This window comes from Triticum dicoccoides, chromosome 1A, assembly GCF_002162155.2.
Source record: "Triticum dicoccoides isolate Atlit2015 ecotype Zavitan chromosome 1A, WEW_v2.0, whole genome shotgun sequence".
Classification (NCBI taxonomy): Eukaryota; Viridiplantae; Streptophyta; class Magnoliopsida; order Poales; family Poaceae; genus Triticum; species Triticum dicoccoides.
Genome location: NC_041380.1, coordinates 500,835,751 through 500,907,839, shown reverse-complemented (window position 1 = coordinate 500,907,839; position 72,089 = coordinate 500,835,751). Strand labels below are relative to the sequence as shown.

The 72,089-nt window shown below is 47.8% G+C and overlaps 2 protein-coding genes across 2 annotated transcripts; both read right to left on the bottom strand.

Annotated features, from left to right (window-relative positions):
* Nucleotides 1-36,380: 36,380 nt before the first annotated feature.
* On the bottom strand, nt 36,381-36,905 carry LOC119308652. The gene has a single exon (XM_037584813.1). It carries the CDS (start codon nt 36,833-36,835, stop codon nt 36,641-36,643), a length of 195 nt encoding a protein of 64 aa, XP_037440710.1. The 5' UTR covers nt 36,836-36,905; the 3' UTR covers nt 36,381-36,640.
* A 30,192-nt stretch (nt 36,906-67,097) lies between these two features.
* On the bottom strand, nt 67,098-68,742 carry LOC119308564 (putative serpin-Z12). Its single transcript, XM_037584722.1, has one exon. It carries the CDS (start codon nt 68,638-68,640, stop codon nt 67,228-67,230), a length of 1,413 nt encoding a protein of 470 aa, XP_037440619.1. The 5' UTR covers nt 68,641-68,742; the 3' UTR covers nt 67,098-67,227.
* Between the last annotated feature and the right edge of the window lie 3,347 nt (nt 68,743-72,089).

Genomic DNA, 72,089 nt, shown 5'->3' with positions numbered 1-72,089 from the left:
AAAACTCCCCCTGGGACTCTTGTTAGTTGGAGGCACTCGTTGTTTCGAGCAAGCCATGGATTGATGCTTGTTGGTGGAGGGGGAGTATAAACTTTACCGTTCTATTTGGGAACCGCCTATAATGTGTTTAGCATGGAAGATATCGCTATCTCTTAGTTGTTACGTTGACAATGAAAGTATACCGCTCAAAATACAATTTATCTCTATTTCAAAACCGAGCTCTGGCACCTCTACAAATCCCTGCTTCCCTCGGCGAAGGGCCTATCAATTTACTTTTATGCTGAGTCATCATCCTCTTATTAAAAAAGCACCAGTTGGAGAGCACTGTTGTCATTTGCATTCATTATTGTTAGTTTACATTGAGTATGACTTGACTGGATCTCTTTTACCATGAATTACAATGTCTAGTCAGTCCTTGATCTTTAAAGGTGCTCAACATTTATGTTTTGCGGTCTCAGAAAGGGCTAGCGAGATACCATCTTGTTATATCATATTATGATTGTTTTGAGAAAGTGTTGTCATCCGAGATTTATTATTATTGCTCGCTAGCTGATTATGCCATTGATATGAGTAAACTTGAGACCTAAGTGTTATTGTGAATGTGGTTAGTTATAATCTTTGCTGAAAACTTGAATGCTGGCTTTACATATTTACAACAACAAGAGCAAACAGAGTTTGTAAAAGTTTTTCTTTATCACTTTCAGTTTATCAACTGAATTGCTTGAGGACAAGCAAAGGTTTAAGCTTGGGGGAGTTGATACGTCTCCGTCGTATCTACTTTTCCAAACACTTTTGCCCTTGTTTTGGACTCTAACTTCCATGATTTGAATGGAACTAACCCGGACTGACGCTGTTTTCAGCAGAATTACCATGGTGTTATTTATGTGCACAAACAAAAGTTCTCGGAATGACCTGAAACTTCACGGAATACCTTTTCGGAAAATATTAAAAATCCTTGAAAAAGATGAAGGCCAGGGGGCCCACAACCTGTCCACGAGGGTGGGGGGCGCGCCCCCTACCTCGTGGGCCCCCTGGAGCTCCTCCGACTCCAACTTCAACTCTATATATTTTCTTTCGGGGAGAAAAAAATCAGAGAGAAGAAATCATCGCGTTTTACGATATGGAGCCGCCGCCAAGCCCCAAAACCTCTTAGGAGGACTGATTTGGAGTCCGTTCGGGGCTCCGAAGAGGGGAATCCGTCGCCATCGTCATCACCATCAACCATCCTCCATCACTAATTTCATGATGCTCACCGCCGTGCGTGAGTAATTCCATCGTAGGCTTGCTGGACGGTGATGGGTTGGATGGGATCTATCATGTAATCGAGTTAGTTTGGTTAGGGTTTGATCCCTAGTATCCACTATGTTTTGAGATTGATGTTGTTATGACTTTGCTATGCTTAATGCTTGTCACTGGGGCCCGAGTGCCATGATTTCATAGCTGAACCTATTAGGTTTTCATCAATATATGAGAGTTCTTGATCCTATCTTGCAAGTCTATAGTCACCTATTATGTGTTATGATCCGTTAACCCCGAAGTGACAATAATCGGGATACTTACCGGTGACGACCGTAGTTTGAGGAGTTCATGTATTCACTATGTGTTAATACTTTGTTCCAGTACTCTATTAAAAGGAGGCCTTAATATCCCTTAGTTTCCATAAGGACCCTGCTGCCACGGGAGGGTAGGACAGAAGATGTCATGCAAGTTCTTTTCCATAAGAACGTATGACTACATTCGGAATACATGCCTACATTACATCAATGAACTGGAGCTAGTTCTGTGTCACCCTAGGTTATGATTGTTACATGATGAACCACATCTGGCATAATTCTCCATCATTGATCCATTGCCTACAAGCTTTCCATATATTGTTCTTCGCTTATTTACTTTTCCATTGCTATTGCTATCATCACTACAAAATACCAAAACATTACTTTTACTATCATTACCTTTTGCTACCGTTACCACTACTATCATATTACTTTGCTACTAAATACTTTGCTGCAGATATTAAGTTTCCAGGTGTGGTTGAATTGACAACTCAGCTGCTAATACTTGAGAATATTCTTTGACTCCCCTTGTGTCGAATCAATAAATTTGGGTTGAATACTCTACCCACAAAAACTGTTGCGATCCCCTATACTTGTGGGCTATCAGAGTCCTACTTGGACTCCTAGTCCAAGTAGGATTCGGCCCTCCCTTATCCTTTCTTCCACCCGAGGGAAAGGAAGGAGGGAAAAGGAGAAGGAAGGAGGGGGCCGCGCCCCCACCCCTTGTCCAATTCGGTTTGGGCAGGGGGGAGGTGCGCGCCACCCCGTGGCCCTTCTTCCCTCTCTCCACTAAAGCCCACTAAGACCCATTAACTTCCCCGAGGGGTTCCGGTAACCTCTCGGTACTCCGGAGAAATGCCCGAACGTCTCGGAACCATTCTGATGTCCAAATGCAACCTTCCAATATATGAATCTTTACCTCTCGACCATTTCGAGACTCCTCGTCACATCCGTGATCTCATCCGGGACTCCGAACAAACTTCGGTCATCAAATCACATACCTCATAATACAAATCGTCATTGAATGTTAAGCGTGCGGACCCTACGGGTTCGAGAACTATGTAGACATGACCGAGACACATCTCCGGTCAATAACCAATAGCGGAACTTGGATGCTCATATTGGCTCCTACATATTGTACGAAGATCTTTATCGGACAAACCGCATAACAACATACGTCATTCCCTTTGTCATCTATATGTTACTTGCCCGAGATTCGATCGTCAGTATCCTCATACGTAGTTCAATATCGTTACCGGCAAGTCTCTTTACTTGTTCTGTAATGCATCATCCCGTAACTAACTCATTAGTCACATTGCTTGCAAGGCTTATAGTGATGTGAATTACTGAGAGGGCCCAGAGATACCTCTCTGATACATGGAGTGACAAATCCTAATCTCATCTATGCCAACTCAACAAACACCTTCGGAGACACCTGTAGAGCATCTTTATAATCGCCAGTTACATTGTGGCGTTTGATAGCACAGAAGGTGTTCCTCTGGTATTTGGGAGTTGCATAATCTCATAGTCAGAGAAACATGTATAAGTCATGAAGAAACCAAAAGCAACAAAACTAAACGATCATAATGCTAAGCTAACATATGGGTCTTGTCCATCACATCATTCTTTAATGATGTGATCTCGTTCATCAAATGGCAACACATGTCTATGGTCAGGAAACTTAACCATCTTTGATTAACGAGCTAGTCAAGTAGAGGCATACTAGGGACACTCTATTTATCTATGTATTCGCACATGTACTAAGTTTCCGGTTAATACAATTCTAGCATGAATAATAAACATTTATCATGATATAAAGAAATATAAATAACAACTTTATTATTGCCTCTAGGGAATGTTTCCTTCATGCAATACTTGTTGGCGACATCTTGAATGGTGTACCATGAAAGGGTGAGCGACTTCGGACCACAAATCTGTTGGGGATCGTAGCAAAAATTAAAAAAATTCTACGCATCACCAAGATCAATCTATGGAGTTTACTAGCAATGAGAGGGGAGTGCATCTTCATACCTTTGAAGATCGCGATGCGGAAGCGTTGCAAGAACGCGGTGCGTGGAGTCGTACACGAAGCGATTCAGATCGCAGCCAATTCTGATTTAAGCACCGAAGAACGGTGCCTCCGCGTTTAACACACGTGCAGCCAAGTGATGTCTCCGCGCCTTGATCCAGCAAGGAGAGAGGGAGAGGTTGGGGAAGACTCCGTCCAGCAGCAACACGATGGCGTGGTGGTGATGGAGGAGCGTGGCACTCCAACAGGGCTTCGCCACGCGTTGCAGGAGGAGGAGGAGGTGTTGGGGAGGGGGAGGGCTGCGCCTTGGATGTGGTGCGGCTTCCCTCCCACCTCCCCTCTATTTATAGGGGCAAGGGAGAGGGGGGCCGGCCCCCTCCAGATGGATCTAGAGGGGGGGCGGCGGCCAATGGGGGGAAGGCTTGCCCACCAATCCAAGGGGGGGCGCCCCCTTTAGGGTTTCCCCAAACCCTAGGCGCATGAACCCTAGGGGGTTTGGCGCCCAGCCAACCTAGGGGCTAGTTCCCCTTCATATTCAGCCCATAGGGCCCTCCGGGGCAGGTGGACCCTCCCGGTGGACCCCCGGGACCCTTTCGGTGGTCCCGGTACAATACCGATAAACCCCCGAACACTTCCGGCGACCGAATAAGGACTTCCCATATATAAATCTTTGTCTCCGGACCATTTCGGAACTCCTCGATACGTCCAGGATCTCATCCGGGACTCCAAACAACATTCGGTAACCACGTACAAACTTTCCCTATAACCCTAGCGTCATCGAACCTTAAGTGTGTAGACCCTACGGGTTCGGGAATCATGCAGACATGATCGAGACATCTCTCCGGCCAATAACCAACAACGGGATCTGGATACCCATGTTGGCTCCCACACGTTCCACGATGATCTCATCGGATGAACCACGATGTCGAGGATTCAATCAATCCCGTATACAATTCCCTTTGTCTACCGGTATAGCACTTGCCCGAGATTCGATCGTCGGTATACCGATACCTTGTTCAATCTCGTTATGGCAAGTCTCTTTACTCGTTCCGTAACACATCATCCCGTGACCAACCCCTTAGTCACATTGAGCTCATTATGATGATGTCTTACCGAGTGGGCCCAGAGATACCTCTCCGTCATACAGAGTGACAAATCCCAATCTCGATTTGTGCCAACCCAACAGATACTTTCGGAGATACCCGTAGTGCACCTTTATAGCCACCTAGTTACGTTGTGACATTTGGCACACCCAAAGCATTCCTACGGTATCCGGGAGTTGCACAATCTCATGGTCTAAGGAAAAGATACTTGACATTAGAAAAGCTTTAGCAGACGAACTACACGATCTTGTGCTATGCTTAGGATTGGGTCTTGTCCGTTACATCATTATCCTAATGATGTGATCCCGTTATCAACGACATCCAATGTCCATGGTCAGGAAACCGTAACCATCTATTGATCAACGAGCTAGTCAACTAGAGGCTCACTAGGGACATGTTGTGGTCTATGTATTCACACATGTATTACGATTTCTGGATAACATAATTATAGCATGAACAATAGACAATTATCATGAACAAGGAAATATAATAATAACCATTTTATAATTGCCTCTAGGGCATATTTACAACAGTCTCCCACTTGCACTAGAGTCAATAATCTAGTTATATTGTGATGAATCAAACACCCATAGAGTTCTGGTGTTGATCATGTTTTGCTCGTGGAAGAGGTTTAGTCAACGGATCTACGACATTAAGGTCCGTATGCACTTTACAAATATCTATGTATACATTTTGAACATTTTCACGAATGGAGTTGAAGCGACGCTTGATATGCCTGGTCTTCTTGTGAAACCTGGGCTCCTTGGCAAGAGCAATGGCTCTAGTGTTGTCACAGAAGAGAGTCATCGGGCCCGATGCATTGGGAATAACTCCTAGGTCGGTAATGAACTCCTTCATCCAGATTGCTTCATGTGCCGCCTCCGAGGCTGCCATGTACTCCGCTTCATATGTAGATCCCGACACGACGCTTTGCTTGCAACTACACTAGCTGACTGCCCCACCATTCAAAATATACATATATCCGATTTGTGACTTGGAGTCATCCAGATCTGTGTCGAAGCTAGCATCGACGTAACCCTTTACGACAAGCTCTTCGTCACCTCCATAAACGAGAAACATATCCTTAGTCCTTTTCAGGTACTTCAGGATATTCTTGACTGCTGTTCAGTGTTCCATGATGGGATTACTTTGGTACCTTCCTACCAAACTTACGGCAAGGTTTATATCAGGTCTGGTACACAACATGACATACATAATAGACCCTATGCCTATGGCCGAGGCATAGGGGATGACACTCATCTTTTCTCTATCTTCTGCCGTGGTCGGGCATTGAGCCGTGCTCAATCTCACACCTTGCAATACAGGCAAGAACCCCTTCTTGGACTGATCCATGTTGAACTTCTTCAATATCTTGTCAAGGTACGTGCTTTGTGAAAGACCAATGAGGCGTCTCGATCTATCTCTATAGATCTTGATGCCTAATATATAAGCAGCTTCTCCAAGGTCCTTCATTGAAAAACACTTATTTAAGTAGGCCTTTATGCTTTCCAAGAATTCTATATCATTTCACATCAATAGTATGTCATCCACATATAATATGAGAAATTCTACAGAGCTCCCACTCACTTTCTTGTAAACACATGCTTCTCCATAAGTCTGCGTAAACCCAAACGCTTTGATCATCTCATCAAATCGAATGTTCCAACTCCGAGATGCTTGCACCAGCCCATAGATTGAGCGTTGGAGCTTGCACACCTTATCAGCATTCTTAGGATCGACAAAACCTTCTCGCTGCATCATATACAATTCTTCCTTAAGAAAACCATTAAGGAATGCCGTTTTGATGTCCATTTGCCACATCTCATAATCATAGAATGCGGAAATTGCTAACATGATTTGGACGGACTTCGGCTTCGCTACGGGTGAGAAAGTCTCATCGTAGTCAACCCCTTGAACTTGTCGATAACCCTTAGCGACAAGCCGAGCCTTATAGATGGTCACATTACCATCCTCGTCTGTCTTCTTCTTAAAGATCCATTTATTTTCTATGGCTCGTCGATCATCAGGCAAGTTAGTCAAAGTCCATACTTCATTTTCATACATGGATCCTATCTCGGATTTCATGGCTTCCAGCCATTTGTCGGAATCCGGGCCCGCCATCGCTTCTTCATAGTTCGAAGGTTCACCGTTGTCTAACAACATGATTTCTAGGACAGGGTTGCCATACCACTCTGGTGCGGAACGTGTCCATGTGGACCTACGAAGTTCAGTAGCAACTTGATCCAAAGTTTCATGATCATCATCATTAACTTTCTCTCTAGTCGGTGCAGGCACCACAACAACATTTACTTGAGCTGCGCCACTTTTCGGTTCAAGAGGCAGTACCTCATCAAGTTCTACTTTCCTCCCACTTACTTCTTTCGAGAGAAACTCTTACTCTAGAAAGGATCCATTCTTGGCAACAAAGATCTTGCCTTCGGATCTGAGGTAGAAGGTATACCCAACAGTTTCCTTAGGGTATCCTATGAAGATGCATTTTTCCGACTTGGGTTCGAGCTTTTCAGGTTGAAGTTTCTTGACATAAGCATAGTATCCCCAAACTTTTAGAAACGACAGCTTAGCTTTCTTCCCAAACCATAATTCATATGGTGTCGTCTCAACGGATTTCGGCGGATCCCTATTTAAAGTGAATGCGGTGGTCTCTAAAGCATAACCCCAAAATGATAGCGGTAGGTCGGTAAGAGACATCATAGATCGCATCATATCCAATAGAGTGCGATTGCGACGTTCGGACACACCATTACGCTGAGGTGTTCCAGGCGGCTTGAGTTGTGAAACAATTCCACATTTCCTTAAGTGCGTGCCAAATTCGTGACTCAAATATTCTCCACCACGATCTGATCGTAAGAACTTTATTTTCCTGTCACGTTGATTCTCAACCTCACTCTGAAATTCCTTGAATTTTTTGAAGGTCTCAGACTTGTGTTTCATTAAGTAGACATACCCATATCTACTCAAGTCATTAGTGAGGGTGAGAACATAACGATAGCCACCGCGAGCCTCAACACTCATTGGACCGCACACATCAGTATGTATGATTTCCAATAAGTTGGTCGCTCGCTCCATTGTTCCGGAGAATGGAGTCTTGGTCATTTTGCCCATGAGGCATGGTTCACACGTGTCAAATGATTCATAATCAAGAGACTCCAAAAGTCCATCTGCATGGAGTTTCTTCGTGCGTTTGACAGCAATGTGACCAAGGCGGTAGTGCCACAAGTATGTGGGACTATCATTATCAACCTTACACTTCTTGGTATTCACACTATGAACATGTGTAACATCACGTTCGAGATTAAACAAGAATAAACCATTGACCAGCGGGGCATGACCGTAAAACATATCTCTCATATAAATGGAGCAACCATTATTCTTGGATTTAAATGAGTAGCCATCTCGCATTAAACGAGATCCAGATACAATGTTCATGCTCAAAGCTGGTAATAAATAACAATTATTGAGGTTTGAAACTAATCTCGTAGGTAAATGTAGAGGCAGCGTGCTGACGGCGATCACATCGACCTTGGAACCATTCCCGACGCGCATCGTCACCTCGTCCTTCGCCAGTCTCCGCTTATTCCGCAACTCCTGTTTTCAGTTACAAATATGAGCAACCGCACCGGTATCAAATACCCAGGAGCTACTACGAGCGCTGGTTAGGTACACATCAATAACATGTATATCACATATACCTTTGGCATTGCCGGCCTTCTTATCCGCTAAGTACTTGGGGCAGTTCCGCTTCCAGTGACCGTTTCCCTTGTAATAAAGCACTCAGTCTCAGGCTTGGGTCCATTCTTTGGCTTCTTCCCGGCAGCTTGCTTACCAGGCGCGGCAACTCCCTTGCCATCCTTCTTGAAGTTCTTTTTACCCTTGCCTTTCTTGAACTTAGTGGTTTTATTCACCATCAACACTTGATGTTCCTTTTTGATCTCCACCTCCGCTGATTTCAGCATCGAATATACCTCAAAAATGGTCTTTTCCATCCCCTGCATATCGAAGTTCATCACAAAGCTCTTGTAGCTAGGTGGAAGCGACTGAAGAATTTTGTCAACGACCGCATCATCCAGGAGATTGACTCCCAGGTGAGACAAGCGGTTGTGCAACCCAGACATTTTCAGTATGTGCTCGCTGACAGAACTGTTCTCCTCCATCTTACAATTGTAGAACTTGTCGGAGACTTCATATCTCTCGACTCGGGCATGAGCTTGGAAAACCATTTTCAGCTCTTGGAACATCTCATATGCTCCGTGTTGCTCAAAATGCTTTTGGAGCCCCGGTTCTAAGCTGTAAAGCATGCCACACTGAACCAGGGAGTAATCATCACTACGCGACTGCCAGGCGTTCATAACATCTTGAGTTGCTGGGAAAACAGGTGTGTCACCTAGCGGTGCTTCAAGGACACATGCTTTCTTGGCAGCTATGAGGATAATCCTCAGGTTACGGACCCAGTCCGTGTAGTTGCTGCCATCGTCTTTCAGCTTGGTTTTCTCTAGGAACACGTTGAAGTTGAGGGCAACATTAGCGTGGGCCATTTGATCTACAAGACATATTGCAAATTTTTAGACTATGTTCATGATAATTAAGTTCATCTAATCAAATTATTTAATGAACTCCCACTCAGATTGACATCCCTCTAGTCATCTAAGTGATACATGATCCGAGTCAACTAGGCCGTGTCCGATCATCACGTGAGACAGACTAGTCATCATCGGTGAACATCTTCATGTTGATCGTATCTTCTATACGACTCATGTTCGACCTTTCGGTCTTCCGTCTTCCGAGGCCATCTCTGTACATGCTAGGCTCGTCAGGTCAACCTAAGTGTACTGCGTGTGTAAATCTGGCTTACACCCGTTGTATGCGAACGTTAGAATCTTTCACACCCGATCATCACGTGGTGCTTCGGAACAACAAACCTTAGCAACGATGCACAGTTAGGGGGAGCACTTTGTTGAAATTATTGCGAGGGATCATCTTATTTATGCTACCGTCGTTCTAAGCAAATAAGATGTAAAACATGATAAACCTCACATGCAATCAAATAGTGACATGATATGGCCAATATTATTTTCCACCTTTTTGATCTCCATCTTCGGGGCGCCATGATCATCATCGTCACCGGCATGACACCATGACCTCCATCATCATGTCTTCATGAAGTTGTCTCGCCAACTATTACTTCTACTACTATGGCTAACGGTTAGCGATAAAGTAAAGTAATTACATGACGTTTATGTTGACACACAGGTCATAAATAAATTAAGACAACTCCTATGCCTCCTGCCGGTTGTCATACTCATCGACATGCAAGTCGTGATTCCTATTACAAGAACATGATCAATCTCATACATCACATATATCATTCATCGCATTCTTTTGGCCATATCACATCACACGGCATATGCTGCAAGAACAAGTTAGACGTCCTCTAATTGTTGTTGCAAGTTTTTACGTGGCTGCTATAGGTTTCTAGCAAGAACGTTTCTTACCTACGCCAAAACCACAACGTGATATGCCAATTTCTATTTACCCTTTATAAGGACCCTTTTCATCGAATCCAATCTGAATAAAGTGGGAGAGACAGACACCCGCTAGCCACCTTATGCAACTAGTGCATGTCAGTCGGTGGAACCAGTCTCATGTAAGAGTACGTGTAAGGTCGGTCTGGGCCGCTTCATCCCACGATGCCACCGAATCAAGATAAGACTAGTAACGGCAAGTAAATTGATAAAATCGACGCCCACAACAACTTGTGTTCTACTCGTGCATAGAAACTACGCATAGACCTAGCTCATGATGCCACTGTTGGGGATCGTAGCAGCAATTAAAAAATTTCTACGCATCACCAAGATCAATCTATGGAGTTTACTAGCAATGAGAGGGGAGTGCATCTTCATACCTTTGAAGATCGCGATGCGGAAGCGTTGCAAAAACACGGTCGGTGGAGTCGTACACGAAGCGATTCAGATCGCGGCCAATTCCAATCTAAGCACCGAACAACGATGCCTCCGCGTTCAACACACGTGCAGCCCGGTGACGTCTCCCGCGCCTTGATGCAGCAAGAAGAGAGGGAGAGTGTTGGGGATATTACTACTGGGCGTAAACCGGCGTATCTGGGCCGGATTAACTTCATAAGTAGTTAAGTATGTTAAAGCCCATGAAGGTAGATGAGGGCTTAAAACCCATGATCGGTTTAAGGCCTGTAGCCGTAAACCGGCGTCGGTATGTAAACTTGTATTGTAAGTTAGGAATAAGTAGAGACCAAACCGAACACGTATATGAGCCGGTGTTGGGACTCTTTAAACCGACGGGCGTCACCCATGTATATAAGGGGACGACCCGGCGGCGGTTCAAGAAAAAGAGACAACAACTCGAGACTTAGGCGACGCTTGTTTTGCTCCCTAGTCATCGAAACCCCATCAATTCCATCACAACTAGACGTAGGCTTTTACCTTCATCGAAGGGGCCGAACTAGTATAAACTCTCTTGTGTCCCTCTGTCTGCTTTAACCCCTTCAAGCTAACCCATTGCGATGGCTCCACGACTAAGTCCTTTCACGAGGACATCCGCCGTGACAAAACCACGACAGTTGGCACCCACCGTGGGGCTATCGCACGATGGTTTCAAGTTCTTGGAGGGCTGCTTTGAAGGACTCGAGGGCTACGCTGTGGGCCGGATGACTAAGAGTCGTCGCGGCAAACTCTACATTGATGATGCAGGCTGGGGCCCCGAGGCCGACCCAGTTGAGTACGGGTACCGGGTCCCCTTTGGTGGCATACACGTTTTCATCGGCAAGATCGGTGAACCGGGCCCTGAGCCGGACATCTGCACCGACCTCGTCGAAACGGCTCAGCGTGCGCGATCCGCCCGGGTTAAACCGGCCGTGAAGCGTGCCCTCGTGGGAGTCGTCCATGGAGGAAGTTATGAGGATGGATCGGAATCTCGCGGCGAGACCGTCGTTTATTCCGGCGACGAGTCATCAACCGGAGAAACCGAATCTCTATATCAGCTGCAAGATGGCCGGATTGGGGGCTGTTCCGATGGCAACAGTATTCCGGACCCCTCTGATCTACCCAACCGAGTTGGAATATTCATGGCCGGCACACAAGCAGCGCTTCATTCTTCGACCGCTGCGCCAATAACCTCCGGTTTAGTAGCGGCGACAGCTGCCGGGGCAGGAAGCTCTGTACGCCTGCCGGCTCAAGTTCTGTCAGATCTATTTGATGCATTGGCTGTGCTTATGGCAGAAGCTAACCCGGCGGATCAGGACATCCACAACGCGGATATTGCAAAGGTAAAGGAATAGATCACCCAGGCCATGGCGGACCTGGCAGCTGAGAATGCCAGGATGACCACAGAGCGGGCCGCTTTAGACGCACAAGCCTACAGGCTCATGTTGGATCAGAACGCGTCGCATGAAGTCATGAAGAGGAAATACCGATCCCGTTTGCGTTCGATTTTCGAGGCCAGAGACCTTTTCAACACCCCAGGAGCAGGAACCACTAATCCGCTGGAGGGAAACCGAGCGGAAGCTCCTGGGACTGGCGCGCCGGTTCAGCCCCGTCTGATGGATCTGCCTCGTCAAAACATTATTATACCTCAGGCTATTTCAACACCTCCGGGTCACTACTCCAACCCGATGGACAATCTCGTTGCCGCTGCTGCATGGCTGGAGGCCATTCCAATTGAAGGTGACTCACCGCAGGCGGTAGAGACGCGACGGGTCAAGGAGCTTCTTAGGACAGCTTCGGTCCAATGGGAAGCATACTCGTACAGCCGCGACCGGATCCACTCGACCCCTCATCCAAGCCGGAGCTATAGCAGGCGTATGGATGAACCGACAGTGTCAAGTAATGAACGACGTCGAGCACCCTGCAGCAACAACCCGGTGGGTGGTGCTGATAACGCTCAGGAAGTGGTGGACCGGGCCCGAGCGCGCAGGGAGGCCGAGTTAGCCGCACAGTATCAGGCTCAGCAGCTTACGCCGGTTCGTCCAACTATCTCGGTCGAACCCGGTGTTACTTCTAGTTCTTTGGGGGTGCCTTGCCTTGTCCCCGCTTTACGCAATGTGCGCCTGCCCAAGGATTTCAAGGGCCCGCGCAAGGTACCAAATTACATGGCGGATCAACCCCCAGAGACGTGGGTGGAGAGCTATGAGATGGCCATGGAGATGCTTGATGTGGATGATGTGGCATGTGCAAAGTACTTCACCATGATGCTTGAAGGAACGGCCCGCACTTGGTTAAAAAGCTTACCGGCCAATTCTATCAGTTCATGGGCCCAATTACGAGCCCGGTTTATCAGTAACTTCAAGGATACATGTAAGCAGCCTATGTCGATAGTGGACTTAGCTGCCTATGTCCAGGAGGAAGGAGAATCGACGACTCATTGGGTGCGCCGGGTCTCGCAGGTTCTGCATTCATCAGACCGCATCAACGCTGACACCACGGTTATAACCCTAGAAGGCAATTGCCGGTTTGGGCCCCTAAAGCTGAAGTTAGGACGAATGAAGCGCCATTGCACTGACATGGGGACCCTCATGGCTGCCTTGGTAAAGTATGCTGATTCTGATAGTACCAAGGACCCTGAGTCTGATGATGACAAGACAGGGAAGGGAAAGAAGAACAGCAACTCCAAAGGTCAGCAGCATCACTCGGCAAGTAACGATAGCGGAGGAAAGCGTAAAGCGGATGGCAACATGGACTTTGTGGCTAATACCAATGCGCAGGACAAGGGTCAGCGACACAAGGGTAAACCGCCGAATCGCGGTGGAGCGCCTAACCCTAACCCAGACCGCTTAAATTATCTATTGAACCAGCCCTGTCCAAGGCATGGGACGAAGGAGGTGCCAGCAAACCACCTTTGGAAGGATTGCTTCATTATGCAAGAGTTCAAGAATTCTAATGCTTTCCGGTATGATCACGGCTCCGGTGGTGGCTCAGGATCCGGGCCAGGTTACGGTGGAGGAAATTCCGGTTCAGGGTTTAATGGTAATCCGGGCGGACATAACAATCAAAATAATCAGAACAACCAGGGTGGTTACAACCAGCAGCAGCAACAATCGGGTTACCAGAGCAACCCAAAACAGTTGAATAGTGGGCAGTACCATGTCTTCACCACTAGCTTGGACAAGCGAGACCGGAAAGTTCAGAGGCGGGCAGTCAACTCTGTTGAACCGGCCGTGCCCCGTTATCTGCGCTAGTCTGAACAGCCAATCACATGGAGCAGAGAGGATCACCCTCCCCAGGTTGATAATCCGGGTCAGTTGGCTCTGGTGGTGGCGCCTCAGGTGGGAGGTTACAAGTTCACCAAGGTGCTAATGGATGGAGGGAGCAGCATTAATATCTTGTACTATGAGACCTTCCGTCGTATGGGACTAACAGATAAAAATCTCAAACCGTCCAATACGGTGTTCCACGGTGTGGTACCTGGCAAGTCAGCATATCCTGTTGGTAAGATAGCTCCGGAAGTGGCCTTTGGAGATGATCATGATTCCAGGTCGGAAACATTGACGTTTGAAGTGGTGAAAATCCAAAGTCCATATCACGCCCTGTTTGGGCGACCGGCCTACGCCAAGTTTATGGCACGACCCTGTTATGTGTATTTGCAGCTCAAGATGCCGGGTCACAAGGGGACAATAACGGTTCACGAAAGCCATAAAATCTCTATGGAGTGCGAGGAAGGAGATGCAGCCTACGCAGAGTCGGTTTGTGCCACCGAGGAGCTGAAGTATTATAAGGACAATGTTGATCCGGCGGACATGACTCCATTAAAGAAGCCAACTACGGAGCATGATCCGGCCCTGAAGTTCAAATCGGCAGCTGAAACTAAGCTGGTTGACTTCGTGCCTGGCGATTCGTCCAAGCAGTTCAGCATCAGTGCCAACTTGGATCCGAAATAGGAAAGCGCGCTCATCGAGTTCATCCGTGAGAATCGGGACATTTTTGCATGGAAGCCCTCTGACATGCCAGGTGTACCAAGGCAACTCGCTGAGCACACCCTTAATGTGGATCCTAAATACAAACCGGTGAAACAGTTCCTCCGCCGGTTTAAAGAAGAAAGACGCAAAGCGATTGGAGAAGAGGTAGCCAGGCTCTTAGCAGCTGGCTTTATTACTGAAGTTTTCCACCCTGAGTGGCTTGCCAATCCGGTGTTGGTCCTTAAGAAAAACGGCACCTGGCGCATGTGTGTGGATTACACAGATCTTAATAAGGCTTGTCCAGCAGATCCTTTTGCCCTCCCCCGTATTGATCAAATTATTGATGCTACGGCGGGTTGTGAGCGCTTGAGTTTTTTGGATGCATATTCTGGCTATCATCAGATCAAAATGGCAGATAAGGAGCAGGAGAAGACGGCATTCATAACTCCCTTTGGAGCCTTCTACTATGTGTCTATGCCCTTTGAGCTCAAGAGTGCCCAGGCAACTTATCAACGATGTGTACAAAATTGTCTTCACAAGAAGATTGGCCGTAATGTACATGCTTACATGGATGATATCGTGGTTAAGTCAAGGGAGAAGGAGACTCTGGTTGACAACTTGAAGGAAACATTTGATAACCTGAGGACGTACAAGATGATGCTTAATCCGGCCAAGTGTGTCTTTGGTGTACCGGCTGGCAAGTTATTGGGTTTTCTGGTGTCCAACAGGGGAATCGAGGCTAATCCAGAGAAGATCATAACCATCACCTCCCTGGCTAAACCGAAGTGTATCAATGATGTTCAATGCCTGGTAGGCCGGATTGCCGCGTTAAGCCAGTTTATCAGCCACCTTGGTGAGAAGGCAATCCCTTTGTATCAGATGTTGAAGAAGACGGATCAATTCGTCTGGAGTTCTGCTGCTGATGGAGCATTTGAGGACTCAAAGCGGCAATTGGCCAATCCGCATGTGCTCGCCGCTCCCATTGACAAGGAGCCGTTACTGCTATATGTTGCTGCTAATGCTCGTGCGGTCAGTGTGGCTATTGTGGTGGAGCGAAAAGAGGCAGGCAAGGAGCATCCAGTTCAACGTCCGGTTTATTATATCAGCGAGGTACTCATTGAGTCCAAGCAAAGGTATCCACATTGGCAGAAACTGGTATATGGAGTTTTTATGGCAAGCCGGAAGCTTAAGCAATATTTCCAAGGGCACCCCATTATGGTGGTCAGTTCTGCTCCCTTGGGGGATATCATCCAGAACCAGGAAGCGACTAGCCGGATTGCCAAGTGGGCTATAGAGCTTGGGCTGCACGGGTTGAAGTATGTGCCTCGGACGGCGGTTAAGTCTCAAGCACTTGTTGATTTCATCAATGATTGGACGGAACTGCAAGCACCTGAAGAAAAGCCGGATCACACATATTGGACCATCCATTTTGACGGATCCAGGCAATTGGAAGGCTCGGGGCTGGAGTCGTATTAACTTCCCCACGAGGTGATAAGTTTTGTTACGTTCTCCGCTTAATGTTCCCTTGTACTAACAATGTAGCTGAGTATGAAGCCTTGCTCAATGGTCCCCGGATGGCTAAGGAGATGAATCTAAGTCGAGTTAAGTGCTTCGGTGACTCGGACCTCGTGGCTCAACAAGTGTCTGGCACTTGGGATTCCAAGGACCCACTCATGGTAGCATATCGTGGTGAGGTGGATATTGTTGTAGGTCACTTTAAAGGCTATCAGGTGGACCACGTGGACCGAGGAAGAATGAAGCGGCGGACGCTTTAATCCGGCTGGGCTCTCAGCGCAAACCGGTCCCGCCCAATGTTTTTCTGTATGTGCTGCACAACCCGTCGGTCAAGCTCCCTGGTGAAGCGGATTTGGCTATTCCTGATCCGGAGGCTCAATTGGTGGCAGCTCTTCATGTCATTCCGGATTGGACGCTTCCTTACCTGGCGTACATGAACAGGGGCGAGTTACCAGAGGATGAGACTCTGGCCCGACAGATAATCCGGTGGTCCAAGTCCATGACTATTGTCAATGGCGAGTTGCATCATTGCAGTGTATCAGGGGCGTTTCAACGCTGTGTGTCTCCTGAAGAAGGCTGTGAAATTTTGCGTGAGATCCACGAAGGAGATTGTGGTCACCACGCCGGTTCAAAATCTTTGGTGGCTAAAGCATTTCGCCATGGCTTCTATTGGTTAACTGCTCATGCTGATGTGGAGGATCTGGTCAGACGATGTGACAGTTGCCAAAAGTTTTCAAGACGTGCTCATGTGCCGGCTCAAGAATTGAGAATGATTCCAATTACTTGGCCGTTTGCGACTTGGGGGCTGGATATGGTTGGGCCTTTCAAAAGGTCCAAAGATAAGAAGACCCACCTCCTGGTGGCGGTTGACAAGATTACAAAGTGGGTGGAGGCAGAACCTGTTAGCAAGTGTGATGCGGCCATGGCGTTCAGTTCATCAAAAAAGTGATTTTCCGGTTTGGCTTTCCACACAGTATCATCACAGATAATGGTACCAATTTGTCCAAGGGTGCCATGAAGGAGTTCTGCGAACGGGAGCACATCTGGCTTGACGTTTCATCAGTGGCACACCCATAGTCCAATGGTCAAGCAGAAAGGGCTAATCAAGAGATCTTGAGAGGCATCAAGCCCCGGCTTATGGTTCCTTTGCAGAGAACACCGGGTTGTTGGGTAGAAGAGTTACCATCTGTGTTATGGAGCATCAATACTACACCCAACAGATCAACAGGATACACGCCGTTCTTCATGGTCTACGGAGCGGAGGCAGTTCTCCCAAGTGACATCCGTCATGACTCACCTCGTGTGGCGGCTTATGTTGAAGCGGACAACGAGACAGCATGGCAAGACGCTTTAGACCTGTTGGATGAAGAACGTGACATAGCAGCCGCCCGCTCGGCGATTTACCAACAGGATCTTCGTCGTTATCACAGTCGTCGAGTCATAACCAGAACCTTTCAGGAAGGAGATTTGGTGCTTCGGCTCATCCAAGATCAGACTAATATGCATAAGCTATCCCCACCTTGGGAGGGACCTTTCGTGGTCAGCAAGAATTTGCACAACGGGTCATACTATCTGATCGATATTCGAGAGCATAAAGACTCACGTACATCAGAGGAGGAGACCAACAGGCCGTGGAACATAGCTCATCTTCGGCCTTACTATACCTGAGCCATTGGCTCTACTTATGTACATATTACGATGATGTATATATTATGATTAAATATAATAAACCGGAACCTCAGCTAAAGTGGGGTATCTGTTCTTTTACATCATGTGTGGTTACACGGAGTTGTTCTAAAGCGGCCTCCGGTTTACCCCTTGAGTCAGCTTTTCAAAGCATCATGTAATATCACTTGGGGGCTTGGTCGTATCCGAACCAATGCAACACCTTTTGATAGGTGAAAGCCACCAGGTCACTTGGGGACATGGTCAAGTCTGAACCAGTCACGCCTCTTGATCGGCCTCAGGCCACAGAATCACTTGGGGGCTTGGTCGAACCCGAACCATTGCCACACCTCTTATTCGGCATAAATGCCACGGTTTCATTTGGGGACCTGGCTGACTTGAACCATAGCTACACCTATCGGGAGCTTGGTCATGTCCGACGATGGTAACGCCATCTGATCGGCTCAAATAAGCCTCTTTTTGCAAACGGTTTTATCATTGCCTTTGCTTCACAATTTTCTTTGATAGATATGTCTTTCTTTTTGTTGCGTTTTTAAACCGACAAAGTTTTAAACCGGTTCAAACTGTCAATTGACGGAACACGGTCCATTTTTAATCCGGAGACTATTTGCCCGGTTTGATTTTTTATATTAACATCTTATTACAAAGTAACACGGTGTTTTATTATAACCCGGCACAGTTTACATGGGAAACCGGCATTATATATATACAGGAGCTGCTATCTCCTCCAACAGTGTGGGTTTATAAACCTCCGCTTCAAGATTGGCCAAGCCAACTTCATGCCCAACGATGGCAGGTATTATGTATCCCAAAGATTTGATCACATGCTTAAATTTCAGATATTTTGATTTCACATATGCAGACATCATACTTTGCCTGACGGTACAACCACGATGGCACTTTAAGATTTTTTGTATTGCAGAAAATACTTTGGAAAATTCTTCACCCAAAGGAAGAACAAGTTGCAGTAATTATGCACGAAGGCATATCAAAATCAAGAGTATCGGCTAGCCTATTACAAGGCAACATGGTGCCCAAAATAAGATCATTGTTTTCTCGCAAAGGAGAAGCAGTTTAAACTGGCTTCCGGTTCAAGCTTGGTCACCAGCCTGGCCTGATGGTTGTGGGTCATCCCGCGCCGCTTCAACTTCAGTTTCCCTACCCACTGGCTGGAAATTAACAGTTGTCCAGCCGATTCCCATTAAGGCTTGAAAGACAGCTTCATCATGGATCAGCAGTGACGGTTCAATATCAGGAGCGTAAGTATGCTTACGGATTGGAGGGATCAGATTCTTCGCTTCAGGAATTGGTGCAACCACTCGTTTGTTCTGGTTGTCATATTGGGCTTGATAATGAGACAAGTCTGCCTCTTCCACCAATTGGCAAGCTAGAGGGCGCACCTCCCGGTTTATCACTGTCAGGTCCTCCTCATTGAATTCTGAGCCGTCTTCCTTCAAGTGGGGGTAGCCTTGAGCCGCTTCAACAGGATCAAAATCCGGCACCCATGCTTTTTCCCGGATTAAGGCATTGATAGCACCGGTTCGAGCAGCAGATTTTTTCAGCTCTTCAACCCGGGCAGGAAGCATAGACAGTCTTTTGAGGGTGTCTTGAATCAAGGTGGGCGCCGGGCTGTTGTGGGATGCAGTTGAGATGATCCACTGCACGCCAGTATACAATTGCTCTGTCAATGTGTAGGCAGCCTTCAATTTCTTCCGCACATCTGACCCCAAGTGACCAATGCTTGTCCCTACAACATTACAAAGGATTCACAAACCAGACACATCATAAGAAGGCCAAGTTACTACAGAAGTCAAGAAAGCTTACCAAAGATGGCGGCAGTCATGGCATGCACTTGACGCTTTACGCTGGTCAGTTCATCTACCACCGGTTTAAGTGCGGCTTCGGCATTTTCAACTCGCTTAGTCAAAGCGGCCTTCTCAGTAGCCCAGCCAGCCCGCTCTTTCTTGAAGTCTTCCTTAAGCTGTTCCATGACGCTTAAGGCGCTGGTCAACTTCTCTTTTGCTTTTGAGGTTTCAGTCTGTTGGGACTTCAGATTTTCTTGGAGATCGGTGACTTGGTTTTCTTTTGTTTTCAGCTCAGCCTGCATACAGACAGTTATATGATTCAGCAAGCAGTGCAAGAATTGAAGTACCAACCACATAACAAGTTATGCACTTGGCACTTGGGGGCTAATGCCTATTTGATCTTCATCTTTCACTTGATTATAAGGTCCCAAGATCAATACAAGTATTCAACTTGGCACTTGGGGGCTAATGGCTATTTGCTCGAATAAATTCTGATGCTGCAATCTCAATTACTTAAAGTCCCAGTTTAACTACACTAAGTTGAACCGGCCCTTGGGGGCTACATCAGTGAATTCCGAAGCATTGGGATCTATATTAGCAAGTCCCGGTTTGAATGAAGATTCTAAACCGGCCCTTGGGGGCTAGGAGAGTTGACAGGTTAAAGTACATACGCAGATAAGCATATGGAAGTTACCTCATATTTCTCTTTTATCATATTAACCAGACCAGCTTCATAGTCACGGCTGGTGTATAGCCGCCGGTTCGGATAGCCGGAATGGAGATCTTGGGCGTTTAGAGCGGCATAAGTTGTCAGATCGGCATTCCATTTTCCCTTGCCAATGGCAGCAAATTCTTCCTTGGCAGTATGTCTGGATAAAGCAACGAGATTGCCTGGCTCTGTGCGACCAATGCCAGTAATGACAACCTCATCATCCTTGGCATCGCCGGTTTGCACTGGGGCCGTTGGTTTATCAGTAGACTTTGATGGACTGGTGGCTTTCTCAATCCGGATGGGGCTTGTGGGCTGGTTGACAGGGCCTGAGGTGTCAATAAGCCTTTCTTCAGCGATAAAATCGTCATCCTGCTGTGGTGGATCATTGGGTATATCTTCATGAATAGCCGCTTCAAGATCTGGTGTTTTACCCGGTCTAGGGACGGCGTCCTTCTCGGCCGCTTTATCTAGGCGAGCCTTCTTGCTCGGCCTAGGCTTGGCCCTGAAAGGAATAACAAAGTCAAATACAACATATGTCCAAGGTGATGTGCCAAAAATATTATGATAAGTATAGCTTACCCAAGCACCATTTTGAGCGGTGGCAGCTGAGTAGCCGATGACTCGCTAGAGGATGAGTGGGAAGTAACCTGATAATTGGAGTCAGATGGATTAAGAGGTTGACGAAAACAGCCCGCTTTAGGACCAGCACTGACAAGCAAATTAGAGACCTCTGAATGGCGTTTCTGAATTGGACTGTTCGGTAAATCGGCGGAGGTAACTACCTGGCCGCTGTGCCGGGTTGTGCGGCGAGCTTCGTGCTGTTGGGTCTTCATAAGAAATTTGGGATCCAAGTAAGCAAGAGGATGAGAAAATTTAACCTTCCGGTTTGCCTGACGGATTTTTAGTGAAGGCAAAGGGTTTGAATCGGAAGAGAGAGTAATTACCTCTGCAGCATCAGCATGGCTGGCTTCGGCATCATCCTGACAAATATCATCATCAACAAGGTGTATGAAAAATAAGCCAAGTGAGTCAAGCTCTACCTCAAGGTCCAAATTACCCACATCATCATCAGGGGCCGGATCAGAAGAAGCAGTGGTTTTCTTCTTATGAGCAGGCCGTTTCACGACTTTAGTCTTTGGCCGGGTTGGTCTTTCCGGTTTGTCTGTTTTTTCTGGCTTCTCCTGGGAAAGCTTCTTGCTCCAAAACGGATCATTGCCCTGTTTAAACAGACATTGATATTAAACAACGACCAGATATATCAATAACAGGTTCAGTAAAAAGAAAAATCAAGCTCTTATAGCTGGCGGTTTGTTGGTGGCACAGAAGGGAAGCAGGCCGGTTCGAGCACAGACGTGTTCCGGTTCATTCAGCATTTTATTCACAGCCTCTGTGATTTCTTCGTCGGTGAGCTGGATGTTAGCATGTCGCAGTGGGTCATCAACACTGCCAGTATACTCGCACATCAAATTGGAGCGCTGACTAAGGGGCAGTATGCTCCACGATATCCAACTGCGAGCGAGATCAACCCCTGTTAAACCATTGGCCATGAAGGCTCTGAGCTTGGACAGTTGAGGAGCGTATTTGCTTCTCTCCTTGGCAGTCAACCTTTGCGGAAAGGGGTGTGTATTACTAAGCTGCTCCGGACAAAAGCCAGGCAAAGGATTTTCATCAGCAGGGGAGGTGTCTTTGCAATAGAACCATGTTTGATTCCACTCTTTGGGGTGGTTGTACAGTTTGGCGTGAGGGTATGTAACCTCTTTCCTTTTCTGAATCGCCACACCACCCAATTCCATATTGGAACCGTCAGTAAACTCAGTGCGGCGGTTTAGATGGAAGCAGCCTCTGAACAACTCAACTGTGGGCTCCTCTTGAAAGAACACCTCAAAGAGCACTTGGAAGTGACACATGTTTGTAACAGAGTTGGGGCCAGTGTCTTGAGGGCGGAGTTGAAAATTGGCTAAAACATCCCGGTAAAATTTAGAACCGGGCGGCTTAAAGCCCTGGGCTAAGTGATCTACGAAAACGACGACCTCTCCTTCTTGAGGTGTGGGAGGGCATTCTTTGCCAGGGACCCTCCAATGGATGGTGTTTTTGCTGCCTAAAGCGCCGATCAGGACTAAATTGTTCAGTTGAGTCTCTGTGACGCGAGAAGGAACCCCGTTGCACTCATATACTTGCTTGGCCATGATGAAATCTACAAGATAGGTGATTCCGGTTCAAGAATGCATTGATTAAAGTACACTGGTATGTACAATGTTAAACCGGAGACAGCTCTATCTAAACCGGAGTTTTATGAAGCAACAACTCTGGCGGTTCAACAAGGGGACTAATGGTATATACCGGTTTGGCAATTTTTTCTACAAAGTTAAACCGCCTGGTCTAAACATTGAAACAGTCGAGATTGCAGATGAGTAAGTATGCAGAAACAGGTTTCACAAGATTATACTACAGTGTTGGATCTGGAACATGTTCATAAAAGAGATACAAATTCAAGGCCCAAAAGGAGCAGTGCCGAATCAATGAGCCATCGCTACGGATCTATGGTCTTAATATGCGAAAGTGAAAACAGAGGGTAAAAACTACTGCTACACAAAAGCAAAGATTCACAGACTCATCTAAAGATCTAGAATATGAACAAGGAGCAGGCGATGAACACTAGAGAGCATGGAAACCCTAGAACAGATCTATAATGAAAAAGATAGAAGACTTACTGGAGCGGAGGAAGACACGGAAGGTCGCCGCGGTGCTCTGGTACGCTCAGGGTGATGCAGCGGCCAAGGTTGGTGCAGTAGTTGATGGCGGCGGTGGAGCTTCGAAGCTGGGCGGCGCAAGGAAGACGAAGCAGAAGGGCACGAAGGGGAAAAAAGAAATGACCCTTTGGTCCTATTTATAAAGAAAGGGACATGTGTCAGGCGCGAGAATCAAGGGGCCGTGAATTTGAAAACGGAGTTGTCGCCTCGATTGTCGCAGATCTATTAAACAAGAAGGTATCATGGATAGTTTCTTTATGACAGATGACGTCACTCCGGTTTACAGTAATCAGAGAAGATGACATCACAGCAGTTCACCAAACTACAAGAAGATGTTGAAGATGAAGTTTTTGCTAAGGGATTGACATGAACCTGTTCAAATCAATCTGGGGCCTAATGTTGGGGATATTACTACTGGGCGTAAACCGACGTATCTGGGCCGGATTAACTTCATCAGTAGTTAAGTATGTTAAAGCCCATGAAGGTAGATGAGGGCTTAAAGCCCATGATTGGTTTAAGGCCTGTAGCCGTAAACCGGCGTTGGTATGTAAACTTGTATTGTAAGTTAGGAATAAGTAGAGACCAAACCGAACACGTATATGAGCCGGTGTTGGGACTCTGTAAACTGACGGGCGTCACCCATGTATATAAGGGGATGACCCGGTGGCAGTTCAAGAAAAAGAGACAACAACTCGAGACTTAGGCGATGCTTGTTTTGCTCCCTAGTCATCCAAACCCCATCAATTCCATCACAACTAGACGCAGGCTTTTACCTTCATCGAAGGGGCCGAACTAGTATAAACTCTCTTGCGTCCCTGTGTCCGCTTTAACCCCTTCAAGCTAACCCGTTGCGATGGCTCCACGACTAAGTCCTTTCACGAGGACATCTGCCGTGACAAAACCACGACAGAGAGGTTGGGGAAGACTCCGTCCAGCAGCAGCACGGCGGCTTGGTGGTGATGGAGGAGCGTGGCACTCCAGCAGGGCTTCGCCAAGCATCGCGGGAGGAGGAGGAGGTGTTGGGGAGGGGAGGGTTGCGCCTTGTGGTGCGGCTGCCCTCCCACCTCCCTTCTATTTATAGGGGCAAGGGAGAGGGGGGCCGGCCCCTCCAGATGGATCTAGAGGGGGGCGGCGGCCAAGGGGGGGAAGGCTTGCCTCCCAAGCCAAGGGGGGGCGCCACCTTTAGGGTTCCCCCAAACCCTAGGCGCATGGGCCCTAGGGGGTTTGGCGCCTAGCCCACCTAGGGGCTGGTTCCCCTTCATATTCAGCCCATAGGGCCCTCCGGGGCAGGTGGACTGTGGGAGTCCTGGATTAGGGGGTCTCCGAACAGCCGGACTATCTCCATTGGCCGGACTGTTAGACTATGAAGTTACAAGATTGAAGACTTTGTCTCGTGTCCGGATGGGACTCTACTTGGCGTGGAAGGCAAGCTAGGCAATACGTATATGGATATCTGCTCCTTTGTAACCGACCTTGTGTAACCCTAACCCTCTCCGGTGTCTATATAAACTGGAGGGTTTTAGTCCATAGGACAACAATCACAACATACAATCATACTGTAGGCTAGCTTCTAGGGTTTAGCCTATCCGATCTCGTGGTAGATCTACTCTTGTAACACCCATATCTTCAATATTAATCAAGCAGGACGTAGGGTTTTACCTCCATCAAGAGGGCCCGAACCTGGGTAAAACTTCGTGTCCCTTGCCTCATGTTACCATCCGGCCTACACGCACAGTTCGGGACCCCCTACCCGAGATCCGCCGATTTTGACACCGACATTGGTGCTTTCATTGAGAGTTCCTCTGTGTCGTCGCTGTTAGGCTCGATGGCTCCCACTACCATCGGTTGCGATGCGGTCCAGGGTGAGACTTCTCTCCCTGGATAGATCTTTGTATTCGGCGGCTTTGCATTGCGGGCTAATTCACTTGGCCATCTGGAGCAGATTGAAAGCTACGCCCCTGGCCATCAGGTCAGATTTGGAAGTTTGAACTACACGGCCGACATCCGCGGAGACTTGATCTTCATCGGATTCGAGCCACAGCCGGGTGCGCCGCACTGTCTCGATGGGCATGACCTAGCTCTGCCACCGGACCGTACTCCAGAGGCCGCGCCCACACCAACTCTGACCATTAGCTCGGAGCCAACTACGCCAATCGAGGACGGGTGGCTAGACACCGCCTTAGGGGTTGCAGTCTCGACGGCGATCGAGCCAAACACCAGCATAATCCTCTGCATGACCCGTGACTCCAAGGTGCCGGACTCTCTTCCGGACCCAGAACCATCCACGCCCCTGCCAATCGAATCCAACTGGGTGACGATCATGGAATTCACCGCTGCAGATATCTTTCAGCACTCGCCCTTCGGCGACATTCTGAATTCACTAAGGTCTCTCTCTTTGTCAGGAGAGCCCTGGCCAGATCATGGCCAACAGGACTGGGATGCGGACAACAAAGAAATTCGACGCCCACCCACCACCCACTTTGTAGCCAGTGTCGATGATTTAACCGACATGCTCGACTTCGACTCCGAAGACATCGACGGTATGGACGACGATGTAGGAGACGAACATGAACCAGCACCTATAGGGCACTAGAAAGCTACCTCGTCGTATGACATATACATGGTGGATACACCCAATGATGGCAACGACGACGAGATAGCGGAGGATGACCCCTCCAAGAAGCAACCCAAGCGCCGATGTCAGCGGCGCCGCTCTAAGTCCCGCCAAAGCAAAAGTGGTGATACCGGCACAGGAGATAATAACACTCCGGATAGCACCGAAGACAACGAAACCCCCCTCCAGCAAGAGTTAGATCAAGAGGATGAAGGAGCCAACTCTCCTGAGAGAGCGGCTGGCGGAGAGGAGGAGGATGACAATTACATGCCCCCCTCCGAAGACGAGGCAAGCCTTGGCGACGATGAATTCGCCGTACCAGAGGATCCCGTCGAATAAGACCACTTCAAGCACAGGCTTATGGCCACGGCAAATAGCCTGAAGAAAAAGCAGCAGCAGCTTCAAGCTGATCAAGATCTGCTAGCTGACAAATAGACTGAAGTCATCGCAGCCGAGGAATATAAACTCGAGCGTCCCTCCAAGAGTTACCCAAGGCGCAGGTTACTACCCCGACTGGAGGAAGAAGCGTATGATATGGCTGATCGGCCACCTCGTGGCAGCGATAGAGAGGCATTCATGCCGAAAGCTCAGACTCCACCCCAACACCATCCAAATAAAAAGGCATGGGGAGATACGCCAGACCTGCGAGACATATTGGAGGACAAAGAAAAGCACTCAAGATCGATCTACGGATCACAAGGGCGCACCACTCTACGAGACGGTAAACGTCACGCTGGATACAGTAAAAGCAAATCCGACCGGGCCGAACATAGCGGGCAGGACCCATACGAGCTGCGTCGCGATATAGCCCAATACAGAGGCACCGCACACCCCTTATGCTTCACAGACGAAGTAATGGAACATCAATTCCCAGAAGGTTTCAAACCTGTAAACATTGAATCATACGACGGCACAACAGATCCCGCGGTTTGGATTGAGGACTTCCTCCTCCACATCCACATGGCCCACGGTGATGACTTACATGGCATCAAGTACCTCCCACTAAAACTCAAAGGACCGGCACGGCATTGGCTTAATAGGTTGCCAGCGGACTCCATTAGCTGTTGGGAAGATCTGGAAGCTGCATTCCTCGACAACTTTCAGGGCACTTATGTGCGACCACCAGACGCCGATGACTTGAGCCACATAATTCAGCAGCCAGAAGAATTGGCCAGGCAATTCTGGACTCGGTTCCTTAGAAAGAAAAACCAAATCATCGACTGTCCGGATGCGGAGGCCTTAACGGCTTTCAAGCACAACATCTGAGACGAGTGCCTATCCCGGCACCTTGGTCAGGAAAAGCCGAAATCTATGGCAGCCCTCACGACGCTCATGACCCGCTTTTGCGCGGGAGAAGACAACTAGTTGGCTCGCAGTAACAACATATCAAAGAACCATGGTACCTCAGATACCAAGGACGGCAACAGCAGGTCACGTCGCAACAAGCATAAGCACTGCATTAACAGCGAAAGTACCGAGGATACGGCAGTCAATGCCGAATTCAAAGGCTCTAAACCCGGTCAGCGGAAAAAGCCATTCAAACAAAGTACACCGGGTCCGTCCATCTTGGACCGTATACTCGATCGCTCGTGTCAAATACACGGCACCCCAAACAAGCCAGCCAATCACACCAACAGGGATTGTTGGGTGTTCAAGCAGGCCGGCAAGTTAATTGCCGAAAACAAGAACAAGGGGTCGCATAGCGATGACGAGGAAGAACCCCAGCAGCCGCACACTGGAGGACAGAAGAGGTTTCCCCCGCAAGTGAGGATGGTGAACATGATATACGCAACCCACATCCCCAAGAGGGAGCGGAAGCGTGCGCTCGGGGTCGTATATGCGCTGGAGCCAGTCGCCCCGAAGTTCAACCCTTGGTCCTCCTGTCCGATCACCTTTGATCACAGGGACCACCCCACTAATATCCGTCACGGCGGATTCGCCGCACTGGTCCTAGACCCAATCATCGACGGATTTCACCTCACTCGAGTCCTCATGGACGGCGGCAGTAGCCTGAACCTGCTTTATCAGGACACAGTGCACAAAATGGGTATAGACCCCTCAAGGATCAAACCCACAAAGACGCCCTTTAAAGGCGTCATTCCAGGCGTAGAGGCCCACTGCACAGGCTCAATTACACTGGAAGTGGTCTTCGGATCCCCGGATAACATTCGAGGCAAAGAGTTAATCTTTGATATAGTCCCGTTCCGCAGTGGTTATCACGCACTGCTCAGACGAACTGCATTCGCTAGATTCAATGCGGTACCACATTATGCATACCTCAAGCTCAAGATGCCAGGACCTCGCGGAGTTATTACAGTCAATGGAAACACAGAGCGCTCTCTCCAAACAGAGGAGCACACCGCGGCCCTCGCAGCAGAAGTGCAAAGCAGCCTTTCAAGGCAATCTACCAGCTTGGCGTTTCAAAGCCCGGACACCTTCAAGCGCGCTCGGGGCAATCGACAAACAGACCGCCTGGCACAATCAGAGCTCGCGTAGCAATACGGCGGCCACCCCAACCCCAGCCCAACGACGTTGTTCATGCCGCGCGTACATCATTACGCATTAAAAATACCATGGGCATAGATGGGGAGGGGGTGCACAACTACGACACGTCCCAAAACGCGGCCTAAAACGCATCAGGGGCTTCCCGTTTGGTTATTTTTCTTTTTTCTTTCAGGACTTCAATCTCTGGAAACTCTGTCCGGCAGCTCTATTACCGAACACATGATACAGCAACCGAGGAGGCCGACGACTACGGAATTCCCAGGTGGATTACAGATTTCACATAATTCCTCAGCTCTCCCTTGGAAGGGACATAGTCCTACTCTTTTGCTCATTACACTATCTGTATCACTCTGCTTCAATGCAATTTTTTAATATACAATGCATGACAATACGATTATTATCACATTTTTGTTATATGTATACATATCTATGTGTTCATTAATGACGCCTAGCAACCGTACACTCTGGTATGGCCAATGCACCAGGGGCTTACGTACCCACAATATGGTGTGAAAAGTCCAAACACTTTCACAAGTGCGGCACCCCAAACTTATAGCATTATATGCATCAGCTCCGAATCATGTCTTTGGTCAAATGTTGGGTTTGCCCGATTCCTATGTTTTGGTACCTTACGTTCCACTCTATCGGCTATGGTAGCGCTAGGAGAACTACTACGATTGTGCCCCAGTTCTGCCGGGCCAAGCACCTCAGTAGAGAAAGCTAAAACTGACTGTCATGATAAGGCGAGAGACTGGTCACTGTTTGGCAAGGTTTTTCGAGTCCCTAAAGACTTATGCCGCTTAGGGCGAGGGGCCGGCTCCGTCCGGCTTATAGGCGTGTATCGCGCCCCGAATTCGGCCTTCCGAATACCAGGGGCTTCGCCGAAATTTAAAATTATAGAATTCTATGGCTAAGTGAGAGTGATAAAGCATTATTAGTCCGGTTGCCTTGTTCGTTGTGCTGAGCACCTCCCTCAAAGAACCCAAACATGGGAACAAGAGTGCTAAGGTTTATCCCGAACACCCCGACACTCGTGGCATGGGGGCAGAAGCCGAGGACTAGCCATCTCTCAGATTGGATAAACAGCCAAACAGAAGGTAATATTTTAAATTCACACAAGTGTTGCATAGCGCATATGAAACAAGTTTTCATTACACAGGATAAAAAACGAGCAAGTCTCATTCAAATATTACATTTTGTGAACACTCATCCGCGATAAGACGGGCGCCCGACAGAACACCCTCGTAGTACATCTCGGGGTGGCGGTGCTCCTTGCCCTCCGGCGGCCCCTCCTTGATAAGCTTCACGCCGTCTAGCTTGACCCACTGCGTTTTCACACGGGCGAAGGCCCGACGTGCACCTTCAATGCAGACGGATCGTTTGACGACCTCCAGCCGTGGACAGGCATCCACAAGCCGCCTCACCAGGCCGAAGAAGCTGTTCGGAAGGGCGTCGCCAGGCCACAACCGGACTATGAAGCCCTTCATGGCCTGATCGGCCGCCTTATGTAGCTCGTCCATCTGCTTCAGCTGGTCGCTCATTGGCACAGGATGTTCGGCCTCAGCATACTGAGACCAGAACAGCTTCTCCGTCGAGCTTCCGTCCTTGGCCTGGTAGAACAGTCTGGCATCGGAAACACTGCGGGGCAAATCTGTGAATGCTCCTGAAGTGCTCTGGATTCGGGTAAGTAATCGGTAATTCACCTTTACATGCTTGCTTTGCATATAGAAAGCCTTACCCGCCGCTATCTTCTTCATCGCGTCGATCTCCTGAAGGGCCTTCTGGGCCTCGGCCTTGGCACTCTTCGCGCTCTCACGAGCCGCGGCAAGCTCAGACTCTCTTGTCTTCAAGTCAAGCTCCAACGCCTCGTGCTTGGTCACGAGAGCCTGGAGCTCTTGCTGCACCTCGCCCACCCGAGTCTCGTGCCTCCCTCGCTCGGTGCGCTCCTGGGTCGCCTTTTCTTTAGCCTGGGACATCGCTTGCTTCAGGGTCGCCACCTCGGTCGTGGACCTTGGCAAACATACAATGATCCTGTCATTTAGCAATCGTGTCCTTTTTCTCATCTACAGAAGGGGTATCACTTACCCTTGTTCTCCTCGAGCTGCCTCTTAGCAAGGCCGAGCTCTTTCTGGGACCCCTCCAGGGCCTCCTTCAGTACGGCGACCTCCGCAGTCAGTGCGGCGGACGCCAACAGGGAAGCTTGCATATGCATATTGACATACTTATATTAGACTCCTGCGATATTATTTGATCCTCTGTTCGGCTTTTCTTTGTGAACACCGAACAAAGCATCAGGGGCTACTGTCTATGCGGTAACACTTCTACTACATTTTAAAACACTTACCTCGAAGCCTGTTAGAAGGCCAGTACAGGCTTCAGTCAATCCACTCTTGGCGGACTAAACCTTCTGGATCACCACACTCATGATAGTGTGGTGCTCCTCCTCGATGGAAGCGCTGCAAAGCGCTTCCAACATAGTGTCCGGCGCCTCTGGATGGACAGAGGTCACCGGCATAGGCGTCTCACCCTCCTTAGAAGGGGACCGCCTACCCGAGCTCGGAGCAATTGGAGGGTCCGGCGTGGTGTTTAGTTGAGGGCCGAACTCGGAGCTCTCGGGGACCCCGTCCCCTCGGCTCCCAGAGTCCGGAAGGTCGCCTTGCGACGCCTCCGGGACTGTCCCCCCTTGATCCGGTGCCTCTTGAGATAGCACCTCGGTGTCGTCGGCTGGATGAGGGGAGGTGGCCGTCGGGACTGGATCGCTATCCATGTCTGACGCACCTAGTGAGCCGTCCGAGGATACCTCGATATTGGCTCGGGGCGTCCTGTATAATTGAATTCAACGTTAGGGAAAGCAATGCGACAAAGGAATCCTATGGGTTACTTTGGTAACCGAACACTTACGATCTCCCCTGGGGCTTGCCCCTGGGCAACCACTCGTCTTCACTTTCGTCGGCGGCGGTAGAGCTGTCCGGAAGGAGCGTCCTTCCCTTCTTGGACCCTTCGGCCTCCCCAGTTGGGGCGGCCTTCCTTTTCTTGTCTCCCCCAGTCGGTGGGGGAGCCTCTTCTTCCTCTTCCTCGTCTTCGGGGGAAGAGTGCGCCGCAGAGTCATCGGACGGTGAGTCTGACGACGCCTGGCGTCAGGAACTCTTTCGAGCTCCCTTGGCCTTCTTGGTCTTCTCCGGCACCTTATAGGGGGGCGGAGTCAGCATCTTCGTCAGAAGAGCATCTGTGGGGCCTTCGGTCAAGGGAGCCGGACAGTCGATCTGTCCGGCCATCTTCTGCCAGTCCTGTCAAAATTACGGGAGTTTAGATCCCGCATAGAGCCAATCTATATATATGAAACAAATATCCTGTAAGAGGTAAAAACAACTTACCGCACTGGTGTGGCGCTTCACTCTGAATCCGCGATCCTCAGTAATGGGGGGAGGGACCGCGGCGCCCTTGAATAGCACCCTTTAGGCATCTTCATGAGTCGTGTCGAAGAGCCTGTTCAAAGTTTGGTGTTGCGCCGGATTGAAGTCCCACAAGGTAAACTCCTGTTGTTGGCACGGGAGTATCCGGCGAACGAGCATAACCTGGACTATGTTGACAAGCTTGAGCATCTTATCCACCATGTTCTGAATACATGACTGGAGTCCGGTCAGCTCTTTTGAATTACCCCAGGACAGGCCCTTCTCTTTCCAGGAGGTGAGCCGCGTGGGGATGCCGGATCGGAACTCGGTGGCCGCTACCCATGCGGGGTCACGCGGCTCGGTGATATAGAACCACCCCGATTGCCACCCCTTTATGGTGTCCACAAAGGTGCCCTCGAGCCATGTGATGTTGGGCATCTTGCCCACCATGGCGCCTCCACACTCCGCCTGGCGGTTTCTCACTACCTTCGGCTTGACATTGAAGGTCTTCAGCCATAAGCCGAAGTGGGGCTTGATGCGGAGGAAGGCCTCGCACACGACGATAAACGCCGAAATGTTGAGGATGAAGTTTGGGGCTAGATCATGGAAATCCAGGCCATAATAAAACATGAGCCCCCGGACGAAGGGATGGAGAGGGAATCCTAGTCCGCGGAGGAAATGGGTGAGGAATACCACCCTCTCATGGGGCTTAGGGGTGGGGATGAGCTGTCCCTCATCTGGGAGCCGGTGCGCGATGTCGTCGTGGAGGTATCCGGCTCTCCTCTGTTTCTTGATGTCTCCCTCCGTGACGGAGGAGACCATCCACTTGCCTCCCACTCCGGACATGGTTGGAGAAGGTTGAGATGGAAGTGAGGACTTGGGTGCTAGAGCTCGAGTATGCGGGAGTGGATGAGTAGAGGAGGAAGAAGGCGTGGATAGAAAGGTGAATCCTTATCCCTTTATATGGGTGGACAAAATTAAACGTCCCCACTTGCCTAGTAAAACTCGCTTATCCCCCAAGCGCCGCAATTGATGGCACGGTTGGGTTACCCACGCCTGTATTGATGAGAATCCCGTAATAAGGGGACACGATCTCAGCTTTGACAAGACGTGTCGAAAAACTGCCTCGCGTTATGTGCGGGGCTGGTTAAAAGAAACGGTTCGAATAATCACCGGGCCATGACATAACGTCATGCTGTCAAAACAAGCCAGCAAATTAGATCTGCGAAAAAACATTATTCTCTCTACGGTGAAATGTGGGACTTATTTTGCAGGGTCGGACACTATCCTCGTATTCAACTTCTTCTGTAATGTATTCGGAGAAGGAACCCACCTTGCAATGTCGAAGACAACTGTGCGCCGGACTCATCGTCATCGGAGAAGGGGCTTCTGTGGGAGTCCTGGATTAGGGGGTCTCCGGACAGCCGGACTATCTCCATTGGCCGGACTGTTAGACTATGAAGATACAAGATTGAAGACTTCGTCTCGTGTCCAGATGGGACTCTACTTGGCGTGGAAGGCAAGTTAGGAAATACGTATATGGATATCTCCTCCTTTGTAACCGACCTTGTGTAACCCTAACCCTCTACGGTGTCTATATAAACTGGAGGGTTTTAGTCCGTAGGACAACAATCACAACTTACAATCATACCGTAGGCTAGCTTATAGGGTTAGGCTCTCTGATCTCGTGGTAGATCTACTCTTGTAACACCCATATCTTCAATATTAATCAAGCAGGACGTAGGGTTTTACCTCCATCAAGAGGGCCCGAACCTGGGTAAAACTTCGTGTCCCTTGCCTCCTGTTACCATCCGGCCTAGACACACAGTTCGGGACCCCCTACCCGAGATCCGCCGGTTTTGACACTGACATGGACCCTCCCGGTGGACCCCCGAAACCCTTTCGGTGGTCCCAGTACAATACCGATAAACCCCCAAACACTTCCGGCGACCGAATAAGGACTTCCATATATAAATCTTTGTCTCTGGACCATTTAGGAACTCCTCGTTACGTCCAGGATCTCATCCGGGACTCCGAACAACATTCGGTAACCACGTACAAACTTTCCCTATAACCCTAGCGTCATCGAACCTTAAGTGTGTAGACCCTACGGGTTCGGGAATCATGCAGACATGACCGAGACATCTCTCCAGCTAATAACCAACAACGGGATCTGGATACCCATGTTGGCTCCCACACGTTCCATGATGATCTCATCGGATGAACCACGATGTCGAGGATTCAATCAATCCCGTATACAATTCCCTTTGTCTACCGGTAGAGCACTTGCCCGAGATTCGATCATCGGTATACCGATACCTTGTTCAATCTCATTACGGCAAGTCTCTTTACTCGTTCCGTAACACATCATCCCGTGACCAACCCCTTAGTCACATTAAGCTCATTACGACGATGTCTTACCGAGTGGGCCCAGAGATACCTCTCCGTCATACGGAGTGACAAATCCCAGTCTCGATTCGTGCCAACCCAACAGATACTTTCGGAGATACCTGTAGTGCACCTTTATAGCCACCCAGTTACTTGTGACGTTTGGCACACCCAAAGCATTCCTACGGTATCCGGGAGTTGCACAATCTCATGGTCTAAGGAAAAGATACTTGACATTAGAAAAGCTTTAGCAGACGAACTACATGATCTTGTGCTATGCTTAGGATTGGGTCTTGTCCATTACATCATTCTCCTAATGATGTGATCCCATTAACTACGACATCCAATGTCCATGGTCAGGAAACCGTAACCATCTATTGATCAACGAGCTAGTCAACTAGAGGCTCACTAGGGACATGTTGTGGTCTATGTATTCACACATGTATTACGATTCCTGGATAACATAATTATAGCATGAACAATAGACAATTATCATGAACAAGGAAATATAATAATAACCATTTTATTATTGCCTCTAGGGCATATTTCCAACAAAATCAAGGTCGCTTTTGTGCAATAGTCGATAGGGATCTTAGTGCTTGTGCTCATGAACCAAGCATGAACTTTCTACCAAATGGTTGATCCCTTTCGCTCCGTGCCATGAACAAATCAACACTAGTGGCCAACCACGAACCACACAACAATTCATTATCCCTCAAGTTGAAACTTTCTCCCCTACCATTCTTCTTTGGGTCGGCACCGGCCTCCATCTCAAGGTCCGGCTGCTGGGATGGAGACCGTTCGAAGCTTCATCCCCATGGTATTCTCCAAGAATTGTGTTTGCACACAAACACGTCACTTTGTACCCTCGACGTCGGGGTGATGCACTGCAGGTCATGTCAAAGGAGACCCGACAGGAAGCACGATATGCAAGCAATCTGACGGACGCTTTTGTAGAGCTGAAACCCCTCACGCCTGGGAGGGACCCCGTCAGGACATGTGGCGGCTATGGGCTGCACTATGTCGACCTGATCGCCCGTAGGGCCTCAAGTTTCGTCGCCCTGCAACAAAAAGAACGAACGAAGAACGAGGAAGAAGAAAATGAAGGTAAGGGAGAAAAGGTAAAAGTGATCTATTAATTTGTCGATTGTGTGTTGTTCAACCATCCATTACCTTTCATCTATTTATGAGGCAGTTGAACTTCCCATACGAAAAAAGAACTCCAAATCCCGTCCAAAACCTTCCAAAATTAATCTAACTCGGATTTAGATAGGTCTGTGATAGCAGTTTGGTTTTTGATACCCACAGGCTACATACCACCACAGATGAAGATGCACCCAAAAGAATATTTATCTGTTTCAATGAGCCGGGCAACTTTCATGTTGAACGCTATTCGATTCGAGGCCATCTTGAGGGCTGAATCGCTCGTGCAAACTAGGTGATAACTTGCCCTACCCATGAGATATTGGTTATATGGGTGTTTGGTGCCGCGGGCCTCTTTTTACTCACGATCGGGCCACACTGCATTGGCTCTAACTTTTGCATAAGATCTCGGATTGAGATAATTCAAACATCAAAATCAATCACCTCGACGAGATGAAGACATTCCATGTAGAACACTTTTTTCATCTGAGAACTTCTTGGAGGCGTAATTAGTCAAACAGTACTCCCAATGCCAAATTTTAGCACTTCGAGTACATCTTCATCCCCAAACATCGAGGTTGTTTATTTTGACCATACGGAGATTTTTCATATTGGACACTATTTTGTTTAAGGTCATCTTAATTACGTTTTCTGGCATGCCAAAAACTTGTGTCAACACGCCCATATAAAAATAGATGATCTCACGTCATAGCTCTTGATCTCAAGTCGCCGCCACCATCATAAGAGACAAGTGAAGAGCATTGATAGTCGTCGCCACCGTCCCCAGTAAGGTGATGTCCTTCCTCTTCGCTGATGGCATCCAAAGCTGCATAAATATGAGCATTTCAAGAGATAAACAGTCGAATGCCAAGGAATGACCCAATCGATGGTCAACTTGTAAGATGTTAGGGGTTTATCATTTTCTTTTATCTGAAAGAAGGATTTAAAGGGGGCTGGCATTATTTAACAAGATGTCTTTTAAATTAAGAATTATCACTTTTTTAAAAAAATTTTAAGAATTATCACCCTTTTTCTTGAATCATACTGATGAATTTTTGAATCGAGGGACATGTAAATCACTAAGTGATCGATTCTTTCTATCGAGAAACCATGTGCCTGCTTGGAAGAGGGATACTTTTTTAGAATACCAAAACTTTACAAAGAAACACCATTATTTAGAAAAGCCCTAAATGGAGCTTCTCATTTGATACTTGCACTTTAATTCTTCCAACAAACTAAGAGAGATAATTGAAAGATTAAGTACTCCACAAGCACACCCTGATGCATGTATATGCCCAAAGTTTGTACATCTATCACATGGGACTTCCTTTCGTTCCCACTCAAGCAAAGTTACAATATAGTGGATCAAACAGATGGTCAGTACATATTAAACTGAGAGACCATCTGCTAAAATCCTCAAAAGGAAAACAACTAGTAACTACCCCACTTTGTCACACGCACCATATATTACTCCCTCCGTCCGGCGGGAGTACTAAGTTTCTTGTTCAGTTGTAGCTTGTTTCCCTTCTGAAGCTGTTACGATTTGCTTGCTTCGAGCCATCAACGGCGCCGCCGGGAGACACGAGGTTGCTCAGCGCCCTCGCTATCTGGAGCTTGACCTGCCCCCTCTTCGCCGGAGGCCGCTTCTCCTTGGCGAAGCTGCCGCTGCCGCTGCTGTTGTAGTGGTACTCGTACTCCATCGCCTTCGATCTTCTTCTTGCTCCTCCTATCTGCTTCTTTTTTGATGTGTATTGTGTGCCGTTGCCGAAGCCAAGTGCTCACTTGAGGAAGGATGAGGGTGCACGAAGGTATTTATAGGAGAATGAATGTTGCCTGCATCAGTTGGCTATACGTGTGTGCATCTTATTGTTTGTGTATCATTATATTCGGTTCTATCTTCAGGAATAAAGTGGATAAAGATTCAGATACTTGCACCTTGGCTTTTCTGCCACCTGAAAGGTGCACGCATACTGCATATATTCTTGGTTATCTGTGCTAACCAATTTTGGTCGTCCACGGTATAGTGATATAGAGAGCAAAATACAGCGTTGCTTATGAAGACACTTTGATGGGATTTCAGAGCACACCTCTCATTTCAACACTCAAGAGGCCAAAACACAGCTTGCCTTCTCCGGATATTTCTATGGAACTTGAGAGCACACCTCTCATTTTACCACTCAGAGGCCAGAAGACGATAATGAACTACACAAGGTCAGCTAGCATTTCAGTTGAAGCCCTAATCTTTTGCGGAAGAAATAGGGGTGAATTTTGGAGGTTTATGAAAGGAAAATAGAGGTTTACATGGAGTTGCCTATTTATCTCCTTCATGGAGTTTCTTCTGTTACCAAGTTGCTATTCACTAATAAAAAGGTTTACGCTAGGCCCCTAACCAGCTGCTTCACTCGTGGATAAGTTGCGAGAGGGATTTTTCTACCATGCATCGGATATACCGTTTATGTATCCACCGTTTGTCGTTGGTTTGAGATTCGTACTATGTTTTTTGGTTTTTTGATAAAAATTGTCTTGTTCCATAGTATTACATGATGTTTCGCCAGTTCTTTTTTCTTGTTTCAAACTATACCATAGGTGCACGATGAAATATTATGATACACTTGGAACAAGAAATTATATTAAGTGTATCAATAATTTTGTCAATGTGGACAGGAGAAAACGAGAAAAATTCCCTTTTGGGGGACCCGAGAACATTTCTTAATATCTTTGCGCACTGAACGTGCTAGCTGCTTTTCACTTTTTACCAGTTCAGTCGAAATATCGCCTACTATCGTACCAATACTGTGTCCATCCCCCGCAAAAAAAAGGGATAATGTATTATCCAATAAGCTCTAGAAAAAGAAGCCAATTCCATATGATCCGTTACAGTGGATAGTGGACACAAGCCACAGTCTACACGTGAAGAACGCTTACTAGTGGATATTAGTGTGACCAAAATTCCAGAATTTTCAGGTGCCAAAAGTGTATCCTTTTTCTTTCCCTTGAGAATATGCATTTGCCGACCTGCTCGGCTGATATCCCGTTTTATCCCTACATTATTAAAATGTGAATGTATTCCTTTTGACAGGTATTCCATTTTAGCATCAAGGCAGGGAAAAAAAGAACCCTTACAGGCTTCTTGGTTCAAGCAGCAAATTCATATATGATTTTTCCCTTTTTGGTGAAAAGTAGTATAAGGTTGCAGTCAGCTAACAAGAGTTGTCATACACAATCACTATATCAATACTTCAAAATTTTCAAAGAAATGTGGAGGTATTAATTAAGATGGACCTTTGAAAAGATCAGGTTCTATACTTGTCCTGAGAGAAATGGAAAAACTAATTTTAAAAGAAATAGAAAAGGAGAAATACCACCGGCCTCTGCATCAGAGTGATGCATACTGCAGCCATATAATGGTTTTGAAATTTTCTACTTTTCCCCCTTGTTTACATCTTTTTAAAGGAACACAGAACCTTGCGTCCTAGGTATGTACACAATCATTCTTTTATACAACCATTCTCTATTTACAGCTTATAGATGGCAATACTTTATCTTTTTCGGTACCCTAATCCATATTAAAGTTGAGCTTCATATTATCCAAAGAGAGGTACTATAAATTACTCCCTCCGTTTTAAAATAAGTGAACTAAAACCACAACACCTATTTTGGAACAGAGGGAGTAACAAATATCATCTTCTTTGATTGGAATCATGCAGATTTTATTTAGTACTTGAACCGACCCATTTTTTTTGGAAAAGGGGTGATTCCCCGGCCTCTGCATCAGAAAGATGCATACGGCCATCTTATTAACCAAATAAAGTAGTGTCAACATGGTTCCAAAGGTCTACACAAATAATAAAAAAGCACAGACAGCTCACACAGAGCCAATAGGGGCTAGAAACACCAACTAGCCGAGAAAAGACGCCACAACCGGCTGGCTAAAAAAATAGATAGGAAATCTAAATGCCTATCCTATTACATGACCGCCATCCAAACCGGTTGAAAATATCCCGAGCTACCATCTCCCAGCGGAAAGACCCAGTAACCAAATGCTCCCTGGCCTCCGTCTGGGTGAGTAGCGACCACAAACGGATCAGTGCCGTAGTTCGGAATATGACCTGCAAAAAATGTATACATGATATTCTGTTAAAAACCAAATCATTTCTGCAAGTCCAGATAGTCCACAGCAAAGCACAAACTCCAACCCGAATATGTCTCGCTAAGTTAGGCTCAATCCCATTAAGCCATGTCCCAAATAATGCATGAACAGAATTCGGTGGATTGATACTAAAAGCAATGTGGACCGTCTGCCAAAGTACCTTGGCTAACGGGCAATCAAAAAAGAGATGTTTGATAGTCTCATCCCGATCACAGAAACTACACCTAGTAGGTCCTGTCCAATTACGCTTTATGAGGTTGTCCTTAGTTAAAATAACTTGTTTATGGACAAACCACATAAACACTTTTATTTTCAAAGGAACTTTGACATCCCAAACATGCTTGGACGTAGGAATGGAGTTTGAATTAATAACATCAATATACTTTGATTTAACCGTAAATACTCCAGACTTAGTTAGTTTCCAGCGTAATTCATCGGGTTGTTGTGAAAGCTGGACTTCCATCAGTCTCCTAACTAGATGGAGCCATTCTTCCCAACGATTGCCCGCTAGCGTTCGTCGGAACTGAATATTAAGGGGGATAGATTGAAAGACCGATGCAACGAACACCTCACGTCGTTGAGCAATACGGTATAAAGACGGATATTGGATGGCCAAGGGTGTCTCGCCAAGCCAAGTATCCTCCCAGAAACGTGTACTCGTGCCGTTTCCAATAACAAACTTCGTCCTATTAAACAACGACTGTTTGACTTTCATCAAGGCTTTCCAGAAAGGCGAATCGGTCGGCCTGACAGTAACCTGGGACAAAGTTTTTGTCTGGAGATACTTGCCGCGAAGGATTTGAGCCCACATAGCATCATTCTCTAATGAGAGCTTCCACAACCACTTGCTAAGAAGGCATTTATTCTTAACTTCTAGATTCTCAATACCTAGACCCCCTTGGTCTTTCGGTCTAAAGATGATGTCCCATTTAGCAAGCCGATATTTTCTTTTAAGCTCATCACCCTGCCAAAAGAAACGCGATCGATAGAAGTCCAGTCTCTTCCTAACACCAACTGGGACCTCAAAAAACGATAGGAGAAACATTGGCATACTCGTGAGCACCGAGCTTGCTTGGAAAACCCATGTTGATTCATTAACTGAAGCCTTTTACATCATAATAGCTTGCAGACCTAGCTTGGAGCCCCAGGTTTATTTTCAAAAACAAAAAGGTAACCCTAGGTTGGAGCTTTTTACTCTATATCTGCATTTTATCTCTTCCAAGAATGTAAGAGATTAGTTAATAAAAAAAGAATGCGAGAGATTAGGTGATTGGAAATTTTCACGTCACATTTGCAATTTTTGCCTCTTCCAAGTTGCAACAACATGAGGGATTAGATAATTGAAAGATGAGCTACTCAAACACACCATGATGTCATGCACACCCAAGGTTTGTATATCGCATTAGAGATTAAACCTCCTTTCCCACACAAGCCAAGTAACAGTGCAGTGGATCAAACAGGTTCTCCATGTAAAAACAGAGAGACCATCCTGCTACAACCATCACAAGAAAAACAACACCTTGTCGCACGCACACACCATACCCATCTACCGTAGCATTTTGTTCAGCGAAAAGGTGTGGGAGCACCCGGGAGTCCCGACTCCCCCTTATCCTGTCCGTTCAGCCATGTTAAGATTCGTGTTGTGCTCTGTCCAGCGGTAGACCTTTTGCAGTGTCAGAATAATTAGCTAGGCGATTAATCAGACAATCAGCAGCGCAACTAGGCTGTGCAGGCAGGATAGGTCACAGGTACTACTAGCACTGTGATGTGTAGGAGTTCGACACGTCTTTTCACTTGTTTGAGACGTGTTTCGGTCATGTCTACATTGTTCTCGAACCCGTAGGGTCCGCACGCTTAAGGTTTCGATGACAGTTATATTATGAGTTTATGAGTTTTGATGTACCGAAGGAGTTCGGAGTCCCAGATGAGATCGGGGACATGACGAGGAGTCTCGAAATGGTCGAGACATAAAGATCGATATATTGGATGACTATATTCGGACATCGGAAAGGTTCCGAGTGATTCGGGTATTTTTTTGGAGTACCGGAGAGTTACAGGAATACGTATTGGGCCTGATTGGGCAATACGGGAAAGAAGAAAAAGGGCCTCAAGGGTGGCCGCACCCCTCCCCTTGGTATGGTCCGAATTAGACTAGGGAAGGGGGGCGCCCCCTTCCTTCCTTCTCCTTTTCCCTTCCTCTTTTTCTATTCCATATGGGAGGTGGAATCCTACTAGGACTAGGGAGTCCTAGTAGGACTCCACACTTGGCGCGCCCCCTCCTAGGGCCGGCCTCCTCCTCCCTTGCTCCTTTATATACGGGGGCAGGGGGGCACCTCTAGACACACAAGTTGATCCTCATGATCGTTTTCTAAGCCGTGTGCGGTGCCCCCCTCCACCATAATCCTTGATAATATTGTAGCGGTGCTTAGGCGAAGCCCTGCGACGGTAGAACATCAAGATCGTCACCATGCCGTCGTGCTGACGGAACTCTTCCCCGACTCTTTGCTGGATCGGAGTCCGGGGATCGTCATCGAGCTGAACGTGTGCTAGAACTCGGAGGTGCCGTAGTTTCGGTGCTTGATCGGTCGGGCCGTGAAGACGTACGACTACATCAACCGCGTTGTTATAACGCTTCCGCTGTCGGTCTACGAGGGTACGTAGACAACACTCTCCCCTCTCGTTGCTATGCATCACCATGATCTTGCGTGTGCGTAGGAATTTTTTTGAAATTACTACGTTACCCAACAGTGGCATCCGAGCCTAGGTTTTATGCGTTGATGTTGTGCACGAGTAGAACACAAGTGAGTTGTGGGCGATATAAGTCATACTGCTTACCAGCATGTCATACTTTGGTTCAGCGGTATTGTTGGATGAAGCGGCCCGGACCGACATTACGCGTACGCTTACGCAAGATTGGTTCTACTGACGTGCTTTGCACACAGGTGGCTGGCGGGTGTCAGTTTCTCCAACTTTAGTTGAACCGAGTGTGGCTACGCCCAGTCCTTGCGAAGGTTAAAACAGCACCAACTTGACAAACTATCGTTGTGGTTTTGATGCGTAGGTAAGTACGGTTCTTACTAAGCCCAGTAGTAGCCACGTAAAACTTGCAACAACAAAGTAGATGACGTCTAACTTGTTTTTGCAGGGCATGTTGTGATGTGATATGGTCAAGACGTGATGATATATAAGTTGTTGTATGAGATAATCATGTTTTGTTGAAGTTATCGGCAACTGGCAAAAGCCTTATGGTTGTCTCTCTATTGCATAAGATGCAAGTGCCCAATAATTGCTTTACTTTATCGCTATGCGATAGCAATAGTTGCAAGAGCAATTGTTGGCGAGACGACCACGTGACGACACATTGATATAGATCAAGATGATGGAGATCATGGTGTCATGCCGGTAACGATAGAGATCATGACAATATTTTGGAGATGGAGATCAAAGGCGCAAGATGATGATGGCCATATCATGTCACATATTTTGATTGCATATGATGTTTATCTTTTATACATCTTATTTTGCTTAGTTTGACGGTAGCATTTTAAGATGATCTCTCAATAATTATCAAGAAGTGTTCTCCCTGAGTATGCACTGTTGCGAAAGTTCTTCGTGCTGAGACACCACGTGATGATCGGGTGTGATAGGCTCTATGTTCAAATATAACGGGTGCAAAACAGTTGCACACGCGGAATACTCAGGTTATACTTGACGAGCCAAGCATATACAGATATGGCCTCGGAACACGGAGACCGAAAGGTCGAGCGTGAATCATATAGTAGATATGATCAACATAGTGATGTTCGCCATTGAAACTACTCCATCTCATGTGGTGATCGGACATGGTTTAGTTGATTTGGATCACGTGATCACTTAGAGGATTAGAGGGATGTCTGTCTAAGTGGGAGTTCTTAAGTAATATAATTAAATTGAACTTCAATTTATCATGAACTTAGTCCTGATAGTATTTTGCAAATTATGTTGTAGATCAATAGCTTGCATTGTTGCTTCCCTGTGTTTATTTTGATATGTTCCTAGAGAAAACTAAGTTGAAAGATGATGGTAGCAATTACACGGACTGGGTCCGTAACTTGAGGATTATCCTCATTGCTGCATAGAAGAATTATGTCCTTGATGCACCGCTAGGTGACAGACCTATTGCAGGAGCAGATGCAGACGTTATGAACGTTTGGCTAGCTCAATATGATGACTACTTGATAGTTTAGTGCACCATGCTTAACGGCTTAGAATCGGGACTTCAAAGACGTTTTGAACGTCATGGACCATATGAGATGTTCGAGGAGTTGAAGTTAATATTTCAAGCCAATACCCGCGTTGAGAGATATGAAGTCTCCAACAAGTTCTATAGCTAAAAGATGGAGGAGAATCGCTCAACTAGTGAGCATGTGCTCAGATTGTCTAGGTACTACAATCACTTGAATCAAGTGGGAGTTAATCTTCCAGATAAGATAGTGATTGACAGAATTCTCTAGTCACCATCACCAAGTTAGTTGAACTTCGTGATGAACTATAGTATGCAAGGGATGACGAAAACGACTCCCGAGCTTTTCATGATGATGAAATCGATGAAGGTAGAAATCAAGAAAGAGCATCAAGTGTTGATGGTTGACAAGATCACTAGTTTCAAGAAAAGGGCAAAGGAAAAAAGGGGAACTTCAAGAAGAACAGCAAGCAAGTTGCTACTCAAGTGAAGAAGCCCAAGTCTGGTCCTAAGCCTGAGACTAAGTGCTTCTACTACAAAGGGACTGGTCACTGGAAGCGGAACTACCCCAAGTGATTGGCGGATAAGAAGGATGGCAAAGTGAACATAAGTATATTTGATATACATGTTATTGATGTGTATTTTACTAGTGTTTATAGCAACCCCTCAGTATTTGATACTAGTTCAGTTGCTGATTAGTAACTCGAAACGGGAGTTGCAGAATAAACAGAGACTAGTTAAGGGTGAAGTGATGATGTGTGTTGGAATTGGTTCCAAGATTGATATGATCATCATCGCACACTCCCTTTACTTTCAGGATTAGTGTTGAAACTAAATAAGTGTTATTTGGTGTTTGCGTTGAGCATGTATATGATTTGATCATGTTTATTGTAATACGACTATTCATTTAAGTTAGAGAACAATTGTTGTTCTGTTTACATGAATAAAACCTTCTATGGTCATACACACCAACGAAAATAGTTTGTTGGATCTCGATCGTAGTGATACACATATTCATAATATTGAAGCCAAAAGGATGCAAAGTTAATAATGATAGTCCAACTTATTTGTGGCACTGCCGTTTTAAGTCATATTGGTGTAAAGCGCATGAAGAAACTCCATGCTGATGGAATTTTGGAATCACTTGATTATGAATCACTTGATGCTTGAGAACCATGCCTTGTGGGCAAGATGACTAAAGACTCCGCCCTCCAGTACAATGGAGCGAGCAACAGATTTGTTGGAAATCATACATACTGATGTATGTGGTCCGATGAATATTGAGGCTCGTGGCAGGTATCATTATTTTCTGATCTTCACAGATGATTTGAGAAGATATGAGTATATCTACTTGATGAAACACAAGTCTGAAACATTTGAAAAGTACAAAGAATTTCAGAGTGAAGTGGAGAATCATCGTAACAAAATTGAAAGTTTCTACGATATGATCGCAGAAGTAAAATATTTGAATTACGAGTTTGGCCTTCAGTTAAAAACAATGTGAAATAGTTTCACTACTCACGCCATCTGGAACACCACAGCATAATGGTGTGTCCGAACGTCATAACCGTACTTTATTAGATATGGTGCGATCTATGATGTCTCTTACCGATCTACCAATATCGTTTTGGGGTTATGCATTAAAGACAGCTGCATTCACGTTTAAAAGGGCACCATCTAAGTCACCATCTAAGTCCGTTGAGACGACACGATCTGAACTGTGGTTTGGCAAGAAACCAAAGTTGTCGTTTCTTAAAGTTTGAGGTTGCAATGCTTATGTGAAAATGTTTCAACCTGATAAGCTCAAACCCAAATCGGAGAAGTGCGTCTTCATAGGATACCCAAAAGAAATTGTTGGGTACACCTTCTATCACAGATCCGAAGGCAAGATATTCGTTGCTGAGAATGGATCCTTTCTAGAGAAGGAGTTTCTCTCGAAAGAAGTGAGTGGGAGGAAAGTAGAACTTGATGAGGTAACTGTACCTGCTCCCTTATTGGAAAGTAGTTCATCACAGAAATCTGTTCCTGTGACTACTAGACCGATTAGTGAGGAAGCAAATGATGATGATCATGTAACTTCAGATCAAGTTACTACCGAACCTCGTAGGTAAACCAGAGTGAGATCCGCACCAGAGTGGTACGGTAATCCAGTTCTAGAGGTCATGTTACTTGACCATGACGAGCCTACGAATTATGAGGAAGTGATGATGAGCCCAGATTCCGCGAAATGGCTTGAGGCCATGAAATCTGAGATGAGATCCATGTATGAGAACAAAGTATGGACTTTGATTGACTTTCCCAATGATCGGCGAGCCATTGAGATTAAATGGATCTTCAAGAGGAAGACGGACGCTGATAGTAGTGTTACTATCTACAAAGCTAGAATTGTCGCAAAAAGGTTTTCGACAAGTTCAAGATGTTGACTATGATGAGAGTTTCTCACTCGTATCTATGCTTAAGTTTGTCCGAATCATGTTAGCAATTGCCGCATTTTATGAAATCCGGCAAATGGATGTCAAAACTGCATTCCTGAATGGATTTCTGAAAGAAGAGTTGTATATGATGCAGTCGTAAGGTTTTGTCGATCCAAAAGGAGCTAACAAAGTGTGCAAGCTCCAGCGATCCATTTATGGACTGGTGCAAGCCTCTCGGAGTTGGAATAAATGCTTTGATAGTATGATCAAAGCATATAGTTTTATACAGACTTGCGGGAAGCCTGTATTTACAAGAGAGTGAGTGGGAGCACTACAACATTTCTGATAAGTATATGTGAATGGCATATTGTTGATCGGAAATAATGTAGAATTATTCTGCAAAGCATAAAGGAGTGTTTTGAAAGAAGTTTTACAAAGAAAGACCTCGGTGAAGCTGCTTACATATTAAGCATCAAGATCTATAGAGATAGATCAAGACGCTTGATAAGTTTTTTTAATGAGTACATACCTTGACAATATTTTGAAGTAGTTCAAAAATGGAACAGTCAAAGAAAGAGTTCTTGGCTGTGTTACAAGGTGTGAAATTGAGTAAGACTCAAAGCCCGACCACGGCAGAAGATAGAAAGAGAATGAAAGTCATTCCCTATGCCTCAGCCATAGGTTCTATAAAGTATGCCATGCTGTGTACCAGATCTATTGTATACCCTACACTGTGTTAAGCAAGGGAGTACAATAGTGATCTAAGAGTAGATTACTGGACATCGGTCAAAATTATCCTTAGTGGAATAAGGAAATATTTCTCAATTATGGAGGTGACAAAAGGTTCGTCGTAAAAATTTACGTCGATGCAAGTTTTGACACAGATCTGGATGACTCTAAGTCTCGATCTAGATACATTTGAAAGTGGGAGCAATTAGCTAGAGTAGCTCCGTGCAGAGCATTGTAGAGATAGAATTCGCAAAATACTTACGAATCTGTATGTGACAGACCCGTTGACTAATATTATCTTACAAGCAAAACATGATCACACCTTAGTACTCTTTGGGTGTTAATCACATAAACGATGTGAACTAGATTATTGACTCTAGTAAACCCTTTGGGTATAGGTCACATGACGATGTGAACTATGGGTGTTAATCACATGGTGATGTGAACTATTAGTGTTGAATCACATGGCGATGTGAACTAGATTATTGACTCTAGTGCAAGTGGGAGACTGAAGGAAATATGCCCTAGAGGTAATAATAAAGTTATTATTTATTTCCTTATATCATGATAAATGTTTATTATTCATGCTAGAATTGTATTAACCGGAAACATAATACATGTGTGAATACATAGACAAATAGAGTGTCACTAGTATGCCTCTACTTGACTAGCTCGTTAATCGAAGATGGTTATGTTTCCTAACCATGAACAAAAGAGTTGTTATTAGATTAACGGGATCACATCATTAGAAGAATGATGTGATTGACATGACACATTCCATTAGCTTAGCACCTGATCGTTTAGTATGTTGCTATTGCTTTCTTCATGACTTATCCATGTTCCTATGACTATGAGATTATGCAACTCCCGTTTGCCGGAGGAACACTTTGTGTGCTATCAAACGTCACAACGTAACTGGGTGATTATAAAGGAGCTCTACAGGTGTCTCCAAAGGTACATGTTGGGTTGGCGTATTTCGAGATTAGGATTTGTCACTCCGATTGTCGGAGAGGTATCTCTGGGCCCTCTTGGTAATGCACATCACATAAGCCTTGCAAGCATTGCAACTAATGAGTTAGTTGTGAGATGATGTATTACGGAACGAGTAAAGAGACTTGCTGGTAACGAGATTGAACTAGGTATTAAGATACCAACGATCGAATCTCGGGCAAGTAACATACCGATGACAAAGGGAACAACATATGTTGTTATGCGGTCTGACCGATAAAGATCTTTGTAGAATATGTGGGAGCCAATATGAGCATCCAGGTTCCGCTATTAGTAATTGACTGGAGATGTGTCTCGGTCATGTCTACAATGTTCTCGAACCCGTAGGGTCCACACGCTTAAGGTTTCGATGACAGTTATATTATGAGTTTATGAGTTTTGATGTACCGAAGGAGTTCGGAGTCCCGGATGAGATCGGGGACATGACGAGGAGTCTCGAAATGGTCGAGACGTAAAGATCGATATATTGGACGACTATATTCGGACATCGGAAAGGTTCCAAGTGATTCGGGTATTTTTCGGAGTACCGAAGAGTTACGGGAATACGTATTGGGCCTTATTGGGCCATACAGGAAAGAAGGAAAAGGGCCTCAAGGGTGGCCGCACCCCTCCCATTGGTATGGTCCGAATTAGACTAGGGAAGGGGGCGCCCCCTTCCTTCCTTCTCCTTTTCCCTTCCTCTTTTCGTTTTCCATATGGGAGGTGGAATCCTACTAGGACTAGGGAGTCCTAGTAGGACTCCACACTTGGCGCCCCCTCCTAGGGCCGGCCTCCTCCTCCCTTGCTCCTTTATATACGAGGGCAGGGGGCACCTCTAGACACACAAGTTGATCCTTGTGATCGTTTTCTTAGCCGTGTGCGGTGCCCACCTCCACCATAATCCTCGATAATATTATAGCGGTGCTTAGGCGAAGCCCTGCGACGGTAGAACATCAAGATCGTCACCACGCCGTCGTGCTGACGGAACTCTTTCCCGACACTTTGCTGGATCGGAGTTCGGGGATCGTCATCGAGCTGAACGTGTGCTAGAACTCGGAGGTGCCGTAGTTTCGGTGCTTGATCGGTCGGGCCGTGAAGACGTACGACTACATCAACCGCGTTGTTATAACGCTTCCGATGTCGGTCTACGAGGGTACGTAGACAACACTCTCCCCTCTCGTTGGTATGCATCATCATGATCTTGCGTGTGCATAGGAAATTTTTTGAAATTACTACGTTACCCAACAGTTGCACGTATCTGTCGCTGAACCTCCGCAGCGCCATGCCATCGGCCTTGCAGTGGATGAGACACCGCTCTTCCGCTTGCCCGGCCAACCAGCACTTACTCCAAAACGATGCCCTCAGAAGGGACAACGACATCAAAAGTACCGTCATTGTCTGACCCGGTAGATCCAGATCTAGGGGTTTCCCCTGAACATCACGAGTGGGGTGCCACGACCTGCAACGATGATGCATCGAGAAGGGAACGATGTCATAGACACCACCATCGTCCGCCATGACCGAAGTCGACGCGATTTTCATTGAAAGTCGCGCCCCCCAACCTAGCAGGAAAAGGTTTAAAATAAACCTTAAGTTTATAGACGAAAGCTAAATCAAACCCTGAATTTTGAATCCCTGAAATCAGCACACCGAACTATAAGATCCCGGTCTATTTTAAACCAGCACTTACTCCAAAACGATGCCCTCAGAAGGGACAACGACATCAAAAGTACCGTCATCGTCTGACCCGGTAGATCCAGATCTAGGGGTTTCCCCTGAACATCACGAGTGGGGTGCCACGACCTGCAACGATGATGCATCGAGAAGGGAACGACGTTATAGACACCACCATCGTCCGCCATGACCGAAGTCGACGCGATTTTCATCGAAAGTCGCGCCCCCCAACCTAGCAGGAAAAGGTTTAAAATAAACCTTAAGTTTATAGACGAAAGCTAAATCAAACCCTGAATTTTGAATCCCTGAAATCAGCACACCGAACTATAAGATCCCGGTCTATTTTAAACCTTATAAGCGTGTTTTCAACGGGATTGTCGACGTGGCAGGTAAGGGACTTAAAAATACCCAAGTGAAAAAAAATCACTAACAAGGATTCGTACTTGGGACCTGCTGCTTCCTAGCTCATTCAGCCAACCACCCTTGCGAATAACATTTCTTGTAAATTGGAAGCGCGAACATATTTAACAAGACACTGCGGGGTCGAGATGTGAAACATTTAATTTCGGAACATTTTATTGGAAATGGTCAACAAGTTTGAAATCCAAGTGTTCTTAAAAGCAAAAAAATAAACGCAAAGAAATTTTGAAAACACAAACCATTTTTTAAATCCCCGAACATTTTTTGAAGTGCGGACACTTTTAAAAAAGCAAACAAAATTTTGAAAACATGAATAATTTTGAAACCTAAACAAATAAGTGCGAAGAATTTTCCAAGACGAGATTTTTTTGAAACATAAACATTTCTTTGTAAAAATGTGAACAAATTCTGAAACCTGAATAGCATTTTAACGTGCGAACACTTTCTAACTTTTTAAATGGGAACAAGTTTTCACAAAATTGTTCGCAGTTTCATATTTTGTTCAGCTTCCGAAATTATTCCTTTTATAAAGTGTTAGCACCTTAAAAATCGTAGGGTATTAAAAAAATGGTTCACGTTTTCAAAATGTGTTTGTGTATTCCACATAATTCCAAAAAATGTTCAGATTTCAAAATTGTTGACAATTTGCAAGAAAATGTATCTAAAATTTTCAGAAATGTTTTCAAATCTCGATGATGATGGTACTGTTTGTTGTTAAATATTTTCGCGCTTCTCTTTTATTAACAACAGCTAGGAGGTAGAGTGGCTATCTTGACAAGGTCAGCAACGCTAGGTTGAAAGAACGATTCCTGACAACGTCTCAATAGTTTTGGTATTTTTAAGTTTACCTGGTGGGCCGGCCCAGTGCCGTCCAGGGCAAATTTTAAGTTCGCCTAGTGGGCCTGCCCAGTACAGTCCGCCTGCCCAGTGGGTTTGCGCTGTACAATCTTTCCCTCTCGCTAGGGTTCTCGTCCTCTCGGCGGCGCTTCTGCCGCTGTTGAGATCTTCTTCCCTGATCCCGTCCTGTGTCGCCTCTTCCTGCTCGGGTCGATTACGGGGCGATCTATGCATCGCTACCCGATCTTGGCGGGGGAAGGCAGTCCAGCGGGGGGTCTAGGGTTAGGTCAAGGCCCGGCGAGAAAGTTTCTTCGGGCGAGGGAATAAAGATGGCGGCAAAAGCTTCTGAATCGGGAGACCAAGAGGATCTGGAGGCAATGATGAGGGAGTTGGGTCTCTCGGAGGAGGACCTAGATGATGTGGTGGTAGATCAAAAAACTCTACAGCCAGAAGCTACGAGGTGGATGGCGATTGCTAGGGTTCACACGGAAAAAACCTATAGTCAGTTTTGGTTTTACAAGAACATGAGATCAGCATGGGATCTGGCGCAAAGGCTCAATATACGTCCCCTTGAGGACAATATCTACACTCTGCAATTCTTGTGCCTTGGAGACCGGGAAAGAGTGATGCTGGAAGGTCCATGGAACTTTCGAGGTGATGCGATGATCTTGGCAGAGTATGATGGTTTCACTAAGCCATCATCTATCAAACTGGACCTGCTGGAGATATGGGCACAAATACATGATTTTCCAGATGGCTATGTCTCACAGATACCTTCCTTGGCGGCGAAGTTGGGCGAGTTAGTCTATGCCGAGACAGCTTCCCATGATTTTTAAGGAAACTTCTTTAGGGTCCGTGTAAAGGTGGATGTCACCAAGCCACTGAGAAACGCCGTATCGCTTAAGATCGGTGAGAAGCGACTGATTTTTAGGGTCAAATATGAGAGGTTGCCCAACTGGTGTGCAGTTTGTGGAAGGCTAGGTCATCAGTTTAAGGAACATGGGGATGGCGTCCACCCTCCTGCAGCGCTGGTATTCAAGAACCTGAAGGCTACGTGGTTCAGAGATGCAGGACCGGGTCCGGGCGAGGCGAAGAGCAAAACCAAGCCAACTGCACGCAAGGCTCCAACAAAGACTGGGCAGTATTCTGGGGGTAGCGGTGGTCATGATGCTGACATGGAGGAGGCGGAAGGAAACAGGAAGCGAACCCAGGCGGATCCATCTACAATGACCAGTTCTCCTGTGACCAACACGGGTGGTGGAGGGAGGGGCGGAGTGCTGGCTCTGCCTCCGCCGCAGGTACCGTTGAGTCCGCCGCCAAAACAAGACCCGAAGCGGACCAAATTTGATCAAACACTAGAGAAGTTCAACCAGGGAACGGGCAACAGCTAGAGGATCGACAACACATCAAATGCATCATTGGTGGACTCCCAGGCGGAGTACCGCCGGGCACAATGAGTATCCTTAGCTGGAACTGCCACGGCGCAGGCAAAGCCACGACAGTTCGGGAAATCCGCGAGCTAGTGCTGAAATTTGCCCCCACCCTTCTTTGTATTGTTGAAACTCAAATTGATAGAGTTAGGGTGGAAAATCTAGCAAGTTTGTTTGGCTTTGATAACGCTTTTGCTGTAAGCAGTCAGGGCTGTAGTGGGGGCCTTGGAATTTTTTGGAATAATCCAATAAATCGAGATTTTGGGGTACTCTGTGTATCACGTAGATTGTAAAATTGATGAGCCGGGGACTGATTCTTGGAGAGCTACTTGTTTTTATGGAGAAGCAAAAACACACATACGCCATCAGACTTGGGACACAATGAAAGGCATTGCAAGTTTGAGTGAGCTCCCTTGGGTATGCTTCGGGGATTTCAATGAGGTGCTACGTCCGGAAGAACAAGAAGGTATTGGAGAACGTAGTAATGCCCAAATACAGGGGTTCCGCGAGGCGGTTGATGTCTGCATGTTGGAGGATTTGGGCTATCAAGGAAATTTTTGGACGTTCGAGAAAAAGGTCACGGGAGGGAGTTTCACTCGGGTTCGTCTCGACCGGGCATTGGCATCGGTTGATTGGATTTCGAGGTTTCCCGCAGCATCAGTTAAGCACCTCACAGCCGCTTCATCAGACCATGCCTCGATTCTCATCTGTATGACCGAGGAGCAGGTGCATCCGACCCCAAAACCACCATTCCGATATGAGGTGATGTGGGAGACTCATGATTCATGGAAGGAAACAATTCAACAGTGTTGGGGAGGAGCTGCACCTGCGCTGAGTCTTGTAGATTTACAGGACAAACTTAAGAAGGTTGCATCCAACCTCCGCAAATGGAATAGAGATACATTTGGCAGCGTTAGGAAGGAGATCAAGTGGTTGATGGCCGAACTTGAACGGCTCCGAAGCGAACCGGGTAGAACAGGACCGTCACACTTGGAGATCAAGCTTAATGATAAGCTGGTAGAGCTCTACCACCGAGAGGAGTTAATGTGGCTCCAAAGATCGAGGATTGAATGGCTGGCATCAGGAGACAAAAACACCAGGTTCTTCCACTTGCATGCAAGCATGAGAAGAAAAAAGAACATGATTAAAGCCTTGGCAAACTCGTTGGGAGTTCAGGTGCAGGACCCCGCGGAATTAAGGGAGATGGTCACCGCTTTTTACAGAAACTTGTAGACAACGGAGGGGGTGACAGACATGGACCGTGTGCTCCAACATGTTCCCAGGAAATTAACACCACAGATGAATGAGATGCTAACGGCTCCATATACAAAATATGAGGTGAAGAAGGCACTCTTCCAGATGGCCCCTACAGAATCACCGGGACCGGATGGTTTCCCAGCTCAGTTTTATCAGAGGCACTGGGATATATGTGGTGACGAAGTGACGGAAGCAGTCTTTCGTATAATCAGAGGGGAGGAAAGTGCGGCGTGTGTTAATGATACAGTACTTGTGCTTATTCCCAAGGTGATGAACCCCACTCTTCCTTACCCAATTCCGGCCTATCAGTTTATGCAATGTCATTTACAAAATTGCCTCTAAGGTTGTTGCAAATAGGTTGAAAATTATCTTGCCTGACATCATATCAAAGGAGCAGTCCGCTTTTGTTCCAGGCCGGCTTATAACTGACAATATTATTTGTGCTTACGAGTGCTTACATTTTATGAAGAAGAGCAGGTCTAGGTCAAATAGCCATTGTGCTCTGAAATTGGACATGATGAAAGCATATGACAGAGTGGAATGGGCGTATCTCAAAGCATTGATGATCAAGCTTGGTTTTGCTCAGCAGTGGGTGGACATTATCATGAGTATGATCAGTTCAGTCTCATTCCCAGTTTTATTTAATGGAGAGAAACTTGAGTCTTTTACACCATCACGAGGTATTCGACAGGGAGATCCGATATCCCCCTATCTCTTCTTGATAGCAATAGAGGGCCTTTCGTGCCTACTTAAAACCAGTTCTCAGTCATCTGTGTTGGGTGGGATCAAGGTGGCAACTTCAGCTCCGGCCGTAAACCACCTCCTATTCGCGGATGATAGCCTGTTGTTGTTCAAGTCGAGTAATGAAGGGGCTGTAGCGGTTTCAAACCTATTGGATGTTTATTGTAAGGCTTCAGGGCAGAAAATCAATCATGATAAATCGTCAATATTTTTTAGTAAGGGATGTCCACAACAGCTGAGAGAGAGCATTAAGTCAACTCTGAATGTTCAGAATGAGTCGCTAAATGAGCGCTACTTGGGTATGCCAACCGATGTCGGCCAGTCAAAGATGGATACTTTCAGGTACCTGAGAGACCGGGTGTGGGAGAAGGTTAAGGGATGGATGGAGAAGCTTCTGTCGGCAGGAAGAAAGGAGGTTCTAATTAAGGCAGTGGCACAAGCACTGCCAGTTTACTCTATGGCCTGTTTCAGAATTCCAAGGGGACGTGAGAACATATCCTCCATTATTCGCCAATTTTGGTGGGGGAGTAAGGCCGGAAAATGAAAACCAGCTTGGGTGGCATGGGATACTATGACACGACCGAAGCACCTCGGGGGACTTGGCTTCAGGGTTATGGAGATTTTTAACCTAGCTTTGCTCGCAAGGCAGGCATGGAGAGTATTGACAGAACCAACAACGCTGAGTGCACGAATTTTGAAGGCCTCATATTTCCCCGAGACATCCATTCTAGAGGCAGAGCTTGGAAGTCGGCCCTCGCAAATCTGGCGAGCTATCTTGGACGGGAGGGATATGCTAAATCTGGGTATAGTCCGGCGAATTAGCAATGGGCAAACTACTGAAGTCTGGACACAAAACTAGATTCCAAGATCAGGAATGATGAGACCGGTGTCGCCGTTAATACAGAATCCGCCGCGCCTAGTGGCGGATTATATCAATGCCCAGGAGGCCGCTTGGAATGAACAACTGGTTCGGACTGTCTTTTTGCCTATTTATGCAGAAGGAAAATTATCTATACCTCTATGCACACGCAACATGGAAGATTTCTGGGCATGGAGTGGTGAGAAGAAGGGTAATTTTTCTATAAAATCTGCCTATAGACTGAGTGTACAAGCAAGGCTAGAGGGAGAGCATGGAAGTGGTGATAACGCATCAGCATCGGGCAACACGGGTAGCGACTGGACTAAGTTATGGAAGACGGATGTGCCATCGAAGGTGAAGCTGTTTTTATGGCGTTTTGCACATAGCTCTATCCCAACAGCGGAACTACTCCACCATAGAAACATGTCGACTACTTCTACATGTGTGTTTTGCGGTGCCAGAGATTCATGGAGACATGCTTTGCTTGAGTGCGCGATGGCAAGCAGCGTGTGGGCACTATCTGACGATTCTCTTGTTGAACAGATGAGCCAGCATGATGGTGAGGATGCAAGGGAATGGATTTTTGCTCTGAAGAATACTCTCTCGCATGAACGTTTTGTACGTATGACGGTTACCTTGTGGGCAGTGTGGGCAGCTAGAAGGAAAGCTATATATGAGGATATATTCCAGAGTCCGCATGCAACATACACATTCATTAACTCGTTCTTGAGCGATCTTCAAGTGATCAAGAACGTGTCCAATACTGTTGTGCAGGCCAGAACGGCGCGACCAACTCATTGGTTACAGCCGTCGTTGGGCACATCTAAAATTAATGTTGATGCAGCCTGCATGGAGAGTTCAAGTGTTGGTGCGGTAGCAGCGTGTGCAGAAGCAGGGAAGGTATCTTTCTCGGTGCGTCCACTGTCGTGTTCAAGGGCATCTCTGACCCTACGACACTGGAAGCAATGGGAGTCAGGGAATCGATGGCACTAGCAGAGGATCTCCAGTTACAAGCGATTCATGTGGCGAAGGATTGCATGGAAGTGGTGAACGATGTCAAGCAAGAGTAACCCGGTCTATGGGACCATTATACATGAGATCATAGAGTACTCTAGTAGCTTTAATTCTTGCACTTTTGTTCATGAGTTTAGGAGCTCGAATGTCGAGGCTCACAATCTAGCGAAGCATGCTTTGGGACTGGGGTTTGGTCGCCATGTCTGGTTAGGCCACCCCGGTGATCTTACTTTCATCCCTGTAAACATTGTGACGGTCTAATAAAAGCTTCGCTTGATTGTCTCAAAAAAATTCCGGGTTCCAGCTGCATGTCAACAATCCTTGTTTGGGTGACAAGCTCTAAGCCTCTAACAGACATGGATGCGCACCTTTAGACTCCCGTGTCGCTCCCCGCAGCGGCCCGGGAGAACCCTATATCGCCGCTGCTGGCCACCTACCCACCCCTTCTTACCTCCCTTGCCGCCGCCGGAGTGCGTCACCGGGCAAAACCCGTGCGGCGTTGGTGGCAGCGGGGTCTTCTCCGTCTCGTGAGGTGCACGAGCTGCGCGGGGACGGCTCGGCCACGGGGATGTGGATCTCGACGAGGCGCCATCGGGTTCCTGGCTGGCGGGCGACGCAGTCGTCGGCGTGCGCGTAGGGAGGGCGCGTCCTTGCTATGCCTTGGCGCGCGCAGCGCAGATCTGGCGCGAACGCCGGCCCACGAGATGGAGGGGGAGTGCAGCGGGGTGGCGCGGATCTGGCGCGGCCGCCGGCGCGCGAGGTGGAGGGAGGACTGCAGCAGGGCGGCATGGATCTGGCGTGGCCACCGAAGCGCGAGGTGGAGAGAGGTGTGCAGCGAGTTGGCGCAAATCTAGCGCAGCCGTGTTGAGCCCGTGTGGGGAAGGCCAATGTGCTCGTTAGTTCGCCGGTCGTCCGCAACTGCTAGCTGCGTTTCGCGCCATGATGCGGTTGCGGTTCGCGCTCGGCGGCAGTTGGCGGTGTAGTTGGGTGGCCGCAGTCTGTTCCGGGGTGGCGAGTGCGCTTGTTGTTCTCTGCACGGGAGAAGTTGTGGGAGATGAATGGCATCCTTGCTCAGTGTTACATTCTATTGATGGTGGTTCGGTAAGCTTGACGCTGCTTCGGGTGGGAGGACGAGATAGTGGTGGCTGGAGGGAGAGGAATGGCCTCGCTGCGGTTGTTGCATCCTTCGTCGGGAGAGGAATGGTCGGCAGGCGTTGCATTCTCGAGGAGACGAATGGCGTCGTGTTTGGTTGCATCCTTCTGATGGGAGACGAATGGCGATGTTGGGGGTTGCATCCTCCGTCCAGTGGGGGCCGTGGATGCTAGGTTGGAAGCACGTCGAGCTTACCGGGGAGGTGCGGTTGGCCGTGGAGGCAGGTGTAGTGGTTAGTGTTGGGGAACGTAGCAGAAATTCAAAATTTTATACGCATCAACAAGATCAATCTATGGAGTAATCTAGCAACGAAGGGAAGGAGAGTGCATCTACATACCCTTGTAGATTGCTAAGCGGAAGCGTACAAGTGAACGGGGTTGATGGAGTCGTACTCGTCGTGATCCAAATCACCGATGATCCTAGTGCCGAACGGACGGCACCTCCGTGTTCAACACACGTACAACCTGGTGACGTCTCCTACGCCTTGATCCAGCAAGGGGAGAAGGAGAGGTTGGGGAAGACTCCATCCAGCAGCAGCACGACGGCGTGGTGGTGGTGGAGGAGCGTGGTACTCCAGCAGGGCTTCGCCAAGCACCGCGGGAGAGGAGTAGGGAGAGAGGCAGGGCTGCGCCATGGAGAGGTCAAAACTCCAGTGTTGGCAGCCCCAAAGTCCTCAAGTATATATAGGGGAGAGGTAGGGGGTGCGCCCCCTTTAGGGTTTCCACCCCAAGGGGTGCGGCAGCCCCAAACCCATCTAGGGTGGCGGCCAAGGGGGGGGGGAGGGGAAACTTGCCCCCCAAGCTAGGTGTCGGCGCCCCCTCCCAAACCCTAGGCGCCTTGGGCCCTTGTGGGGGGGCGCACCAGCCCACCTGGGGCTGGTCCCCTCCCACACTTGGCCCATGCAGCCCTCCAGGGCTGGTGGCCCCACTTGGTGGACCACCGGGACCTGGTGGTCCCGGTACATTACCGATAAAACCCGAAACTTTTCTGGCGACCAAAACAGGACTTCCCATATATAAATCTTTACCTCCGGACCATTCCGGAACTCCTCGTGACGTCCGGGATCTTATCCAGGACTCTGAACAACATTCGGTAACCACGTATATCTATTCCCTATAACCCTAGCGTCATCGAACCTTAAGTGTGTAGACCCTACGGGTTCGGGAACCATGCAGACATGACCGAGACAACTCTCCGGCCAATAACCAACAGCGGGATCTAGATACCCATGTTGGCTCCCACATATTCCACGATGATCTCATCGTATGAACCACGATGTCAAGGATTCAATCAATCCCGTATTCAATTCCCTTTGTCTAGCGGTACGATACTTGCCCGAGATTCGATCGTCGGTATCCCGATACCTTGTTCAATCTCGTTACCGGCAAGTCTCTTTACTCGTTCTGTAACACATCATTCCATGATCAACTCCTTGATCACATTGTGCACATTATGATGATGTCCTACCGAGTGGGCCCAGAGATACCTCTCCGTTTACACGGAGTGACAAATCCCAGTCTCGATTCGTGCCAACCCAACAGACACTTTTGGAGATACCTGTAGTGAACCTTTATAGCCACCCAGTTACGTTGTGACGTTTGGCACACCCAAAGCACTCCTATGGTATCCGGGAGTTACACAATCTCATGGTCTAAGGAAATGATACTTGACATTAGAAAAGCTTTAGCATACGAACTACACGATCTTTGTGCTAGGCTTAGGATTGGGTCTTGTCCATCACATCATTCTCCTAATGATGTGATCCCGTTATCAACGACATCCAATGTCCATGGTCAGGAAACCGTAACCATCTATTGACCAACGAGCTAGTCAACTAGAGGCTTACTAGGTACATGGTGTTGTCTATGTATCCACACATGTATCTGAGTTTCCTATCAATACAATTCTAGCATGGATAATAAACGATTATCATGAACAATGAAATATATAATAATAACCAATTTATTATTGCCTCTAGGGCATATTTCTGACAGTCTCCCACTTGCACTAGAGTCAATAATATAGTTCACATCACCATGTGATTAACACTCACAGGTCACATCGCCATGTGACCAACATCCAAGAGTCTACTAGACTCAATGATCTAGTTCACATCACTATGTGATAAACACTCAAAGAGTTCTGGGTTTGATCATGTTATGCTTGTGAGAGAGGTTGTAGTCAACGGGTCTTGCCATATTCAGATCCCTATGTATTTCGCAAAACTTTATATCGTAGATGCTGCTGCCACGTTCCACTTGGAGCTATTCCAAATTGTTGCTCCATTATACGTATCCGGTATCTCTACTCAGAGCTATCCGGATAGGTGTTAAGCTTGCATCAACGTAACTCTTTACGTCGAACTCTTTATCACCTCCATAAACGAGAAACATTTCCTTATTCCTCTAAGGATAATTTTGACCGCTATCTGGTGATCTACTCCTAGATCACCTTTGTACCCTCTTGCCAGACATGTGGCAAGGCACACATGAGGTGCAGTACTTCAGCATGGCATACCGTATAGAGCCTATGACAAAGGCATAGGGGACGACCTTCGTCCTTTCTCTTTCTTATGCCGTGGTCAAGCTTTGAGTCTTACTCAACTTCACACCTTACAACTCAGGTAAGAACCCCTTCTTTGACTGATCTATTTTGAACTCCTTCAGAAACATGTCAAGGTGTGCGTTCTTTGAAAGTATCATCAGGCATCTTGATCTATCTCTATAGATCTTGATGCCCAATATGTAAGCAGTTTTATCCAGGTCTTCCTTTGAAAATCACTCTTCAAACAACCGTTTATGCTTTCCAGAAATTCTACATTATTTTGGATCAACAATATGTCATCCACATATACTTATCAGAAATGTTGTAGTGCTCCCACTCACTTTCTTGTAAATACAAGTTTCTAGCAAATATTGTATAAACCTAAAAGCTTTGATCACTCTATCAAAGCATATATTTTGACTCCGAGATGCTTGCTCTAGTCCATAGAAGGATTGCTGGAGCCAGCATACCTTTTAGCATCCTTAGGATCGTCAAAACCTTTTATTGTATCACATACAACTTTTCTTACGAAAACTGGTAAGAAAACTTGTTTTGACATCCATCTGTAAGATTTCATAATCGAAAAATACAGCTAATGCTAACATGATTTCGACGGACTTAAGCATCGCTACGGGTGAGAAGTTCTCATCGTAGTCAACTCCTTGAACTTGTGAAAAGACTCTTTCCCACAAGTCGAGCTTCATAGATGGTAACATTACCGCCCACGTCCGTCTTCTTCTTAAAGACCCATTTTATCTCAGTGGCTTGCCGATCATCGGGCAAGTCCACCAAAGTCCATACTTTGTTTTGATATATGGATCCTATCTCGGATTTCATGGCTTCTAACCATTTGTCGGAATACGGGCCCACCATCGCTTCTCCATAGCTCGTAGGTTCATTGTTGTCTAACAACATGATATCTAAGACAGGATTACCGTACCACTTAGGAGTAGTACATATCCTTGTCGACCTATGAGGTTCGATAGCAACTTGATCCGAAGCTTCATGATCACTATCATTAACTTCCTCTTCAACAGACGTAGGCTCCACAGAAAACATCTTTCTGTGTTGCATCACTCTCTGGTTGAAGTAAAGGTTCGACAACCTCATCAAGTTCTATCTTCCTCCCACTCAATTCTTTCGAGAGAAACTCCTTCTCGAGAAAGGGCCCGTTCTTAGTGACAAACAATTTGTCCTCGGATATGAGATAGAATGTATACCCTACTGTCACCTTTGGGTATCCTATGAAGATGTGTTTGTCCGCTTTGGGTTCGAGCTTCTCCAGCTGAAGCCCTAAGCATCGCATCCCCAAACATTAAGAAACAACAACTTTGGTTTCTTGCCAAACCAATGTTCATATGACGTCGTCTCAACGGACTTTGATGGTGTCCTATCTAAACTGAATGCAGCTGTCTCTAACGCATAACCTCAAAATGAAAATGGTAGATAGGTAAGAGACATCATAGATCGCACCATATCTCATAGGGTTTGATTACGATGTCCGCACACACCATTACCTTGTGGTGTTCCAGGTGGCTTCAACTGTGAAACAATTCCACAATGTATTAAGTGATTGCCAAACTCATAACTCAGAAAATCCCCTTTTGATCAGATCGTAGGAACATGATCTTATTGTTATGATGATTCTTAACTTCACTCTAAAATCGCTTGAACTTTTCAAACGTTTCAGAATTGTGCTTCATTAAGTAAATATACCTATATCTACTCAAATCGTCAATGAAGATGAGAAAATAGCGATATCCACCGCACGCTCCAATTCTCATTGGATCACACACATCTGCATGTATGATTTTCAACAAGTCACTTGCCCGTTTCATTGTACCTGAAAACGGGGTCTTAGTCATCCTGCCCATGAGGCATGGCTCGCATGTGTCAAGCGATTCAAAATCAAGTGACTCCAAACATCCATCGATATGGAGTTTCTTCATGCATCTTACGCCAATATGACCTAAGCGGCAGTGCCACAAGAAAGTGGTACTATCATTATTAACTCTACATCTTTTGGCGTGAACATGTGTATTGTCACGACCGAGATTCAATGAACCATTCACATAGGGTGCATGACCATGAAAGGTATCATTCATGTAAACAGAATAACCATTATTCTCTAACTTAAATGAATGACCGTATTGCAATGAACATGATCTAATCATATTCATGCTCAACGTAGACACCTGATAACATTTATCTAGGTTCAATACTAATCCCGAAGGCAGATGGAGCGTGCGATGGTGATCTCATCAACTTTGGAAACACTTCCAACACACATCGTCACCTTGCCCTTAGCCAGTCTCCGTTTAGTCCGTAGCTTTTGCTTCAAGTCACCAGTAATAGCAACTGAACCGGTATCCAATACCCAGGTGCTACCAGGAGTACTAGCGAGGTACACATTAATAGCACGTATATACTTTGTTGAAGTTGCCAGCCTTCTTATCTACCATGCATTTGGGGTAATTCCACTACCAGTGACCGTTCCCCTTACAATATAAGCACTTAGTCTTGGGTTTGGGTTCAACCTTGGGTTCCTTCACTGGAGCGGCAACTGGTTTGCCATCCATGAAGTTTCCCTTCTAGCGCTTGCCCTTCTTGAAACCAGTGGTCTTGTTAAACCATCAACACTTGATGCTCCTTCTTGATTTCTACCCTTTACGGTCTTAAGCACCGCGAACAGCTCCGGGATCAACTCCATCCCTTGCATGTCATAGTTCATCACGAAGATCTAGTAGCTTAGTGATAGTGGCTAGAGAACTCTATCAATCACTATCTTATCTGGAAGTTTAACTCCCACTTGATTTAAGTGATTGTAGCACCCAGACATTCTTAGCACATGCTCACTAGCTGAGCTATTCTCCTCCATCTTGTTGGCTAAAGAACTTGTCAGAGGTCTCACACCTCTCAACACGGGCATGAGCCTGAAATCCCAATTTCAGCTCCTGGAACATGTCATATGTTCTATGGCGTTTAAAACGTCATTGGAATCCCGATTCTAAGCCGTAAAGTATGGTGCACTAAACTATCAAGTAGTCATCAGGACGTGTCTGTCAGGTGTTCACAACATGCACATACGATGTTGTAGGGATTTGCACATCGAGCAGTGCATCAAAGACGTAAGCCTTCTGTGTAGCAGTGAGGACACTCGGACTACGGACCCAGTCCGCATCATTGCTTACAATATCTTTCAACTTAATCTTTCTCTAGGAACGTATTGAAACAGGGAGCTACAACGTGAGCGATTTATCTACAACATATTTGCAAAGACAATTTAGACTATGTTCATGATAATTGAGTTCATCTAATGAACTCCTACTCAGATAGACATCCCTCTAGTCATCTAAGTGAAACATGATCCGAGTCAACTAGGTCGTGTCCGATCATCAGGTGAGACGGAGTAGTCAACATCGGTGAACATCTTCATGTTGATCGTATCTTCTATATGACTCATGCTCGACCTTTCGGTCTTCCGTGTTCCGAGGCCATGTCTGTACATGCTAGGCTCGTCAAGTCAACCTAAGTGTTTTTGCTGTTTAAATCTGGCTTACACCCATTGTATTCAAACGTTAGAATCTATCACACCCGATCATCACGTGGTGCTTCGAAACAACGAACCTTCGCAACGGTGCACAGTTAGGGGGAACACCTTTCTTGAAATTTTAGTGAGGGATCATCTTATTTAAGCTACCGTCGTTCTAAGCAAATAAGATGTAAAAAATGATAAACATCACATGCAATCAAATAGTGACATGATATGGCCAATATCATTTTGCTCCTCTCGATCTCCATCTTCGGGGCTCCATGATCATCGTTGTCACTGGCATGACACCATGATCTCCATCATCATGATCTCCATCATCGTGTCTTCTTGAAGTTGTCTCGTCATCTATTACTTCTACTACTATGGCTAACGCTTTAGCAATAAAGTAAAGTAATTACATGACGTTTATGTTAACACGCAGGTCATAAATAAATAAAGACAACTCTTATGGCTCCTGCCGGTTGTCATACTCATCGACATGCAAGTCGTGATTCCTATTTCAAGATCATGATTAATCTCATTCATCACATATATCATTCACCACATCCTTTTGGCCATATCACATCACAAGGCATATGCTGCAAAAACAAGTTAGGCGTCCTTTAATTGTAGTTGCAAGTTTTTACGTGGCTGCTATAGGTTTCTAGCAAGAACGTTTCTTACCTACGCCAAAACCACAACGTGATATGCCAATTTCTATTTACCCTTCATAAGGACCCTTTTCATCGAATCCGATCCGACTAAAGTTGGAGAGACAGACACCCGCCAGCCACCTTATGCAACTAGTGCATGTCAGTCGGTGGAACCAGTCTCACGTAAGAGTACGTGTAAGGTCGGTCCGGGATGCTTCATCCCACGATGCCGCCGAATCAAGATAAGACTAGTAACGGCAAGTAAATTGACAATATCGACGCCCACAACTGCTTTGTGTTCTACTCGTGCATAGAAACTACGCATAGACCTAGCTCATGATGCCACTGTTGGGGAACGTAGCAGAAATTCAAAATTTTCTACGCATCACCAAGATCAATCTATGGAGTAATCTAGCAACGAAGGGAAGGAGAGTGCATCTACATACCCTTGTAGATCGCTAAGCGGAAGCATTCAAGTGAACGGGGTTGATGGAGTCGTACTCGTCGTGATCCAAATCACCGATGATCCTAGTGCTGAACGGACGGCACCTCCGTGTTCAACACACGTATAGCCCGGTGACGTATCCTACGCCTTGATCCAGCAAGGGGAGAAGGAGAGGTTGGGGAAGACTCCATCCAGCAGCAGCACGACGGCGTGGTGGTGGTGGAGGAGCGTGGTACTCCAGCAGGGCTTCGCCAAGCACCGCGGGAGAGGAGTAGGGAGAGAGGCAGGGCTGCGCCATGGAGAGGTCAAAACTCCTGTGTTGGCAGCCCCAAAGTCCTCAAGTATATATAGGGGAGAGGGAGGGGGTGCGCCCCCTTTAGGGTTTCCACCCCAAGGGGTGCGGCAGCCCCAAACCCATCTAGGGTGGCGGCCAAGGGGGGGAGAGGGGAAACTTGCCCCCCAAGCTAGGTGGAGGTGCCCCCTCCCCAAACCCTAGGCGCCTTGGGCCCTTGTGGGGGGGCGCACCAGCCCACCTGGGGCTGGTCCCCTCCCACACTTGGCCCATGCAGCCCTCCAGGGCTGGTGGCCCCACTTGGTGGACCACCGGGACCCTCCCGGTGGTCCCGGTACATTACCGATAAAACCTAAAACTTTTTCGGCGACCAAAACAGGACTTCCCATATATAAATCTTTACCTCCGGACAATTCCAGAACTCCTCGTGACATCCGGGATCTTATCCGGGACTCCGAACAACATTCGGTAACCACGTATATCTATTCCCTATAACCCTAGCGTCATCGAACCTTAAGTGTGTAGACCCTACGGGTTCGGGAACCATGCAGACATGACCGAGACAACTCTCCGGCCAATAACCAACAGCGGGATCTGGATACCCATGTTGGCTCCCACATGTTCCACGATGATCTCATCGGATGAACCACGATGTCAAGGATTCAATCAATCATGTATTCAATTCCCTTTGTCTAGCGGTACGATACTTGCCCGAGATTTGATCTTCGGTATCCCGATACCTTGTTAATTCTCGTTACCGGCAAGTCTCTTTACTCGTTCCGTAACACATCATCCCGTGATCAACTCCTTGATCACATTGTGCACATTATGATGATGTCCTACCGAGTGGGCCCAGAGATACCTCTCCGTTTACACGGAGTGACAAATCCTAGTCTCGATTCGTGCCAACCCAACAGACACTTTCGGAGATACCTGTAGTGAACCTTTATAGCCATCCAGTTACGTTGTGACGTTTGGCACACCCAAAGCACTCCTACGGTATCCAGGAGTTGCACAATCTCATGGTCTAAGGAAATGATACTTGACATTAGAAAAGCTTTAGCATACGAACTACACGATCTTTGTGCTAGGCTTAGGATTGGGTCTTGTCCATCACATCATTCTCCTAATGATGTGATCCCATTATCAACGACATCCAATGTCCATGGTCAGGAAACCATAACCATCTATTGATCAATGAGCTAGTCAACTAGAGGCTTACTAGGGACATGGTGTTGTCTATGTATCCACACATGTATCTGAGTTTCCTATCAATACAATTCTAGCATGGATAATAAACGATTATCATGAACAATGAAATATATAATAATAACCAATTTATTATTGCCTCTAGGGCATATTTCCAACAGTTAGGTGTGTAGGCTGACCGGATCCTAGGCTCGGACTATGCAGGTGAGACTGCCGGCGAAAGTCGTACTCCGGTTGTGGCCAGAGTCGTCGATGGTGGCGCTTTCAGGCGTCGCTCCCTCGTTGGAGGCATCGATATAGCTGCTCTCACCTTGCCTTTCCCGACGTGCTCCGGGGGAACCCTTGATCTAGTTTAGATCGAACGATGGCGGCGCTATTTAGCGTCGCGTTCTCTCTTGGGAGCATCATTTTGGAGGTGGATCCGGGCAGAGGGACCCGTGGCTCGTGTGGATGTGTGTGTTGTTTGCCGAAAGGCCTCGGTTGTATGATTTTTGGGTCCGGTTTCCCTTATAAACTGGACCAACTCTTTTTCTCCTGGTCAATGAATTTGGTAGATCTACTACAAACATTCAAAACAATCCTTGTTTGGGAATGCACTCAAGGTATAAAATAGACCGGGATCATATAGTTTAGTGTGCTGATTTTAAGGATTCAAAATTCAGGGTTTGATTTAGCTTTTGTCTACAAGTTTAAGGTTTATTTTAGACTTTTCCCAACTTAGCAGCTGGCTGGAACCGAACGGAGCCTCGTCGTGGAGACGAGGGCCGCCGTCGGCATGCCGGTAGAGAGCCTCAAGCCGCCCCTCACCGGTCCTCCTCGCGCCACCGGCCGGCCAAGGCCCTACCGAGACGGATCTGAAAAGGACGCCAGATCCGCAGCCATCGGAGCCACTCATGCGCACGCAATCGCTACACCGCCGGTCATGAAGGCTCCCAGCGCCGCCACGCAGCAGGGGCGCCACCCTGACTGCCGCCCCCGGCCTTCCCGTATGAGACGCTGCCTCCGCATCACAGGGTCCGCTGCGGCGACCACCCGCCATGGACCTGCAGTGCAGGGCCCGCCGCCACCGCGGCCCTTGCCGGCGGCAACAGCGGCTGGCGTTGGAGCAGCAGGGAGGGACTGGCGGCTAGGGATCTGGGGCCCTTGACGCCGCCCGAGGGGAGGCGACGCGAGGGGAGGTCGCCTTGTGTACTAGATATCGATAAAACCTTCCAATCAGGTATAGTTTTCTGTTAATTTGATGTGATAGTCGGTAAAAGTAAATGGAATTATTTAGTGTCCATCCATGAACATAGCCTATTCACCATAAAGAATACAGAGCTTATTCACCAATGGGGTTTTGCAGGCCTAAACTTGTCCAACAGAAGTTTGTAGACGCGGGAACATAAATTAATCATGATGATCAGAAGAAACATAGGAGTACACAACAATGTTGACATATCACACCACATTTCACGAAAATACACACGAGCAGGGTTCACCGGAATTCTTTATACCCACTCCCAAAGTCCAAATCCCAGAGTCAATTGCTCATTCAGCGAGGGGATTGATCACATGGCCAAGGAACAGCACAGCGCTGGTTTTCTCCTCAACAATGGCGAATAGGAAGGGCCGGTTCGCCACGAAATCCACCGGAGGCCGTGGCGCCCTTGCACTCTGAAAGATGACCACGGCCGTTGCTGCGGCGGCCACGGTGCCCAGCTCGTCCACCTCGATGGTGGCCTTATGGTACACGCCGGCAATGAAGAGCCCATCCCCGCCGCTCACCATGCCCGAGAAGTCGCCGCCTTCGAAAGCCCTGGTGACACCGAGCTTCTGCATGTCCGACGACGCCTCGAACTCGAACGTGAACTTGAACTTCGGGACCATGAACCGCCCGACGGGAACCTGGACCGCCGGCGTGTGGCTCTTGAGGAACCCCGGCGTCGCGACCGCCTTGTCGTAGAGATCGGCGAGACCGAGAGCGGCGCCGCCGTCCGGGAGGAGGAGTAGCATGTAGAATGCTGCCTCGGCTCGCCGCCCCGCTTGGTCGCCGTCGTTCTTGTAGGGAAGCTTGAGGGCCCTGAAGCCCGGGTAGACGGCGACGTGCTGCTCGAACGGGAACCGGCCCGTCGTCATGAACGACGCGCGCACGATGGTGCCGTCTGGGACGTGGAACGGGGCGGTGAAGGTCGCCGACTGGTCGAACGGCTGAGACCACGTCCCGTTGAAGTAGAGCGCGTTGGCGAGGACGACCCGCGTGGACGAGCCGACCGAGCCGGGCGGGAGGACGTCGCGGATGCGCCCGTCCGTCGCGCCGGCGACGAAGGCGTTCACTCGCCGCCTCGCCTGCTCGGGGTCCGAGGAGAAATCCACGGATTCCGCGGTGGCAGCGTACCCCGACGCGGCTGTGGCCATGAACTCCGGCTCCAGCGCCTGCCCGCGGTCGACCCACACGCCGCACGCGAAGGACGTCTGGGTCAGGCCGTTGAGCCTGCCCGCCAGCTCCGTCGCCGCCGCGCCGTGCAGCTCGTCGAGCGACGCTGAGCCGAGGAAGCCCAGGAGCTCCTCGCGCGTCTCGCCCCGCGTGCCGGCGGCCACCAGCGCGAGCGCCGCGTGGATGGACAGCGGCGAGACGATGAAGTTGCCTCCCCCGCCGGCCGCCGCCCGGACGCCGGCCTCCCTGGCGAGAGGCAGGCACGACGCCTTCCCGCCCGCGTGGCCGCCTACCGCCGCAGACACAGAGTGGCCACCCGGAGGCGCCTCGGTGAGCAAGGGGGCGCGTGCTTGCGTCTCTACATGGCTGGAACTGTAAGGGCGGTGGAGGTAGCTCTGGCCGCTGCAAGGGCAACGCTGAGCGCAGTCAAGCCGCGGGCGCCGGGAAGTCATCGTCCTGAATTCCACCTGCGACCGCCATGCGGCAAACAGCGTCAGGCAGAGGACGGCCTTCCACAAGGGCGACATCCAGATCGCCGATCTGCAGGGTGCAGACTAGCCAGTAGTTGACCTTTGAGCCCAGTGTCCGTCCATCGAGGCATCGACCCAGGTAGAGGTAGAAGAAGCATCTGTTTGGTGAATGGCAGGATAGGATCTCTCATCAATTCGATCTCAACTCTCAAGTAAATCAAGTGTGTAAACCAACAAAAACCACACATCAGTAAGCTCGTTTACTTAGAACTTCGAGGTTGCTTGCTAACGTGGCTGAATGAGTTTTTTTTTATTTTGTTTTTTTAGAAAAGGAGGATGCACCCCCGACCTATGCATCTGGACGATGCATACGGTCACTTTATTAATTATTAAGCACAAAAGAACTTACAACGTAGTACATCAGTAAGCTTGAAGCCATCATCTAGGCAACATCTGTCGATACTCCTACCCCCTTGATGCAGTGGTGCCGAATGTCCGAACCTAATACCAAACAGACGTCGCACCAAATCCTAACATCTAATGCCGGATGCCCCATCCTAGCCACATACCAGGACTGGGTCACACGCCGGTCCGGTGCACTCACCGAGGCTGCCGCCGCCTTCTTCCACCGATCCATCTCCAGAGCAGGTACTGACGCACAAACCTTGCCAGGCCTGCCGTCGACGCCACCATGGCGCCAGACAGCTCGACCACCCTGCGCTCGTCCATCCAGCCGCATTCGTCGTTGATATGCAGCTGCACCATGCCGCCACCACTCGTCGTCAATGACGCGGTAGATACAACGCCGCACCACCTGGCAACCTCCACACCATCGCCACTGCTGGAGCTACTCGGATCCCACCATCCACAACATCTCTCCCCCGAACAACAGTTCCTCCCAATCGGCGCCTCCATGAAGGATACGATGCGCAGGAAGACGCCGCCACCCAATCCAGACTAAATTTTGGACTTTCGTCCGGGAGGGGTTCGGGGGTGGATAGGGGGGACCTCGGCTTCGCCTCTAGGAAGGGTAACGGCGTCAAGTGACGACGCCGATGCCGGGCCGAACACGCTGACCAAAGTTTCCTCCGGTCCCCATCCTATGCCACCAAACCTCCGTGTACTCCGGATCCGGCAAGCCACGATCCGAAACCCGCGAAGATGAAAGAGCCATGGGGCTCAACCCACCAGAAAGGAGGATCGAGAAGAACTCTTTGTAGATCTTCAGACGCCGAATCCAACGATCCGAGAAGGCCAGCGACGATCATCACCACCCCGCGGCGGCCAACGGAGTCCAAAGAAAGGATTCAGATGGATCCGATCTGGATCCGGCGGCACCCGCGACAACCGGTCAGGCCAACGCAGCCACCACCTCACGACACGCAGGTCGCCACCGCCGCGCCGCGCACGACGCCGACGGGAGACCCGCCCACCGCGCCGCCGAACCCCACGTTCGCCCGGCGTTTCTCTGGATCCCGCTGTCTCGCGCCAGCCAAGACGGAGAGGATGGGGAGAAGCCCCACCGCCGCCTAGCCGGTCAGGCTTCGCCCGGCGGCGCTATGGACGGCAACGAGGAGGGGGAGAGGAGAAGGAGACTCGAGGGGCGGCGGCGAGGGTTTTCCCCCTGGGTCGCCCGCGGGGGCGACGCGAGAGGCGAGGGGCGAGAAGGAGGAGAGGAGGAGACTGGAGGGACGTGGCTGAATGAGTTGTCGGAATCTTTTACCATCTCCTCTGATTGTGATTCGTTGCCTGTACAGTGTACCGCGCCACCTAGCTTGACCAGCGTGTGCCTGAATTTTTCTAAGCATGAGCTGATTCTGACTTTCTTACACCGTGTACAGTTTGTTCGTTACACCCTGGACTGTATCCGCTGTGGTGTATCTCAGTCTCATTTATAATATTCTCTTTGTTTATTTTTATAAAGCCTTGAAGACATTTCAGACAAAATGCAAAGTAGTTTATTTTCAGTTGTCTGAAACACTTATAAAAATGAATTGTGGGAGTAATAAAAATGATTTAAGCCGGCGTAAGCCTACAGCACCGTCAGAAAAAGAAAATCAAAACCCGAGACATGTGAATCCACAAATTGGTTTGGAGTAGAATCATCGATGAAACAAACATTTCAGCAGTTAAATGGTAGGGCCGGGTCCCCTTATCCCGGAAATGACTCCCGGAAATCACGCTCCCCCCTCTCGGGAGGCGATCCCCGGGCGACTGGCCGCCGGTGCGCCTTCGCCACCGCCGGAGCCTTCCACCGCCCTTCCAACCAAGAGAGAGAGAGAGAGCCTATATCCCCATGGCACCGCGATCTCGAGGAGGACCCGCTGGGGCTCCAGGAGATCCGGAAGAGGATGGGAGTAGCGATCCGCTCGCTGGTTATTCGAACGAGGGCAGGAGTGTCATCCTCGGGGGGTTCGGAGAGATTTTGTGAGCCACGATCGAAGGAGATATTGGGGCGTGTACGCGAAGGGATGGAGCGATTCCACAGGTCCATGGAAGGAAACAGATCAAGTTTAGAGGCAGCCAAGGGTGGATTGGATTGGAGCCAAAGGGATCAAGATCTGATCAGCAAATCCCCGGTTGCAGGGAAAGGATTGGGAATAAAGGAGAAGATTGAGAGTGGTCCAGATGTTGATTCAGAGAAAGAAAGGATTTGTGAGGCTTCGCTTCCTACCCCGACCCAGGAATGTGCAGATGGACAGATGGTGATTCTGACGGATCAGGGGGTGTGAAAAAATGGAAGAGGATCTTGTGCCTGAGGAAAGAATTAGAGGGAGCCAGGTGGATGATTTGGGAGGGACCATACGCCTGTTGTTTCAGAAACACATCAAATTCACCCAAACCGGGGATCCTCCATACATGTGTGTAAGGACGGAATCAACCAAAAGGGATCTTATTCCTTGTATGAATCATGGTTGCATGTATATAAAGACCTGCACAATACTGGGAGACTCCACATCACAACCGCAAGAACACCATACACCTACTCTTGAGCACGGGATGGAGAACATCAACGATCGCAAGATGAAGCAGCAGGCCACCGAGAGCAGGCTTGAGGTCGTCTCTTCGAACGGCGGCGAGCGCGGGGGCAGGAGAATGGAGCGAGGCTCCTCCTCGCATGGCGGGCAGGGGGGCAGTGCTCTGCCGGCTCCTCCCCTGGCCCGGCAGCGGCGCCGGCAGCACGACGTGGCACACCAACGATCGAACTCGACCTGACAAGGGCAAGGGCTACCATGAGTACCCGCTGGCTCGCTGTGGGGTACTTCTTCTCCATGCTCCCCTTCAGCACGGCAGGCCTGTTTGGTGAACTGAAGAGAAAGTGGGGGCTGCGCGGACGGCTCAGCTACATGCCTCTCCGCAACAATCGCTTCATGCTCGAATTCGAGCGTGAGGGTGATCATCGGCATGTCCTGGAGAACAGCCCTTGGACACACCGTAAGGATGCATTCCTCATTGTTCCCTTTGATGGTCAGGGCAAGGCGTCGGACGTGCCGGTGAACGTCATG

What these genes read in the sequence shown, in the direction of transcription:
- LOC119308564 (XM_037584722.1), bottom strand. Translation starts at nt 68,640, where the DNA reads ATGTCGCCCTTGTGGAAGGCCGTCCTCTGCCTGACGCTGTTTGCCGCA.
- LOC119308652 (XM_037584813.1), bottom strand. Translation starts at nt 36,835, where the DNA reads ATGGAGTACGAGTACCACTACAACAGCAGCGGCAGCGGCAGCTTCGCC.